General features: G+C 34.9%; 2 protein-coding genes and 1 non-coding gene across 3 annotated transcripts; 2 read left to right on the top strand and 1 right to left on the bottom strand.

The window, feature by feature from the left end:
• Window positions 1-33413: 33413 nt before the first annotated feature.
• Window positions 33414-33520, bottom strand: LOC120084330. Its single transcript, XR_005483690.1, has one exon. It is a non-coding gene; the product is annotated as a small nucleolar RNA R71 (small nucleolar RNA).
• Window positions 33521-40509: 6989 nt separating this feature from the next.
• On the top strand, window positions 40510-41505 carry LOC120083519 (NDR1/HIN1-like protein 26). The gene has a single exon (XM_039039294.1). The coding sequence runs from the start codon at window positions 40602-40604 to the stop codon at window positions 41277-41279; it is 678 nt and encodes a 225-aa protein (XP_038895222.1). The 5' UTR covers window positions 40510-40601; the 3' UTR covers window positions 41280-41505.
• Window positions 41506-52838: 11333 nt separating this feature from the next.
• Window positions 52839-53417, top strand: LOC120084116. Its single transcript, XM_039040015.1, has one exon. The coding sequence runs from the start codon at window positions 52839-52841 to the stop codon at window positions 53415-53417; it is 579 nt and encodes a 192-aa protein (XP_038895943.1).
• The last annotated feature ends 18672 nt before the right edge of the window (window positions 53418-72089 follow it).

Here is a 72089-nt window from a genome sequence, read left to right as displayed (position 1 = left end):
CACAGCTACACAAGATGAAATTCACTCCTTGCCCGAAGTAGGGGTAAGAAGATAAATTGCTCCCTTAAGGGCTGATTTCGGGTATTGAACAATGTGGCATCACACCCTCTCTTGGCCTGAGAGGGGTTTAGTTATAATAGGACTATGATCTATTGTTCATTAGAGGGATCAGTGGTACTTAAGGAGTTAGATGTAACTATAGGGGCAAAACAGTAATTTGGCCTAGTTGTACTTACGAGAAATTTGTGAAGGGTCATTGTACTATTGATTGGTTATATCCAATGGACATAGAAATATATTTGTAGTGCGAAGAGTCCAACTGTTGGTCTTTAGTGGAGTGCCCAACAGTTAACGTATGGTGGATAATGTATTAAAGAGTTTAATTAATTATTTACGTACCGTTGGAGCTTCAAGCTACAGGGCCATAAGGTCTCCTTGCTAGCTCAAAAAGATTTAGTTGAGAATTAGTTTTTGGGTTAATTTGAATTGTTCAGATTAATAAAAGGGATATAATTAAATTATTTCAATTATCCATGATATAATTGTTATAATGTATTTGATACATTATAGTTTAATTGGAGGAAATAAAGATTTGAATGAGATTCAAATATATTTTCTATGAATGTGAATCATAGTTGTTAAATTTAATATCAATATGATTTATATTAAATGCCATAAAATAGAGAAAAGAAACTTTAGTTTATATTGTATATTATACAATATTAAAAACTATAGGTTATATGTTATATTTGATATAACATATAGTTTAATATAAATAACTACACTCATTTCTCTTCAATCACCTTAATGGGTGGTTATTGGTTTTTGTGGAAAAAGGAATAAAAGAAAATTGTTTTCTCTTCTTCCTCTACGGCTTACATTGTTAAATGATTGAGTTTACAAAAACGTTCTGTATGTTCCTCAATCTTCTTCTTCCTCCAAACTCAAACAATCCCTCCTAACCAAAATAGTCAGAGCCCACCACTCCTGGGTTCTCATCTCGAGAATACCAAAGGCTCATTTTGGCTTTGTTTGGTTCGAGAATTTCTTGAAGAAGGTCTTCAAGAGGCTGAGTTCGTGACTGTTCGAGGGAGTTACGTGAAGAGAAAAGGTCATCAAAGGTAATGTATCTTGAACTCTTTTCTTGTATCAAGCATGCTGTAATTTATTTTGAATGCATATCTTGTATGTTTACTGTAAATTTAGTTTTCAATAATTAATGAAATTTGGACAATCCACTTTCGCTCAAGGATCTCCTTCAATACGAGTTCCTTCACCTTCTTTGTTCTAAAAGTATGCTGTAAAATTATTTGTTTTTGTTAGAATGGATAACTAGATTTCTCTGTAATTTTAATTCTCTATGAGATTTGAAATTGGGACACGATCCACGCTTCCGCATCAGATCTCACAGTCCTTCACTTTGCTCTTTCTCACATTGAAGGAAGTCCATTGTTATGGACATCCATAAGTTTCTAATTACCCCCACTGCTTAGTCGTTATCTTCCCTACACGTGTTCTATAGGCATCAAGAAGCCTTAAGGATCATATTTGACGATTTTTAATTTTTTCTTCTCAAATGTTTAGATACTGTGTATATGTGGTTCTTGAATATTTAGGTAGAGTGTATTTTTGGTATTCAAGTTGGTTTTGAAACAGTGTATTCTTATGTTCTCGTTTGTACTTAACTTTGTTGTTTTAGGGTAGATTTGTCATTTATTAATTAGTATTTTCTATTTTATAGATTCGTTTTACTATTTTTATAATTTTGAAACCTTTTTGCCATTTTTCCAAACGAAACTTTAAAATTTGCTATTTCTTTTGTCAGCCCTAATTATTCTTTCATGTTTAGTACCCTTTTTTTTAAAATTATTATTATTGTCATATATTTGAAAGATGTTTTTTAATTCATCAAAAAATAAAAAAGAAAAAAGAAAAAGAAAATATGTTCTTCCTTTAAAAATCAAGGTTTCAATCCTTACCCTACATTTTTTTAAACAAGCAGAAAGGAAAAACATATTTTTTTTTACCTCAAAACTTGTCGAGCTATACAATTTTTAGAATGAATTTCAACTTCACTACATTCTACCTCAAACTTAAATATATAAATAATGTAATTTTAGCCTTAAATGTAAAAAAGTGTTAAAAAATAGTTTTCATTCATAAATCATAAATATTGTTAAAGTTCACTTTTGGTCTTGATTTATCATACAAAGTAACAATTTAGTATCTAAATTTTAAAAAGTAGTAGATTTCTACATATACTTTACAATTTTTTTTAATACATATAGATTGGTAAAATATATCAACTCAATGTTTGACCCACCGATTTCAAATGTTGATGGAATTGAGTTGTATTATGAGAGCTACTAAAGCTAATCTGTTAGAATGTTTTTCATTATGTATTTTATATTGTTTTCAACTGACTAATTAGTTGTGAAATCTATTAACCAGCTGATATTGTTTATTTCTTTTCACAGTGTGCCATATATATAAGGCCATTTTATTGATAACTTCATCAATAATAAACTTTGAGTTCATTTGTGATCATTCCTGTCGTTTAGAAACTCTTTATGGTATCAGAACATTGAAGTCTAACGACGAGAATTCTGGACATTTTTTTTAGCAATGGATTCTCCATCCAGAGATCACTCTTCCGTTGAAATAATTTCCTCTTCAATTCCACTCAAAGTAATCAATCCGGGAAGCAAAGTCACCATTGTAAAGCTAGATGAGAGTAATTTTCTCTCTTGGATACTTCAAATTACCACAACTTTGAGAGGTAGACTTGAAAAGTTCATAGATCAAGAAAGTTATGCTCCATCGAAGTTCATTATTACTTAATCAACATCTTCTTCAACAAGAACATTGAATCTTGAATATGATTTATGGGAAAGACAAGATAGCCTTAGGTTATGACAAAAGATATTCTCTCTGAAATGTTAGATTGTTTAACATCTTTTGTCATAGAAAAGGATCTTTGGGGCTTAGCTTTTTCTAGTGCAAACCAATATAGTCCAAAGATCTTTTTCTACCCGTAGTTCAACATCAAGAGGAAAATCTCAAGTTCTTCATACATCAGTCACAAATTGTGATACAAATCAGTCTTCTATACCTTTCATACTTGATATTTGGCATAATAGGTTAGGACATCCAAGTTTGAATACTGTCAAACATATTCTTACCATTTGTAATATTCCCAATTCGAATAAAAAGAACTTCTCTATTTGTCATGGTTGTGCTATTGCTAAGTGTCATAATCTTCCATTTACCAATTCTCAAACTGTTTATTCTAGTCCTTTTCAACTAGTCATGACTGATATTTGGGGACCATCATATGAAACCTCCAGAAATGGATTTAAATACTATATTAGCTTTGTTGATGCATTCTCAAGATATACATGGATCTATCTTCTTATCCTTTAAATAAACAGTGGAAAAATTTCTAGATCATTCAATATTTCATCTTCAAATCGATGGAGGCGGTGAATTTCGTTCATTCATTCCTTATCTAAAATCTCAGGGTATTTAACATAGAATGACTTGTCCTCATACTTTCCAATAAAATGGTATGGTAGAAAGAAAATATAGGCATATTGTAGAAACATGTCTAACTTTATTATCTCATTCTTTTCTAAGTTATGACTTTCAGGATGATGTTTTTTCCACTGCTGTTTATTTGATTAATAGACTTCCTATATTAGTTCATCAACAAATATCTCCTTTAGAAAAGATGTTTGACATCAAACCCAATTATTCATTCCTAAAAGCATTTGGTTGCTTATGCTATCCATCATTGAGATCCTATAATAAACACAAGCTTGATCCTCGATCTACCCTATGCATATTTTTGGGATATAGTTCTATCCATAAAGGCTATAAATGTTTATCTTAATCTAGCAGTGTGTATATCTTGAGACATGTACTATTTGATGAATCCAAATTTCCTACTTCATCCTTTGTTAAATCAAATCAGTCTTCACCATATATATCTTTTATATCTACATATTTGCCTATTCTACAGCCCTATTAGTCGATGCTACTAGTCAAAATTCATCCACTTTATGTCCTGTCATCAATGACATATCCAATCCGACCTTAACAGCAATTGCTCAACCTATTACACAGTGTACAAATGAAATACCCACCAGTTCTTCTCCCTTTCCAATACCTTTGAATAATCCTATTTCTATTTCACGCATACCTAAAAATACGTTGGCTGAGTCACCTTCACCCATTCTTGAGTTACCTTCTATATCTTCCTCTCCAAATAACTTGCAACCATTTTCCTGTGATTCAAATGAAAATGAAAGGTCATTCATTTCAGCACCTTTACCAGTTCTATCCTTTGTTATTAATCAACATCCAATGGTCATAAGGGGAAAGAATGAGATTTTTAAGCCTAAAGTATTCTCAGTTGAATATATTGAAATTAAGCCTCCAAATGGTAAAAAAGCATTGAAATGCCGTTATTGGGTGCAAGCCATGACAGATGAATACAAAGCCCTGTTTGAAACATGGCCTTTAGAGCCACAACCAACTAATAAAAAGGTGATTGGATGCAAATGGGTGTTTAAGATCAAGAGAAATTCTGATGGATCTATAGCTCGATGCAAAGCAAGATTGGTTGCTTAAGGATACAATCAAGTAGCTAATCTTGATTACACTGAGACCTTTAGTCCAGTTGTAAAACCTATAACAATTAGAGTTTTGTACTTTACTCTTGCTAACACTATGGATGGTAGCTGAGATAAGTGGATATAAATAATGCCTTTCTTCATGGCATACTAGAAAATGAGGTTTATATGGCTCAACAACAAGGTATGTTTATCCTAATCTAGATGTGGCATGTCCCATAGACTCGTACTCTGCAGGTGACCCTCAAACACCTTAGCTGTGAGGGCCTTCGTAAATGGATCAGCAACTTTGTGCACTGAAGCTATTTGCGTGACGATCACGTCTCCTCAATGCATAATCTCTCGAATGAATGATATTTCTGCTCTATGTGCTTCCCGCGTTTGTGACTATTAGGCTCTCGAGAATTAGCCACAACACCGCTATTATCACAATAAAGAGTGGTGGGCTTAGACATGTTTGAAACCACTTCCAGATCAGTTAGGAACTTCCTGAGCCGCACAGCTTCCTTAGTAGCTTCACAAGCTACTTCATACTTAGCCTTCATAGTGGAGTCGACAATGCACATTTCTTTGGTGCGTCTCCAGACTACTACCCCTCATTTAAGAGTGAACACTAATCCTTATGTGGATTTCCTAGAATCCTTATTAGTCTGAAAATCAGAGTCTGTGTACCTTGTAAGGATCAAATTCTTAGAACCATAAATGAACATGTAGTCCCTCGTTCTCCAAAGATACTCAAGGATGTTCTTAATGGCAGTTTAGTGATCAAATCCTGGATTAGACTGATATCTACTAACTATCTCCACTGCATAGTAGATTTTAGGTCTAGTACATAACATCATATACATTAGGCAGTCAATGCATAGGGGATCCATCTCATTTCCTCAACTTCTTGAGGTATCTTAGGACACTGTTCCTTAGACAAAATAACTCCATGCCTGAAAGGGAGAAAGCCTCTCTTGAAGTTATTCATTGAAAATTTGACAAGCATCATGTCAATGTACGATGCCTAAGAAAAGGCTAGTGTTTTGTTTTTTTTTAACACTAAAAATCTGAATGCCCAGAAAAAATTGTGCCTTTCCTAACTGTTTCATTTGGAACTGGGTCGCTAGCCAATTTTTAATTTCAGTCAGTAGACCTACATCATTCCCAATGAGTAGGATATTATCTACATACAACACATGAAAAGCTATTGAACTATGATGATTCTCTTGTAAACACAAGGTTCATCAACATTCTGATCAAAGCCATAAGATTTGATCAGATCAAATCTTATATTCCAAGATCGAGAAGCTTGTGTCAATCCATAAATGGATTGATTAAGGCTGCAAACCTTTTGCTCTTGACCTTGGGTTATGAATCCCTCAGGCTGCTCCATATATATGGTCTCATTAAGATTGCCATTTAGAAAAGCAGTCTTCACATTCATTTGCCAAATCTCATAGTCATAATATGAGGCAATGGGCTATATAAAATATGAATATTAAGTAATAATAGCCTGACACTTTGAATTCGATATGAGAATTTTTTTCTTGTTTTTTTTTTCTAAACCATTAGGTTATGTATCGAAAGAGTAGTATGACATAAAAGGCATTTCCGATTTTAGCTGAGTTATTGGAGGCCTCCTTCAGTGTCACATAATTTTTTGTTTTCACGATGGAAGACTTTTAACAATATTTCTATTATGAAAGACAACGAAATATTTATTTTTAAAGGAAAACAAAGAAACTTTGGGATTGCTGAATAACAAATGAAATAATAAAGCAATGGAACCATCATAGTATTTTTAAATTACTAAAAAAAAGGAAGGGTGGTTATTGGATCATTTACTGCTCTGGGTCTGCTAGATCCTCTATTTTATATTCCTTCGCTAGAAGGTCAAAATGAGTTCCATTATGGAGCCGTATGCATTGCACAAAGAATGCTTATACGATTGTTAATCCTATCTTTTTTTTTAATTTATTATTATCTTTGACTCGTCATGATCATGATGTGAGATAGAGAAAATCATTTATTAAATCATCAGGGTAATAATGCATCGACCTACTAGTTCTTTTTATGAGGCACAAATGGGAGAATTTATCCAGGAAGCAGAAGAACTAGTATCCGGATAGACTTCGACATGGCAACAGGTGAGAAAGTCTCTTCATAGTCGACTCCCTCAACTTGGGCATAACCCTTTGTCCTAAGTCTAGTCCTGAAGGTTTGCACCTTTCCATCAGCACCCCATTTTCTCTTGTAGATCCATTTGCAACCTATAGGTTTAACCCTATCAAGTTGATCTATAAGATCCCAAACTGAATTAAAGTACATAGACTCTATTTCGAGATTCATATCTTTGATCCATTCATCTTTGTCAACATCCTTCATTGCCTTCTTGTAAGACAATGGATCCTTAATATCTCAGTCAGCCATGATAGCTAAAGTTTATGTTAAACCCATGTAACGAATAGGTGGGTTCGCAACCCTCCCACTACGTCGAGGCTCTCTCATCGTTTGAAGTGGATTTGACCTACTAGATGAACCAACTCTTGTTGAGATATTGGGCTCTTCAACAACTCACATTGAAGATTTAGTAGTTTCACTGAAAAGTTCATTTAACATTATCTTGCTGACAGGGCTTATGCTCCCTTATGTGGTCCTCTTGTCAAAAAGTAACATTTGTCAATACAAACACTTTATTATTTTTATTTTCTTAGAAGTAACCACCTTTCATTCCTTTAGGGTAATTTACAAATAGACACAGTTTTGAACAAGATTCCAATTTCTTAGGATTTTCCTCAAGCACATGTGCTGAGCAACCCTAGATCCTGAAATGATGTAAACTACCTTTACGACCATTCCATAATTCCAAATGTGTTCCAGTAACACTTTTGGATGGAACACAGTTCAAAATGTAAACTGCAATATGTACTGCATAACCCCAAAACGAGTCAAGTAAGGAAGCATAACTCATTATAGATCGAATCATGTTCAACAGGGTTCGATTTCTTCTTTCTGATAAACCATTCTATTGAGTTGTACCAGGTGTCGAGAGTTGGGATATAATTCCATGTTCTATAAAATAGTCTTGGAATTTCAGATCTATATGCTTTCCACTTCGATCAGATCGAAATGTTTTAATTGTTTTATTAATGCATTTATCAACTTCAGCCTTGTACTCCTTGAATTTTTTTAGGGTTTTAGACTTATGTTGCCTTAAATAAACATACCCACATCTAGAATAATCATCAATAAAAATGATGAAATATTCAAACCCTCCTCTTGCCTTAACATTCATCGGACCACAGAGGTCTGAATGTACGAGTTCTAAGGGTTCTTTGGCACTGCGACCTTTTTCAGTAAAAGATCTTTTAGTCATTTTACCTTCAAGGCATGACTCACATACATGTAAATAGTTTTCTTCTAACTCACTTACAAGTCCATTCTTGACTGAACTCTCAATCATATTGAAATTTATGTGTCCTAATCTTAGGTGCCAAAGATGAAAATTTTCTTTAGGAGAAATTTTATTTCTTTTATGTTGAGTTACCGTAGTTTTAAATAGTTAAGTACTTAAGAGAGCTTTTGTTACTAACGGTCTTAGCACATAAAGATTATCTTCAAGATTGCAGAACAAATATATACTCCATTTTTGTAAACAAACACTTTATTTACATTAAAAGATAAAAAGTAGTTCTGTTTAAGCAAACATTTTATAGAAATAAGGTTCCTTTTCAAGCTTGAAACCACATATACATTATCTAATAAAAATATATGATTTACGTAAGAAAATTCGAAGTCATCCCACTGCCATAGCTGAGATGGCATGCCCAGTTCCAACACACATCGTCATTTCCCTACCCTCCAATTGAAGTCAGGAACTAATTCTCTAAAATGTATTGATCCTCTAATGAACAACTGGTTTGTGATCCAATCACCAAACCAAACTCTCTCAGCCTAGTGAGAGGGTGGGGCCCCTTGTTCAAGACCTAGATTCAGTATTGAGAGAACAACCTTTCTTCTATCCCTAAATCGGGTAGGCGTGAACTCCATCTTGCAAGGCTATGTCCCCAGCTATTCATCGGGTCTTATCCCCAAAATGGTAAGCTTATTGAGCAGTGCTGTTGGATTACTCTCACCGTTTACAGATCAAAGGATAATCCTGAACAAACAGGAGTTCATAGCTAGCTTAGGATTAAGATCGAGTTAACCTAGGTCATCTAGGTGAAATAGTCTACTTAAATAGTAAACAACATTATAAAGTAAGAGTGACTTATTTCTTGGTCCTGATCTTATGCAAACTCATTGCATAGGACGCCCCTACTTCTCATGTCATAACATGTACGAATTAGGATCACATCGTATGTAGCATTTTACAATTCTTTGTAACAACTACAAAGTAGGCCGCATCCAATGGTGTTACCAGAATAAGGTACCCAACTTCATTCATGTACCATAGATCATTTTGACTATTTACTCGAACCCGATCAACTCTTATGTCTCCACATAAAGTTCAAGTACTCATACAATAGTCATGGGACTTAGTTTATTGGATTTAGACTTTCATACAATTTATGAGATCAATAACAAGTATATTGATAATAGAAAATGTTTATCATTTTACAAACTGCGAGTTTTAGGACATAAAACCCAACAATACTTCCACTTAGACTAAAACTCCAGTGGATCAATATATAAAAATATATACAATGTTGAGTTTGCATGGAGAGAATAAAATGTACAAATACAATAAACTAGGGCATCACAATACCCATCAATTCTCCCACTTGCCCTAGTGACACAAAACTCATAGACCTAGTCCTACTAGGTGACCCTTGAACACTTTAGCTGAGAGGGCCTTTGTAAATGAATCAGCTATGTTTCTTTTACTGATTCGCTTATAGCAACATACTCAGCTTCTCCTCCGTTAAGAGTGTATACTGACCCCGAAGTTGATTTCCTCAATTCAATATCAGTTTGAAAGTCGGAATGAGTGTATCTAGTAAGGATAAGATCCTTAGGACCATACACGAGCATATAATCTCTCGTTCTCCGAAAATACTTAAGAATGTTTTTAACAGTAGTCCAATGGTCATGACCAGGATTGGACTGAAATCTACTGACAATTCCTATGGCATAGCATTTATCGGGACGAGTACACAACATTACATACATCAAACTCCCAACTACAGATGCATATGGAATTCGATTCATCTCCTCAACCTCTTGAGGTGTCTTAGGACTCTGCTCCTTAGACAAGTGAATTCCATGCTTGAAAGGTAAAGATCCTTTATTGGAATTTTGCATTTTATACCTAGACAACATCTTGTCTATATAAGATGCTTGAGATAATGCCAATGTTATGTTCTTGCAATTCTAAACTATTTGGATTCCAAGAACATACTGTGCTTCTCCCAAATCTTTCATTTGGAATTGTGAAGCCAACCATCTCTTAACGTCAGTTAGATATTCTACCTTATTCTCAATGAGTAGAATATCATCAACATACAACACCAGAAAAGCGACCGTTTTGTTGACAATCTTCTTGTATACACAGGGTTCGTCAATATTTTGATCATAGCCATAAGATTTGATCGCAGCGTGAAATCTCATATTCCAGGATCTAGAAACTTGTTTTAATCCATAAATAGATCAATTAAGCTTGCAAACTTTTTGCTCTTGACCTTGCTGTATAAACCTTTCTGGTTGAGACATATAGATACTCTCTTCAAGATAGCCATTTAGTAAAGCTATCTTGACATCCATTTGCCATATTTCATAATCATAAAACGTGGCTATGGACAAGAGTATTCTAATAGACTTTATCATGGCAACTGGAGAGAAGGTTTCTTCAAAATCTAACCCCTCTCTTTGGGTAAACCCTTTTGCCACAAGTCTAGCTTTATAGGTCTGTACCTTACCAGCTTGGACTCGTTTTCTCTTGTAGATTCACTTGCAACCGATGGTTTTACCCCTTTCGGTTGATCTAAAAGATCCCAGACATAATTGAAATACATAGATTCCATTTCAAGGTTCATGGCTTTAGTCCATTGGTCTTTGTCCACATCGTTCATTGCTTGATTAAAAGACAAGGGATCCTCTAAACCATCATCTGGTACGATGACTTGAGTTTCAGTTAAACCCATGTACCGGTCAGCTGTTGCACAACCCTCCCACTACGACGAGGCATTCTCAACTCTTGAGAAGGATGTGAAGTATCAGTTTCATCAACAACTTTTGTTGACGACCTGCCTATCAACAACTCTTGTTGAAGGACCTGCTTGATCAACAACTCTTGTGATATCATTTTTCGTTCTCTGGACATTTTTCTATTAACTAGCTTATTGGCGAGGTTGATGGTTCTTTAATAATCTTCCTCTAGAAGGTTTCATTTGATCGATACCAAATACTTTATCTTCCTGAGGATCATAAAAGAGAACCATCTTTTGTTCTTTATGGGTAAGCCTACAAATAGGCATACTTTTGAACGGTGTCCAGCTTTTTAGGAATTTCCCCAACACACATGTGCTGGACAACTCCAAAATCTGAAGTGACGTAAAATTTCCTTTACTCCCATCTAGAGCTCGTAAGGCTTTCAGGAAGGAAACGCTTTTTGAGGGACTATTTCGAATATACACTGCAGTCCCAACGCGTGTCCCCAAAAGAATTTGGTTAAACTGAGTAACATCATATGGAACGAAACATGTCCAAACAAGGTCGTTTCTCCTCTTCTTGCCACACCATTCCTACTGAGGTGTGCCAGAGGCTGGTGTGAGTTTGAGATTGAATTTCATGTTCTATCAAATAGTTCAGAATTCTATGTCCATATACTCACCACCTCGATCTGATCGAAGTGTTTTAACTTTTACCTAATTGGATTTTCAACCTCGTCTATACTCTTGAACTATTCAAAAAGTTTTCAAACTTTTTGGCGCATAGCCGTAAACATGCCCATACCTGGAATAATGCATCTCATATAAAACTGATAAATATTCATACCCTGCCTCGTTGCTCTAACATTAGAGCCCACAAAGGTCTGAAGAATCAGCTCTAGGGTTCTTTGGCTCTAATACCTTTCAGAAAAAGGATCTTTTTGTTCATTTTACCCTAAAGACAAACTCCATAATGTGGTAAGAACTATCTTCTAACTTGTTTTAAAAGACATTCTTAACCAACTCTCAATCCTGTGAGATTTATCGTGACCAGTCTCAAGTGCCAAAATAGGCAAATTTGGAGAAACTCTTTCCCTCCTTATGGTCCCAACATTTAAAACATCCTTGTTCAAAACAGCTTTTTCCTTGAGTTGTTTTAACATGTGACAAGTTATTTCTAATTTTGCAGAACAAATCTGTTTATTGTCCCATTTTGATGAAACACTTCCCATTTTCGAAATAAACTATAATTTGTTCTAGAAATAGGAGACAAGAAATTTAGATTCCCTTTCATAGAAAGGAATAATATACATTTTTCAAATTAAATGTTATTTATCTCCTAAATAAACTTGCATATTTCCATTGCTTTGGACTGAAACAATCTCCCAGACCCTACCTTAAGAGTTTCATTTTTGTCAACTATCTTCAGAACTTGTTTCCTGTGAATAGTACATACATGATTAGTGGCACCTGAATCAATTATCCAGATTTTATCATTTTCCACTAAACATGCTTCCGATAACAAGTAAATCATATTTAATCTTGTTTTTCGAATCAGCAATTCTCATCTACATAATTCATAATTTCAGATGAGTTTGGAGATAAGGACAATCCTTGTTTAAAACCTTTTAGTATAATCAACTGCTATTAATTTGTTTGTTGATTTGATTTTACTGTTATGTACATCGGAAGCGAGTAATTCTAGAATCGACATACTGACTTAAAATTCAAACAAATTCTAATTAGCAAATGTAACTAAATCCAAAGTCAAGTTTAGCAAAAAGTAATAATGTATCCATAACCATTATTTTTGCAACGATATTTTAGTGAGTCAGAATATGTGGTACCGTGGGGGACAATCAGAATACCCTTCACTAAAACAAACAATTTTGACCAAAACACTATCCCCGGAATAACTCTTATTTCCTATAGTCGTTTAGTTACGTTTTTCGGTCAAGATCTTTACTAACAATTTAATAATTCTTGTAAGTGTGACCCGCCATTTTCAGATCTTATAGAACGATATGAACTTGCCTCCGAAATAGAAGACAATATCCAAGACGGAACTATAAGACCCTATTCATTTTACTGAAGCCTGGGTTGTTCCGAATCCTATGTTACAACCCTCCGCAGGGATCACCGCGGTTAACGACTAGCTAGTGCTGCATAAAAACGATAGCAGGTGCAACATAGGAATCTTATGGTTCAAACTAATGGAGGAGACCGTAGGACAATGTTGGCACATTTCTTTCACCCACTTACTATGAACCATTTCCATCATTCACTTTGTTATTGACCTATGCAAACACTTTCCGTATGGAGCAGTCGAGGTAAAATCGACAAGAAGCCGAGCATGTATCTCACGATGTGAACTCTTGAGGAGACGTGGCAGTCAAAATCTATATATCGTATAATAGACTTATATTTGAACAACTTCCTCTTATTCACAAAAATCTAGATTTAAGCTAAAAAAATACTTTCCGAATGGAGGCCACTTCCAAGGTGACACGAAGTACCGCTTAAGTCTGGATTGTGAACTCTTAAAGACATAAGAGCTAAAAATAACGTATCATATAAGTTATTAATCTCCCACTGAAGTTTTCTAATAACTCTATCATATAGAAGTTATTAACTGCCACTGAAATGTTCTATTTTGGGTAGATTTAGACTTGGGTTCTTTTCGGTTAATAAAACAACCCTAAGTCTATGTGGTTTATCCAAGTATAACTCTTATAATTATATTTTAACCTATGATATCTAGGTGATAAACCATTTTATTACCTCACATCACTCACGTATGCTCATAAAACCGGTTACCAATATTCAATTATTCGACCATAATCCCCAGGTAGGAGGTGATTTGTAACCCCGTCAACTTAAGTACCCTCAGCCTTAGACAGGATTATATACCGGTAGAGTTTGTAACCTAAGTTTTATAAGTTTTAACAATTAAAACAGGTGGTCAACCTACGTGAGCATGCAACTGTTGTTTATGGATTTTAAATGTCTAACCCAATTATATAACAACTTATAAAACTTTAGACATGCTAAACATCCCCAACATACATGAGGCATTCAAATTTAATATAACATTTATATTAAATGTAGGAAACCCTAACATGCATACTATATATTATAACAATTATAACATACTTTCAATGCATGTTACATGCTTCCTATGGTGGGATTTTAAATCTAAATGACATACTATATGCACATACAAGACTTATTTAATTATAACATACATCAAATGCAAAAATAATTAAACACAAATTGATATGGTTTTAGTTTTGGCAAAAACAAGCAAACAAAACCTAATTATTACAAAACAACTTCTAGACCGCTCCTGGACCACTCGAATCGCTCCAAAAACAAACTCAAGTAGCTTGAACCGGACCTGAACCGTCTGAATCGGATCAGCCAAGTCTGAATCAGACCAGTCAAGAACCATTCGAAGCTAAACCAGACAAGACCACAAGAGAACCGGACCAGCCAAGTCTAAACTGGACCAGCCAAGAACCATTCGAAGCTGAACCGGACAAGACCATAAGAGAACCAGTCGAATCGGCATCCCTTGCACATGTTCAACATCTCGCTAAGTCTCATCGTTTAGCAATGATGACCATCGTCTAGCATTTTGCTAAATCGTTTAGTAAATGCTTGATTGTTTAGTGTGCGAAAAGGTAAACGATCGTTTAATGCCATCGCATAGCATTCAATGCATCGCCTAACTCCCGCATAGAGGTAAACGATCATGTAGTGCTATCGCATAGCAACTCGACGTATCGTTTAGTTCCCGATCAAAGATAAACAATAGAAGTAAGTAATCACTCAGGGCTATCGTATAACTCTTCATAACTATCGTTTAGATCTAGCATGGCATGTCATCGTTCAGTATCCACCGTACGATGGCTTAGCTCCATCGTATAGAACATCATCACGTCGTTCAGCATCGTAGGTAAGCGATTTGTTTAGTTCCATCCCATAGAAACTTCAACACATCGCTTAGCACTTCGTCTACACAATCGCTCAGCGCTATCGCGTAGCACTTCATCGCATCGCTTAACGCGTATCGTTGCTAAACGATCACATAGTACCATCGTATAGTAAATTCATCGTATCGTTTAGTTCCCACGCCAAAACTAAACGTCGCTTAATATTATCGTATAGCAAATTGAACGCATCGTTTAGCTTCCGCGAGTACACGATCGTCTAGCATTCAACATCACAACAACCAACACCCATTGTTATACGATCGTCTAGCTTTTCTTCACATCGTGTAGCGTCGGGAGCTAGACGATCGTTTAGCAACTGGAACCTTAGCGACAACAAGAATAGAGGCTGAATTTTATGGAACTGCAACTCGGCCTCTTTGCTTGTTTTTTCGAATTATAACTTAATTTATACTCTAATGACTCCAAATAAATTACAGACTCTTGAGAACACATTAAAGCTCATCAAGCAAGAGCCAATTAAAAATTTAAATGAGAAATTAATGAGAATTAAACAACCAAAACTCAGAAAACCATATCAGTACATCAGTTTCATATTTCTCATATAAAACACCCACCAAACCAAAATTAAACCGAATTGAATGCTTATTTGATTCTCTGATACCAATTGTAGGATTGTATCAATTGCAGTGGAAGCACAATGATCATCTAAGCATTCAAATTTACTAATTTTGGCATAATATAATGCATGCTTCTTCAGGAAAATGGGTTTCAAGACATACCTCTTGTAGAACTTCTTCAAAGCTTCTTCTCCAGCTGCAATCTTCTCCATATCTTATTACAAACCACTCAATATCTTCCCCACTATTCTCTTGGTGCTCTAGATTGAGTTGTGGGACTCAAAACAAGCTTGAATCAAGGGATGAAGAAGAAAAGCTCACTGCTGCAACAAGGTTGAAGAACTTTTCTTCAAACTAGTTTTTCTCTTGATTGCATGCCCGATTTTTACTCCAATCTTCTCATTGTATTGCAGATCAACATGCAAGGAGAAGAATTGCATGTGTTGCAGCTCATGCTTGGAGAAGACAAGGCCAAAATGGTTGCTTCATGAGTGAGCTAGTTAAGTGATGGATCATGGAAAAATCCATTTTTCCATTTAAATGTGTTTTTGTTTTCTTATTCAATTTTATCTAATAAATCTATTTGATTTTAAAAAAGAAAAAATTAATTATTTTCATAAATTAATTAATTAATAAATAAAACTTAATTAATTTAGTATCAAATATTAAATTAATTTTAACACATATCCATCTTTATATATTTAAATCATATTTAAATATATAAATTTTCCTATACCATTTAATTCTAAAATTAAACATAATTATATCTTGTATAATTATTAATTCCCTAAATTCTAATTTGAACGTTTCAAATTAACTTATCACGCTATTCTAGAGCTAGTCCGTTACGAGCTAGTAGGGGGGCCTCGCGGACCTACAGATCATGGGCTCCAATGACCCGAGATTAATTGGCTAAACTCATTAGACCAGATTAATCTCCATTCGTTAACTAATGATTCATTCCACTAAAGCCCGTAGTTGCACTCACCTCACTGTAGATATATTATGTCCACATGATTTAACCATAATCAGCACGTCGACCCTTTACAGGTTGTTCGTAATAACGGCTGGGTCAAATATCTATTCTACCCCCAAGATTACGTCTTATTCCTCAAGTCCCTATTGATCCTTTAATGAATAGCTGGTTTGTGATCCAATCACCAAACCAAACTCTCTCAGCCCAGTGAGAGGGTGGGGCCCCTTGTTCAAAACCTGAATTCAGTACTTGAGAGGACAACCTTTCTTCTATCCCTAAATCGGGTAGGCGTGAACTCCATCTTGCAAGGCTATGTCCCTGATGCGTTATTTTATGAAGTGAAATTGTGGATGAAATGTGATGGTGAAAATTGTGTTGAGCACTCAAGTTTCCTCAGCGGAATCCAAGAGTAAATTCCACTAAGTTTCCTGGTAAGTCCAAGGTCGAACTCAAGGACTTGTGAAAATAGGTTGCGTTGGTAATTTTTAGGAAAATTTTGCGGTAACCAAATAAATCAATAGTTGTTGAGGTTGTTATTTGCGGTGATGAAAAATAAGTAAATGTGGCGGATTTGAGAAAAGTCGGATTGCGTGATAGATGCAATGAGTATGCGGGTGAACGAGTTGAGAGAGTCTTCAGCTAGCGTTACTTGGCAATGCGTCAGACTATGCGATCATGCTGCAACCATGCACAACAAGTCATTTTCCAATGCAAATGCGATGCTCCTAAGTCTAGGACACATGTGTTGAATGCAAAAGTGTCCATAGAGCTTATGTCTAAGTCTCTACTCTTGTCCTATGCGATGATGCAAGATGCATAAAGGCAAGGTGACTGCACAAAATCATATCCTATCTCTAGGATGCATGCGATGCGTTGATAGCAAACAATGCTTATTCCTAAGCTTCTATCTCTTGATTATGCGTTCTAATCTGACTCTCTCGAGCCTAGATTCTAACCTGACTTTCCCAAGCCTAGATCTTATCCTTAAACTACCCTCCCGAGTATCTCTAATGGATGAATGAAGTATACATAATACAAGATAATCGCATAGAATGAAGATTCCCAATTATGCTAGCTAAATTCTTCTCAACCCATTCAACAGATTTACTCATGCGTAAATAGCAGAGAGTGAACAGATATAGAGAAAGAAATTCCATTCGTATAAATGAGTTGAGTACAAAATAATAATGGAAGATAAAGGTAGAGAGCCTGATAACAATTCCTTGCTGACCGAGGCTTTTACACTGTCAATCTCTACTCGGTTCAAAAGATATTCCTACTTCCACAGGCATCGGCCCTCTCTCTATCCTTGAAACTTCCGACGCTCTCCCAAGCTTACCGGAACGATCTATCAGCATAACCTTATTCTCTCGCGTCTGCCTTAAAGTAAAAGAAAATCTAAGAACTAGGCTAAACTGTCAACAGAACTGTGAACTCGTCGAACTGGTTAACCCCTTTTCTGAAGGATGCCTCTGGTATTTATAGAGCTTCGGGGTGAAGGCATCTTCTCTCTTATGATTGCTCGGATGGGATGGCTTTAATTCCCTGACCGATGCGCCAAATATTTTTTACCGAAAAGCTGAATGTACTTGTTATTATTAGCGGCTGTCAGCGTAATTCAGATTTCCCCGTCATCAGCTTTTTGTCCCAGCGTGATTAATTGTGCCTTTCACCCAGATATGCCCATCAAGTTGCGCTGACCAGGATGCGGCAATCCTTCTTAAGCAAATGTTTGCAAACACAATCACCACAAAGCCTTGCAGTAATGCTGCGCTCGACCAATGATTTCCTATGATTGCAATTTCCGCCTTGCGTCAACGGATATTCTGCATAAAAACACAAAAAGTCACTATTTCTATGTGATGATCGCATGCGACCGCAATATTATGAATTTGATGCTTTTTGGACGCAATTTAACATGTTTTATCAATGCAAGCCAACATTTTTTAAGAACTTAGCACTATGATAACATACATTTCTGCCTATTATCACACCTTCAAATTTAAACAATGCTTGTCCTCAAGCATAAGCTAAAGATTTCCTTTAGCAAGTCGACCGCAATGTTCTTTTCCTAGTTTTCTCAAGGATACTCCATTCAAATCCTATATACCAAAATTTCCTTAAGTCTTATTCAAGTCTCCTCTTAAAACATTTCTAAGACCTAGGGACCGTAAGCTTAACCTTCAAAATGACTTTACTAACTTCCTGGACATCGCATGATTTATTTCAAAAAGAAAACTTTTCCACCAGGGTGTCGATTGATTTTTTTTATCCTTGCATATTTCTTGACTTTATTATATTTATTATTATTATTATTTTTCTTCTGACCTTGCGCTGATCCAAGTGCATTGCCTTCGTTTTGGCTTGCCCCCACGTGTGTCATACAGACATCCAACTACGAACAATGCGCTCTTCCTCAGACTAAACTCATACCTACTTGGCAACGGAGTTGCGGTCATTTATTTATGTGTTGATCCTGGTGACTTACTTTCGTTTTGGCTTGCTCCCACGTGTGTCATGCGGACATCCAACTATGGGTAAGTGCCCTTCACAACTTAACTCTTATCAACATGGGTTTCCCATTGCGTTGACAGTGGAGTTGTTATTCTAATTTTTTTTTTCAAAATATTAAGGTCGAAAATAAATACCTCACCCCAAATTTAAAATGCGGCAATGTCCTCATTACCAAAAGATTGAAATAAGTCATGTGATGTTCTTAGAAAGCTTCGTAAAGAGAGTTTGAAAGAAAGCTAACAAACCCCTAACTTCTAGAAATATTTCACGAGGTGACTATCTTAAAGTTAAGTTGACTCTAGTATATACGAAAGAAATAGAAGTATGTTTTTCATCATTGAAATCATAATTGGTAAAGAGACAGCATGCGGTAACTCACTAAATTTATCAATATTAAATGATTGCGGTAATCAAAGAGGATGTGGTGATAGAACTTTTAAAACTAAAATGTGATGCGATAGTGCGAAATTTGAAAAAAATGAAGGAAGAATACAACCCGAAAATTTGCGCTGTCGCCCGCATTGTGTATTGACGCATCCTTCTTTGCGGCGATCTATTTTCTTTGGATTGCGGTGATGGAATAAGATGAGTTGCTTATTCATGAAACACCTCCGCAATCCTGTGCCTCGATCGTTTGCATAGAAAAAATTGAGAGGGTCAACTTATTTTAAACAAAATCATTTAACGCAATCGTTTAGTACGATCGTGACTTTTTTTTTTTAGATGAAGTAGTAATAAGTAAAATGCAGATAGATAAATAATGATTAAAGAGTTGAAGAAATGAGAGTTCAGGAACCAAACAAAGGATACTTCAGAAGACTTGCGCCCCAAATGATGTCTTTTCTGGGTTTTTCAGATCCACAGAGGTCTTTTCTGGCTGAAAATCACCTCTGCAATATGCCTTAATTCGCTGTCCATTAACCTTAAATGTGTGGCTTCCATCCTCAGTGATCAGCTCCACCGCACCATCTTGGAATATTTCTTTAATGATGAAGGGTCCGGACCAGCACGATTTTAATTTTTCAGGGAAAAGTCGTAGTCGTGAATTGAATAATAAGACCCTTTGCTCGACTTGGAGGTTCTTACCACATATGTGTTTTTTGTGCCAGCGCTTTGTGTGCTCCTTGTAAATTTTTGCGTTCTCATATGCGTTAATCCTCCATCCTTCTAGCTCGACCAGTTGAAGTTTTCTCGCTTCTCCTGCTTTCTTCAGATCAAGGTTTAATTTCTTCACCGCCCACAATGCCTTGTATTCCAGCTTCAGAGGCAAATGACATGCCTTACCAAATACCAACGCATATGGTGACATACCTATAGGTGTTTTAAATGTAGTCCGGTATGCCCAAATGCATCGTCGAGCTTTGTTGCCCAATCTGTTCGTGAAGGCCTTACTACCTTCTCTAGTATCAGCTTAATCTCTCGATTGGACATCTCGGTCTGACCATTCGTCTGCGGATAGTATGCGGTGGACACTTTGTGGAGAATGTTATATTTTTGCAGCAGCTCCTTAACAGTATGATTGACAAAGTGAGACCCCTCATCACTTATTATGGCACGTGGGGTGCCAAAACGAGTGAAAAATATTCTTCTTCAGGAATTGAGAGACTATCGCCGCATTGTTTGCGGTGTGCCACTGTCTCTACTCACTTAGATACATAGTCGACGGCTAATAAAACATACTGTTTACCATTCGAGAGAGGGAATGGTCCCATGAAATCAATACCCCACACATCGAACAATTCAAGCTCCAAGATGGTGTTCATCGACATTGCATGTTTCCATGAAATGTTACCTGTGCGTTGACACCAATCACACTTCCTGGCGTAGTCAGCTGCATCCTTAAACAATGTTGGCCAAGAGAATCCTCTCTATAAAACCTTAGCTGCGGTGTGCTGTCCTCCAAAGTGCCCACCATATGGTGAGTCATGGCATTGTGATAATATGCGTTGTTGAGCAGCATTTGGTACGCATAGTCACAGAATCTTGTCTGCCCCCTTTTTATACAGATTCAGCTCGTCCCATAAATATAATCTGCATTCGTGCTTGAGCTTCCTCTGTTGGTGGTAGGAATAATCCTCTGGAAATTTTTTGCAAACCAAATAGTTGACTATGTCAGCGTACCATGGCAGTTCTTCAATGTGAAATAGCTGCTCATCTGGGTTTTCCAATCTGGACAAGTGATCTGCAGTCAACCTCAGGATTTTCCAATCTGGACAAGTGATCTGCAACTTGGTTCTCCGTTCCCCTTGCGATCAATTATTTCTATGTCACATTCTTGAAGGAGGAGAACCCATCTGAATGCATTGCGGTAATTGTCGTCAAAATCAAATTTTCTGTCAGCCTCCAACAACGCATTCAGTGGTCGTGTTATTTTTTAGAAGTCTTTGACAAAGCGTCTGTAGAATCCAGCATGCCCCAAGAAACTTCGTACAGCCTTCACGCTTATTGGAGGTAGAAGTTTTTCAATTGCTTCGATTTTTGCTTTATCCAACTCCAACCCGTCCCGGGACACCTTGTGCCTCAACACTATGCCCTCCTTTACCATGAAATGGCATTTTTTCCAATTGAGCACTAGATTCGTCTCTTCGCATCTCTTCAGTATCTTCTCCAGGATATACCCTTGGGCCTTTTCACTTACCCGTACCTAACGCTCGTATGCCTTTTGAACGTTTTGAGTGGCATTTTATGCTGGGACTAGAGAACATTCCTCCACCAGGAAAAATCTTAAGTCATCGATGATCAGAACTATATTGATTGTGTTTTTTCAGGTGATGTAATTATCGCCAGTTAATTTGTCGGCAACGAGCATGTTGAAAAATGCTTAAACATACAATTTATTTATACTAGTAATCCATCCATTACCCATTTTGGAAAAACCAATAGATTTAACAAAATAATTGAATGCACCCTATGTCACATCTATTTTGCAATGATGTTTCAGTGAGCCAGGGTGATGCATTAATAACATGTGATGGATTGATAAGACTATTGTGGTTTAACACTTAGTTTTATCTAGTCGAACCCAAGTAAAAAATCAACCAGAGTCCCGTGTGTCTAGGGTCGAATGCAGGGATTGCTTGGTAACATGCGGTGAAACTAAAGATATGATCGTAATGAAAATTAAAATGTTCAAAATGGTTGAGTGAATTAGCTATTTTAAATCTAATTATTATGCGATGAAAATTGTGTCTAAATGAAGCAGTGTGAATTTAATGACAAATATATGATAAAAGGGTTAAGAAGAATTATCATTAACACTTCTTAAACAACTAAGTGGATTATGCGATCAAGCGATGCACTCAATGTTACGTCCATCACTTCTCGATGTATCTACCCACATTATCTTATTTCTAAGATGCATGCGATGAGTGCAATGTGCATAGGATATACTTATCTCTAATATATATATATATGTATATATATATATTATGAGATCCAAATCTAAGGTCTTTCAAACTTAGATTAAATTTACTTAGAACAATCTCTCAATTGATTCAAGCAAGTCATATAAGCATGCATAAGACAAGTTGATCGCCTGATCTTCTTGTTGTTTAGTAGTGTCAGCTGCACACTTCTCAACCCATTTGGCAATTTAATTATGCATGATATTGATGGAAACGATGGATAAAAGATAAGATGAACATGTATTCATATTGCAAAGTCTGAATTTTTCAATAAAGAAAGTACAATGCAAATACACAAAGGAAACGAAAAGAGTATAGAATCAAGCCGTGGTCTGTAATTCCTTGCTCCCTATGGCTCGTTTTGATGACCGCTTCACTTAGAACATTAAACAGTGGTATCCTTCTTCCTCTCTCACAACAATCCTAAGCTCTCACTAGGGAATTTCTATGGAAATACAGGAAGGTTTTTTAGCAGAGTTTCCTCTTAGAATTTTCTCATCTCCCACTATTACTCTTTTTGTATGAAAACTTCATGGGTATTTCTAGGCGTTCGAGGATGCTTTTCTTCTTTATTTTTATCTTACTTTTCTCATGATTGCATTGATGGGGCTTATTAAATTCCATATCCTATCGCGCCATCTATAACGTGTCAGGGGTTAATTGAATCTTCACAAGGTTCTCTTGTCGGCTACCAATGCAGTTTGTGATTTGATTCCCATCGCCTACGTCATGTCAAGCTTCATCGCTTATAGTAATGCGATCATCCGCTTTTTTAGTAGTTCGTTTGGCTTATGCGATCGTGCGTTCATCTGGTTGTGCTAAAGGGTATTCTGCATAAAGATAGCAATATTAGTCCGAAATTTAAATATGTTAGATATTAAGAGAGTGTGATCGCATACTCCATTTATTGTATAAATTCTTAGGTAAAGAATGTCAAAACTTCATTCCTTTCTCTTATTTTTCACATAGAACAAATACAATAACTTGAATTTCTTACAAGTTATCAAATGGTAAAAGCCACTGTAGAGTGATTAGGTACCCTTTCACTAAAATGATACCATCTCGACCAATATACAGAACAACTCCTTGTTCCTATAAATATTAGTCACCATTGTTCGGTCCAAATGAGTCAACTGTAGGAAAAAATTGATTGGGGCAAAAACTAAAGCAATCCTATCCATTTCTAGAGTTTGAGTAAAGAGTCATGCAAATGTCATCCGTAGGGGGACACAAGCAAAGATGCCTCGAGGCTGAGCATGAAAATTTAGTACAAACTAATGAGAGAGACCGTGGGATATGTTGACACACATCTCGCTCCTACTTACTATAAATACTCTCTCCATTCACCTTGATATTGACCTATACAAAAACCACCCGTGGGGGGACAAAGGCAAAGGTGCCTAGAGGCCAAGTATAGGTCTCACGGTGTGAACTATGAGGGAAAAACGTGAAAAGAGAAAATGAAGTATCATATACCCCATTTTCCTTCTACTGAGTGTTTTACCTAGGGTTAATTTAACTTAGAAAAATAGGGCTAATTATTTTTACTAAGTGATTATTTAAGTTTGCCCAAAAGTAACACTTACTTTGTATAGTTAACAATTTTTATTAATATTCATTAAACATTTTAACAAATTTTAATCAACAATCGCATGCTTGTAGGAAATTGTTATTTCAAGATGTAATTCAATGAGCCTCAAAGAAACAAACTATTATTTCCAGATCTAGAACAGGAGTGGAATGTAGAAGTTTAGCTCTTGCCTCTCTAGAGTTAATATGATTACATTCGCTATTCACAGATCTTCATGTTCGATAATGCCAACCTCCAACTCTATGGTGTGACAATCTTAGTGTGATACACTTAAGTGAAAATCCAATTCTTCATTCTCGTAAAAAAAATGTTGAAATTGACATTTATTTTGTCCAATACATTGTTCAACAAAAGAAAATCAGAATACAACATCTTCAGCTAGTGCTCAGATCATAGATGTCTTCTCAAAACCGTTATCACCTACGTCATGTCATCCATTAAGAGACAAGCTCAATATCTGTTCTTCACAACACATGGGCTTGAGGGGGATATTAAGAGAGCTCATTGAAGCTAATCTGTTTTAATGTTTTTCATTATGTATTTTATATTATTTTCAACTGATTAATTAGTTGTGAAGTCTGTTAATCATTTATTAATATTGTTTATTTCTTTTCACATTGTGCCATCTATATAAGGCCATTGTGTTGATCACTATATCAATTATATAGTTTGAATTTATTTGTGGTCATCCCTGTTGTTTAGAAACTCTTTAAGTTGGTATATTTTACCAACTCACTCCAACTCTCCCTTTTTCTAATGTTTTCAATAGCTCCACCCATCGATCACAATTGGTGACTACCATTGCCATACTCCGGGAACCAACTCAAGACTTCGACAACCACTTTTGATCGTAACTTTGGTGACGGACTCCTATGACCACCTTCACGCGACCAACTCAAACAACTACCTTCATACGACCAATTTTAGGCTTCGACAGCTACCACAGACTACACAAATATAACTTTTGATAATCAACTTTAACGTCCACCTTCACGTGACCAACATTGAGCTCTGACAACCATCTTTGACGACTAATTCCAATACCACCTTCATGCGAACAACTTTGAGTTGTGACAACTATCTCTAACTACAAACTCCAATGAAAACCATATTCGATGATTAACTTCGACGACCACCTTCGTGCAACAAACTCCGACAACTAATTTTGGACTCCGACAACCACCTCCGATAACAAACTCTGATGACCAACTCCAATACCACCTTCAATATGACCAATTCTATGCTTCGACAACCACCTAAGACCACAAACTCCGGCAAAAATCATCTTTGATAATCAATTTCGACAACCACCTTCGACTATTATAAAACCGATGACTGTTAAAATATGTTATAGGTTGTTGATTATATAAATAATAGTCTTTTGTTTATGTTATGTGCAATATTTATATGTAGAAAATTATAAAAAAGATAATTTTATTTAATTGAATTCACGTACCAAACAATGTTAAGAATATTTGGAAAAATATGTATGTACTTGAAAAGTATGTGACAAATATAAAAAAAAAAACAAAAAAAAAATCATGAAGTGGAGATTTTTTTCCTAGAACATATTTGACAAAAATTAGTGAAGAATGAAGATTTGTTCTTCGATGATCCTTCAAATTTGGAAGAATTGAAAGTGAAATTGTTGAAGAAATGTGGTGACATTTTATTGACTACTAAGATGATGAGGAAAATTCAATTACAAAAAATTCATGACGGAAAGATGAAAAAGAAGAAGAAGATAATGATGATTAAATTCATGAAGAAACATTAAGAATCAAAAGTTTTTGTTTCTCTTTGATTTTCCATTTTTTTTAACCATATTACTTTAAAAAATGTAATAAGTTAATTGTTGTTTATTAAAAAATGAAAGAAAGAAAAATTTTAAAAAATAAAAGAAAAAAATTGCAATCCATATTTTATTCAAACAAAGATGGGTAAAGTTTCAAAACAAAAATAGTAATCATAAAAGCATATTATTTAGAATTCAAAAATACCCTCAACTTATGAACCCAACTCTACACTCCAAACATAAACATATAAATTTCAAACATCATATCTTCAGTGCCCCAAACAGTCCTAAAGACATAAGAAACAGATCAATTAATTGTTTGGCATGAAAAAAAACATTTAAAATTTATGTGGATATAACTGGAAATATCAGAATTTTTTTTCAAGGTAAATGAATCAAACTGTAATAAACTTCGTTAAGGAAGAATAAGGAGTAACATTTATATGGAATAATCACTCCATTATTTGCAAGTTGAAACTTTATCATTAGAAAAGTTTACTTTGTATCATTTTATCTCCAAGCAAGCATGTTTGTGTATTCATGAATTTATCTCCAGAGTAAAACAGAGCCCATTTTAATATGACTAAAAAACAAAAAAGAAAACATAGCTGGATACTATAATAAAATGGTAATTTAATTACATCACCTGAAAAAACACAATCAGTATAGTTCTGATCGTCGATGACTTAAGGTTTGTCCTGGTAGTGGAATGTCCTCTAGTCCTAGTTCAAAATTCCACTCGAAACGTTCAGGAGGCATACGAGCCTTTGGTATGGGCAAAAGAAAAGGCATGAGCGTATATATTGGCAAGCTCTTCTAAGTCTTGGCCAAAAAGCATGAGCCCATGCTCATTGCCTATGAGATCATGAAGTCCCTACAGGGAATGTTCGGACAACCGTTCACTCAACTCAGGCATGACGCTCTTAAATTCATCTTCAATGCCCAGATGCAAGAGGGTGCCTCTGTTCAAGAACACATTCTTAACATGATGGTCCATTTTAATGTTGCTGAGATGAATGGGTCGGTCATTGATGAGACCATTCATGTTAGTTTCATCCTAGAAACTTTTCCTGAAAGACTCCTATAGTTTTATAGCGATGCTGTTATGAACAGGATTGACTACAACCTGACCACTTTGCTCAATGAGCTGCGGACTTTCCAATCCTTGACAGAAGACAAGGAATAGAAGGGTGAGGCAAATGTTGCCTCGTACTCCAAAATGTTCTTTACAGGTTCGACCTTTGGAACTATGTCTGAGCTTTCCTCTTCCAACACCAAAAATTGGAAGAAGAGGAAAAGTGGAAAGAGGAAAGCTAACCCACCAGCTTTCTATCCAAAAGGAAAAGAAGGCCATGTTGCAAACAAAATTTGTTTCCATTGCAACCAAGAGAGATATTGGAGAAGAAATTGTCCCAAGAACTTCGAGGAAAAGAATAAGGCCAAACAAGGTAAATACGATTTACATGTATTGGAAACTTGCTTTGTGAAGAATGATTATTCAACTTAGATAATAGATTCAGGCGCCACTAACCATGTTTGTTCTTTATTGCAGGGGATTAGTTCCTGGCGACAACTAGAGGTCGGGGAGATGATGATGCATGCTGGAACTGGGCACGTCGTCTGAGCTACAGTAGTGGGGGGACTTCAACTTTTCTTACATAAATCATATATTTTATTAAATAATGTATATATGGTTCCAGGCTTGAAAAGGAACATGATTTCTGTAAAATGTTTGCTTGAACAGAACTACTTTTTATCTTTTAATGTAAATAGAGTGTTTGTTTAAGAAAAAAATGGAGTATATCTTTGTTCTGTAAATCTCGAAGATAATCTTTATGTACTAAGATCGTTAGCAATAAAAGCTCTCCTAAATACTGAACTATTTAAAACTCCAGTAACTCAGAATAAAAGATTGAAAATTTCTCGTAAAGAAAATGTCCATCTTTGGCACCTAAGATTAGGAAACATAAATCTCAATTGGATTGAGAGACTGGTCAAGAATGGACTTCTAAGTGAGTTAGAAAAAAAAATTATTTACCTGTGTGTGAGTTATGCCTTGAAGGCAAAATGACTAAAAGATCTTTTATTGGAAAAAGTCATAAGGTCAAAGAACCCTTAGAACTTGTACATTCAGACCTCTACAGTTCGATGAATGTTACAGCAAGAAGAGGATTTGAAATCACTTTCACTGATGATTATTCCATATATGAGTATGTTTATTTAATGCAACATAAGTTTGAAGCTCTTGAAAAGTTCAAGGAGTACAAGTCTGAAGTTGAAAATACATTAAATAAAACAATTAAAACACTTCGTTCTAATCAAGGTGGAGAGTATATGGATCTAAAATTTCAAGGCTATTTGATAGAACGTGAAATTGTATCCCAACTCTCGAAACCTGGTACTCCTTAGCAAAATGGTGTATAAAAATGGAGAAATCAAATCCTGTCGGACATGGTTCGGTTTATAATGAGTTATGCTTCCTTATCTGACTCATTTTGGGGTTATGCACTACAGACTGCAACTTACATTTTGAACTGTGTTTTATCCAAAAGTGTTACTGGAACATCTTTGGAATTATGGAATAATCATAAAGGTAATTTATGTGATTTCAGGATCTGGGGTTGCCTAGCACATGTGCTTGAGGAAAGTCCTACGAAATTGGAATCTCGTTCAAAATTGTGCCCATTTGTAGGTTACCGTAAAGGAAAGAGGGGTGGTTACTTCTACGATCCTAATATAATAAAGTATTTGTGTTGATAAATGCTACCTTCTTAGAAGAGGACCACATAAGGGAGCATAAGCCTCGTAGTAAGTTAATGTTAAATTAACTATCCAGTGAAACTATTGAACCTTCAACAAGAGTTGTTGAAGAGCCCAATACCTCAACAAAAGTTGTTGAAGTTGATTTGTTTAGTAGGTCAAATCCACCTTAAACGTTGAGGGACCCTCAACATAGTGGAAGGGTTACGAACCTGCTTATTTGTTACATGGGTTTAATAGAACCCTAGCTATGTAACAGACGAAGATGTTAGGGATTCATTGTCTTACAAGAAGGAAATAGAGGATGTTGACAAATATGAATGGAACAAAGCTATGAATCTCGAAATGGAGTTATGTACTTCAATTTAGTTAAGGAACTTGTAGATCAACCTGATGGGGTCAGACTTATAGGTTGCAAATGGATCTACAAATAAAAATGGGGTGCTGATGGGGAGGTGTAAATCTTCAAGGCTAGACTTGTGGAAAAGGGTTATACTCAAGTTGAGGGAGTCGACTATGGGGATACTCTCTCATCTATTTCCATGTTGAAGTCTATCTGGATACTCCTATCCATTGCCTCATATTATGACTATAAGATTTGGCAAATGGACGTCAAGACTACTTTTCTGAATGACAATCTTGAGGAGACCATATATATGGAGTAGCCTTAGGAATTCATAACCCAAGGTTAAGAGCAAAAGGTTTGCAGGCTTAATCGGCCTATTTATGGGTTGAAACAAACTTCTCAATCATGGAATATAAGATTTGATATTACGATCAAACTTTATGCCTTTGATTAGAATGTTGATGAACCTTGTGTTTATAAAAGAATCATCAATAGTTCAATAGCTTTTCTTGTTTTGTATGTAGACGATATCCTACTTATTGAGAATGATATAGGTTTACTGACTCAAATTAAAAATTAGCTAGCAACCCAATTCCAAATGAAAGATTTGGGACAGACTCAATTTGTCTTGGGCATTCAGGTCTTTAAAGATCGAAAGAACAAAACACTCACCTTGTCTCGGGCATCACACATTGCCAAGGTGCTTGTCAAATTTTGTATGCATAACTCCAAGAGAGACTTGCTCCCTTTCAGGCATGAAATTATTTTATCCAAGGAACAATGTCCATATACACCTCAAGAAGTTGAGGAAATGAGACGAATCCTCTATGGATCGACAGTTGGTAGCCTGATGTATGCGATGTTATGTACTAGACCTGATATCTACTGTTCACTGGGAATAGTCAGTAGATATCAGTCTAATCCAGGATTTGATCATCAGACCGCCGTTAAGAATATCCTCAAGTATCTTCGAAGAACGAGAGACTATATGCTCGTGTATGGTTTTAAGGATTTGATCTTTACAGAATACATGGATTTTGATTTTCAGATTGATAAGAATTTCAGGAAATTCACATCAAGATCAGTGTTCACTCTTAACGGAGGGGTAGTAGTCTGAAGGAGCACCATACAAGGGTGCATTGTTGACTTCACTATGGACGTTGAGTAAATTAAGCTGTGTGGCTCCAGAAGTTCCTGACTTATCTTGAAGTGGTTCCAGACATGTCTAAACCCATCATCCTTTATTGTGATAATAATGGTGCTATGGTTAATTCTCGAAAGCCTAGGGTTCACAAACACGGGAAGCACATAGAACGGAAGTATTATCTCATTCAAGAGACTGTGCATTGAGGGGACGTGATCATCATGCAGATGGTTTTAGTGCACAACATTGCTAATTTACAAAGGCCCTCACGGCTTTGTTAATAGTGAATGTAAGTGACACTACGAATGATCTGATCCTGATCCTGATCATTCATGTAGAGACATGTGAACATGAGTGTTCTATATAAATTGTTTGTACATTACAATTACAAACTACACGACTCACGAGATTTAAGGAATCAACCCAAAAATCTCTCACTTGTCCTAAAGCTAGTGGGTGTACATCATAAAGTCATACTAATACAAAAGTACACAAAAGAAGAAACTAGGTCATAAAACACACCAAGTACAAAATCTCCCACTTGCCTTAGACTAGATGTGGTATGTCCTGTAGACCCATACTCTGTAGGTGACCCTCAAACACCTGTCGTAAGGGTCTTTGTAAATTTATTAGTAACGTTTTAGATTGACTAACAAGCTTAACATTTTAGATGGCCCTTTGTTAAATAGCTTAACATTTTCTTATAAGTGTAACCCTTTGTTTTAGATTCTAGAGTTCTGCCGCAATGAGCCAACAGTAAGGAAAAATCGATTTGGGCAAAAACTAAAACAACCCTATCCATTTCTGGAGTTTGAGTAAAGAGTCATGCAAACTCCATCCGTAGGGGGACACAAGCAAAGGTGCCCCGAGGTCGAGCATGAAAATTTACAACAAACTAATGAGAGAGACTGTGGAATGTGTTGACACGCGTCTCGCTCCTAGTTACTATAAACACTCCCCCCATTCACGTTGATATTAACCTATACAAATACCACCCGTAGGGGGACACAAGCAAAGGTGTCTCGAGGTCAAGTATAGATCTCACAGTGTGAACTATGAGGGAAAAACATAAAAAGGAAAAATGAAGTATCATATACCCTATTTTCCTCCCACTAAGTGTTTTACCTAGGGTTAATTTAACTTAGAAAAATACGGTTAATTATTTTGACTAAGTGATTGTTTAAGTTCGCCCAAAAGTAACACTTACATTGGATAGTTAAAAATTTTGATTAATGTTTGATAACGGGCAGAAATGCACGTTATTACAGTGCTAAGTTATAAAACAATGCAGGTTTGCGTTGAAAAAAATATACAAGATTACATCCAAAAAGCATTAACTTCACAATATTGCGGTCACATGCGTCCATCGCATTAAAACAGTTAACTTATGTGTTTTTGTGCAGAATATGCGTTAACGCAACATGAAAAATGCAATCCAAAGAAATCAACGACTGAGCGCATCAAAAGATTGCATTACCGCAAGGCTATGCTGTCATATCCGCTCGCAAATATCTGCTCAAGAAGGTTGCCGCATAGAACCGACGCAACTTGGTGGGTGCATCCAGGTGAAAAGCGTAATAAATCACGATGGGACAGAAAGCTAATGATAGTGGATTCCGAATTAAGTTGACAAGCCGTTAACGAACTACTGTAACAAGTACACTCAACTTTTCGGTGACAAATATTCGACACATCAGACAGAGAATTAACGTCATCTCATCAGTACAATCATAAGAGAGAAGAATCCTTTCACGCCGAAGCTCTATAAATACCGAAGGCAACCTTCAGTGAAGGAGTTCGGACAGTTAGATAATTTTCTCCATAGTTAGTAGTAGCCTTGTTCTTAGTTTTTCTTTTATTTAGAAGGCGGAAACGAGGGAAGTGAGATTGTACTCAGAGATTGTTCCGATGAACTTGGAAGAGTGCCAGAAGTGTCAAAATCAGAGAGAGGGCCAACTCCTATGGAAGCAGGAACATCTTTTGAGCAGAATAGAGTTAATAGTGTAGAACCCTCAGGAAGCAAGGAATTGCTACGGGGCTCTCTATCCTTATCTTCCATTTTAATTTTGTACTCTAAACTTATCTATAGAAATGGAATTTACTTCTTTATATCTTTTCACTCTCTGTTTATTACGCATGAGTAGCTAAATCTGTCGTATGGGTTAAGAAGCACTTAGCTAGCATAACTCGGGATCTTCGATCTATGAGATTATCTTGTATTATGTATGCGTCATTCGTCCATTAGAGATACTCGGAAGGGTAGTCTAAGGATAGAATCTAGGCTTAGAAAAGTCAGGTTAGAATCTAGGCTCGGGAGAGTCAGATTAGAAATACATAATCAATAGATAGAAGCTTAGGAATAAGTAATGTTTGCTATTAACGCATCACATGCATCCGAGAGATAGGTTATTATTGTATGTGGTCACCTTGTCTTTTGTGCATCTTGCATCATCGCATAGGCAAGAAGTAGAGACTTAGGAATAAGCTCTATGGACATTATCGCATTCATCGCATGCGTCCTAGAATTAGGAGTTACCGCATTTGCATTGGAAAATGATTTGCTGTAGCATGTGTATAGCATGATCGCATAGTTTGAATGCATTCTCAGGAAACGCTAGCTAAAGACCTTCTCAACCCGTTCCTTCGTATACTCAGTGTATCTGCCGTATATTCAATCTTTTCTTAAATTCGTCTCATACTTTTTACACCGCAAATAATAACCCAAAAACTCTTTGATTTAGGTTACCGCAATGTCATCTTAAAAATTATTACCGTATATTGTTTTCCTTTGTCCCTGAGTTCGACCTTGGACTTACCAGAAAACTCAGCAGGATTTATACTTGGGTTCTACTTAGAAAACTTGTTCCAAACCACATTTCCCATCATCGCAATTTCCTTTCATTATATCACCGTATAAAATAACGCATCAAGTTTTTAGCCCCGTTGTCGGGGACTTCGGCAATTTAGTGTGCTAACGGTAATTTTTCTGATTTCTTTGTAGCTTTCAATCTCTGGTGAATTACGACCCAGAGATTGAAAGAACGTTTCAACAAAGATTGAGAGACAACCGCCAACAACAAGACAGAACTCCAAAAATGGCGGAACAACCGGAAGAAAGAGCCGCAAACGCAAACAATATAATGGCCAACCCCATCCTTCTGGCGAATGACCACAATAGACCCATTCGGGACTATGCGTTGCCTAACCTATATGACTTCTCCCCAGGAATCATGAGGTCAGCGCTAGATGGATCGAGGTTTGAAATGAAACAGATTATGCTGTAGATGATCCAGATTGCTGGACAGTTTGAAGGGAGGCGTGGTGAAGACCCCCACGCCCACCTTCAGAGCTTTATTGAGATCTGTAACACTTTTGTGTTCCCAAATATCTTGCCCGAGGAGGTTCGGCTCACATTGTTCCCATTTTCTTTATGCGATCAAGCAAGAAAATGGGCTTATTCTCTCGAACTAGGAGAGATAACTTCTTGGGAACAAGTCGTGGAAAAGTTCATGAAGAAATATTTCCCTTCAATGGAGAACGCAAGAAGAAGGAAGTTAATTACGAATTTTGAACAGGAAACTGATGAATTCCTCAGTGAGGCTTGGGCGAGGTTTAAGAGGTTGGTAAGAGACTGCCCACATAACGACTTACCAGACTACTTACAGATGGAGATTTTTTTACCAAGGATTAACCCCTACATCGCAGACCGTTGCCAATGCGGCAGCAGTTGGAGGTCAACTGGATAAAACTTATGAGAAGGCCAAGAATATCCTTGATCGCATCTCAAAAAATCACGAGGACTGAAGAGAAAGCGGTCTAAGATTAAGAATTAGAGACAATGACGCGAACAATGGGGCCATCGCATCCCTTCAGAACCAAATGATTGCGATGATGAGTTTGATACAAGGCATCGAAATTAACAGCACGGGAGCGAAAAAAGGGCAGGTCAACGCAATTGCTCAAACGACCGCAAGTTGTGTCATCTGTGGAGATGCACATCCGATGGAAGAATGCCCAGGAAACCCCAGTCAGTATGCTTCATAAAGAATAATTCCTATTCCGATACGTACAACCCCGGGTGGAGAAACCACCCCAATTTCGCATGGAAAAATCAACAACAAAGCTTTCAACCAATGACGCAAAAAGAAGGGCCACCCGATTTTTTTCCACGAACCAACGGTCCAACGCATAACCAAGCCAGCAATTTGCAGGCACCGCAATCTTCATCCTTAGAGAGCTTGCTGAAGCAGTACATTGAGAAGAACGAATCAGTGCTTCAGAGTCAAGCAACGTCCATCTGAAAATCTCGAATTTCAGCTAGGACAGATAGCGAGTAAACACAAAAACAGACCGCAAGGAGCGTTGCCAAGCTCAACTGAGCTCCACCGCAACGTTGGGGGTATGGGGAAGGAACAATGCTTAGCAGTCTTCTTGCTAAGAGAAACAATGACCGCGGAAGGAAGGGAGGAACCCATCGCAACCAACTTGAATGCGGTAACCACCGAGGACCCGTTGACTCATAATTCAGAAGAGCCCGAGAAGAGGAACCCAGAAGTTGCATCTACCTTTAACCTCTAGAACGCAAGATAGAAAAAGTCCAGCTACCACCATTCCCACAAAGATTGATAAAGAAACAGAATGATGAAGAAAAGATCGTGACACTAGCAGTAATGCAAAATGATATGATCCCACCAAAAATTTGCGACCCAGGAATCTTCACGATACCATGCTCTATTAAAGGGGTCTACAGTGGCCAAGCACTCTACGATCTTGGGGCGAGTATAAATGTAATGCCGCTATTAATCTTCAAACGATTGAATATGGGAAAAGTCACGCCCACAACGGAGACTCTCTTAATTGCAGACAGATCCCGAATACATCCCGAGGGAGAGTTGAAAGATGCCACAATCTCAATTGACAAATTCATCTTGCCAGCAGACTTCATCATTTTGGATTATAAGGCGGATGAAGATGTGCCCATCATATTGGGACGACCATTCCTCTCGACCGGTCATGCTCAAATTGATGTGCGTAAGGGGGAAATTGTGATGAACATTAATAGGGAAAGGCTCCGAATTAAGGCAGTCAAGATTCTGGAAGATCGAGAAAAGAAGAAAAAGCCACCGTGGACGTGAAAAGTCCAGCTTGAAATAAGCAGTCCCTGAGTTACTATGCGACTCAACCTCATCAGGGATGCAATCCTTTTGAATATCCTTTTTGTTTCGTATCAATGCTTCATGAACTCTCTTGCTGTCATCTGTTATCGCATACTTGTTTATTGCTTAAAAAAAAGAGAAAAAATAATAATGCGATCATGTTGAATGATCATGGTAAACGATTTTGCTAACTCTGTTTTTTTTTTTTTATGATTATTTGACCCTCTCAATGTTTTCTTTACAATCGAGGTAAACAATTGCGGAGGTGTTACACGAAGATGCAACTACTTAATTTCATCACTGCAATCCAAAGAAAGTAGAATGCCACAAGGCAGGATGCGCCAACAAATAATACGAGCGACAATGCAAATTTGGTGGTTGTATCTTTCCTTGACTTTATTCTAAATTTTTCACTATCGCATCATAATTTTGAAAATTTTATCACCGCATCCTCTTTGGTTGTCACAATCATTTAACATTGATCAATTTAGTAAGTCACCGCATGATTTCTCTTTGCCAATGATGAAGTGCATGCTTCTATTTTTTCGTATACACTAGAGTCAACTTAATTTTAGGACAGTCACTTCATGAAATATTTCTAGAAGTTAGTGGTCTACTAGCTTTCTTTCAAACTGGCCCTTTACAAAACTTCCTAAGAACATCGCATGACTTCTTTCAATCTTTTGGCAATGAGGACATTGCCGCATTTTAAATTTGGGGGTGCAGTATTCATTTTCGACCTTGCTATTTTTAGCCTTGCTTATAAAAAAAAAATCATAACGTTGCGATCGGATCGTACTCGTAGTTGGATGTCCGCATGACACCCGTGGGGGCAAGCCAAAACGAAGGTAGGAATCGTGATCAACGCATAAATAAATGACTGCAACTCTACTGCCAAATGGGCATGAGTTTAGTCTGGGAAAGAGCGCCTTGTTCGTAGTTGGATGTCCGCATGATACACATGGGGGCAAGCCAAAACGAAGGCAAGGCACTTGATCAGTGCAAGATCAGAAAAAAAAATAATGTCTAAAATACGCAAGGATAAAAAAAAATAATCATTTAACACCCCTGTGAAAAAGTTTTTTTGAAAAAAATCATGCGATGTCCTAGAATCTAGTAAAGTCTTTTTGAAGGTTAAGCTTACAGTCCCTAAATTTTAGAAATATTTTAAGAAGGGACCTAGATAAAAATTAAGTAAACTTTGGTGTATAGGATTTGAATAAGGCATCCTTGACAAATCTAGGAAAAGAGATTGTGGTCGACTTTCTAAAGGAAATCTTTAGCTTATGCTTGAGGACAAGCATTGTTTAAATTTGGGAGTGTGATAACGAGAAAAAATGCACGTTATTACAGTGCTAAGTTATAAAACAATGCAGGTTTGGTTGATAAAAAATATATAAGATTACGTCAAAAAGCATTAAGTTCATAATATTGCGGTCGCATGTGTCCATTGTATTAAAACAGTTAACTTATGTATTTTTGTGCAGAATATGCGTTGATGCAAGGCGAAAAATGCAATCCAAAGAAATCAATGGCCGAGCGCATCAAAAGATTGCGTTACCACAAGGCTATACGGTCATGTGCACTCGAAAATATCTACTCAAGAAGGTTACCGCATAGAGCCGACACAACTTGGTGGGCGCATCTAGGTGAAAAGTGTAATAAATCACGATGGGACAAAAAGCTGATGACAGTCGATTCCGAATTAAGTTGACAAGCCGTTAACAAACTACTGTAGCAAGTACACTCAACTGTTCGGTGACAAATATTCGGTGCATCAGACAAAGAATTAATGCCATCCCATCAGTACAATCATAAGAGAGAAGAAGCCTTTTACCCCGAAGCTCTATAAATACCGAAGGCAACCTTCAGTGAAGAAGTTCAAACAGTTAGATAATTTTCTCCATAGTCAGTAGTAGTCTTGTTCTTAGTTTTTCTTTTATTTAGAAGGCAGAAGCGAGGGAAGTGAGATTGTACTGAGAGATCATTCTGGTGAACTTGGAAGAGTGTTGGAAGCGTCGAAATGAGAGAGAGGGCCAACTCTTGTGAAAGCAGAAACATCTTTTGAGCAGAATAGAGTTAAGAGTGTAAAAGCCTCGGGAAGCAAGGAATTGCTACCAGGCTCTCTATCCTTATCTTCCATTGTCATTTTGTACTCTGAACTTATCTACAGAAATGGAATTTACTTCTTTATATCTGTTCACTCTATGTTTATTACGCATGAGTAGCTAAATCTGTCGAATGGGTTGAGAAGCACTTAGCTAGCATAACTGGGGATCTCCATTCTATGCGATTATCTTGTATTATGTATGTGTCATTCGTCCATTAAAGATACTTGGGAGGGTAGTCTAGGGATAGAATCTAGGCTTGGAAAATTCAGATTAGAATCTAGGCTCGGGAGAGTCAGATTAGAAACGCATAATCAAGAGATAGGAGCTTAGAAATAAACACTCTTTGCTATTAACGCATCACATGCATCCTAGAGATAGGTTATGATTGTATGCGGTAACCTTGTCTTTGTGTGCATCTTGCATCATCGCATAGGCAAGAAGTAGAGACTTAGAAATAAGCTCTATGAACATTATCGCATGCGTCCTAGAATTAGGAGTTACCGCATTTGCATTGAAAAATGATTTGTTGTCGCACGAGTGTAGCATGATCGCATAGTTTGAACGCATTCTCGGAAAACGCTAGCTAAAGACCTTCTCAACCTGTTCCTCCGTATACTCAGTGTATTTGCCGCATAATCAATCTTTTCTCAAATCCGCCACATACTTTTTACACCGCAAACAACAACCCAACAACTCTTTGATTTATTGGTTACCGCAAAGTCATCTTAAAAATTATTACCACATATTGTTTTCCTTAGTCTCGGAGTTTGACCCTGGACTTACTAAAAAACTTAGCAGGATTTATACATTGGTTCTACTGACAAAACTTGTTGCACAATGCATTTCCCATCATCGCAATTTCCTTTTATTATATCACCGCATAAAATAATGCATCAATGTCCATTAAACATTTTAACTAATTTTAATCAACAATTGCATGCTTGTAAAAATTTGTTATTTTAGGATCTAATTTAGTGGGCCTCAAAGAAACAAATTGTTATTTCCAGATCTAGTACAGAAGTAGAATATAGAAGCTTAGCTCTTGCCTCTTTAGAGTTAATATAGTTTCATTCACTATTCACAAATCTTCTTGTTCGATTATGGCAACCTCCAACTCTATCGTGTGACATTGAAGAGAGCTCATTGAAGCTAATATGTTACAATGTTTTTCATTATGTATTTACATTATTTTCAATTGATTAGTTAGTTATGAAGTTTGTTAATCATTTGATGATATTGTTTATTTCTTTTCTTAGTGTACCATCTATATAAGGTCATTGTGTTGATCACTTTATCAATTATATCTTTTGAATTTATTTGTGGTCATCCTTGTTGTTTAGAATCTCTTTAAGTTGGTATATTTTACCAACTCACTCTAACTCCCCCTTATTCCAATGTTTTCAATAGCTCCACTCATTGGTCACTATTGTTGACTACCGTTGCCATACTCCAAGAACCAACTCTGGACTCCAGCAACCACTTTCGATGACAACTTTGGTGACAGACTCCTATGACCACCTTCACACGACCAACTTAGACAACCACCTTTGTGCGACCAATTTTAGGCTTCGACAACTACCACTGACTAGGCAAACATAACCTTTGATAATCAACTTTAACGACCACCTTCACATGACCAACATTGAGCTCTGACAACCATCTTCGATTACTAATTCCAATACCACCTTCATGCGAACAACTTTGGGCTTTGACAACTATCTCCAACTACAAACTCCAGTGAAAACCATCTTTGAGGATCAACTTCGACAACCACCTTCGCGCGACCAACTCCAACAACTAATTTTGGGCTCTGACAACCACCTCCGACAACAAACTCCAGCGACCAACTCCAACACCACCTTCAATGTGACAAATTCCATGCTTCGACAACTAACTACGATTACAAATTCCGGCGAAAATCATTTTTGATAATCAATTTCGACAACCACCTTCAACTATTATAAAACTGATGACTGTTAAAATAGTTGTAGGTTGTTGATTATATAAATAATAGTCTTTTGTTTATGTTAAGTGCAATATTTATATGTAGAAAATTATAAACTATAATTTTATTTAATTGAATTCACGTATCAAATAATGGTAAGAATATTTGGAAAAATATGTATGTACTTGAAAAGTATGTGAGAAATAATAAAAAAAATAAAAAATAAAAAACAAAAACAAAACAAAATCATGTAGTGGAGTATTTTCCTAGAACATATTTGGCAAGAATTAGTGAAGAATGAAGATTTGTTCTTTGACGTTCCTTCAAATTTGGAAGAATTGAAAGTGAAATTGTTGAAGAAATGTGGAGATATTTTATTGACTACTAAGATGATGAGGAAAATTCAATTACAAAAAATCATGACAAGAAGAAGAAGAAAAAGAAGAAGATAATGATGATTAAATTCATGAAGAAACATTAAGAATCAAAAGTTTTTGTTTCTCTTTGATTTCCCATTTTATTTAACCATATTACTTTAAAAAATGTAATGGGTTAATTGTTGTTTATTAAAAAAAAATAAAATAGAAAGAAATAAAAACTTTAAAAAAATAAAAGATAAAAATTGCAATCCATATTTTATTCAAACAAAGATGGGTAAAGTTTCAAAATAAAAATAGTAATCATAACAGCATATTATTTAGAGTTAAAAAATACCCTAATTTATGAACTCAACTCTTGCACCCCAATATAAACATATAAATTTCAGACATCATATCTTAATTCAGTGTCCCAAACAGTCTTGAAGAGACGAGAAACAGATCAATTAATTGTTTGGCATGAAAAAACATTTAAAATTATGTGGTTATAACTAGAAACATCAGAATTTGTTTTCAAGGTAAATGAATCAAACTGTAATAAATTTCGTTAAGGAAGAATAAGGAGTAACATTTATATGGAATAAGCACTCAATTATTTGCAAGTTGAAACTTTATCATTAGAAAAGTTTACTTTGTATCATTTTATCTCCAAGCAAACATGTTTGTGTATTCATGAATTTATCTCTAGAGTAAAACAGAGACCATTTTAATATGACAAAAAAATAAAAAAGAAAACATAGCTGGATACTATAATAAAATACTAATTTAATTACTATAGTACTAAGAGCAAAAGTACAAGAACCCAGATGGGGGAAAAGAATATAAAAAATCAACACAAGAAACACCATTCTCCAATCCCTCAAAAAACTGTCTTCAAACTTCAAACTTCAAACTTCAAACTTCAAACACCCAACTTTTTTAAATAAATAGATGAGAATAAATGGATTGCTTCATCGTCCTCCAACAAAAAAAGGACAAAAAAAACCCATCTTTTTATTCTTTTCTTTCCTCTTCAAAATTCTCCCAACCAAGATATTCCCATCATATATTCACTACTTAACCACCCCCACAAATTCACTCTGTTCTGATCTGTTCATATTAACCTATCAAAACATTAAAATTTTTGTTATAGCCTTGAAAAATGAGTAGTCCCAGCCAGTTGCCCGTACATCACACGAACACGCCAGAGCAGCGCCCAACCAAGCACCATCACTCAGCGCGTTACTACGCGCACCGTGTCAAGGAGAGCATCACCACGCGTGTCTCAAAGCTCATATGCGCTATTTTCTTGAGTCTATTGTTGATCATAGGCATCATAACGTTTATATTGTGGCTGAGTTTACGGCCCCACCGCCCACGATTTTTCATCCACGATTTTTCGGTTACGGGTTTGGCCCTAGATAATGGCTTCGAAAATGCGCAAATTGTCTTCAATGTCACGGCCCGAAACTCCAATCTCAACATTGGGATTTACTACGACTCTATGTCCGGTTCGGTTTATTATAAGGACCAGAAACTTGGGTCCACGCCATTGCTAGATTCTTATTACGAAGCGCCGAAGACTACTAAGGTGCTCACGGCGGCGCTGAGCGGAGAAACGTTGAACGTGGACAGGCAGCGGTGGATGGAAATAAGTAATGAGCGGTCTAAGGGAGCCGTGGCTTTCCGGTTGGAGATATCGTCGACCATCCGGTTCAAGATATCCGCGTGGGATAGTAAGCGGCACGGTATGCATGCTAATTGTGTCGTGTCGGTGGGCCCCGATGGAATGATTTTGCCTTCTTCTAAGGATATCAGATGTCCGGTTTACTTTACCTGATTTTAATGTCTTTTTTTTTTCTTTTAAGAAAACTATTTTTAATATTAGATTTGTTGGATTAACTGTTCGTGTGATTTGCTAATCGAGAATTTTAAAACGTACTTTAATTTTATCATTGTCTTAGTGTGTTTAATGAAGTTTAATTTCTTTTTTTTTTTTATTCATTGATTGCGATAAACCCTAAAGTTGGGCATTGTTGCAAATTGAATACTATCTGGTTAACCTATGTTGGTATAATTCCATGGTTTAGGAGTACTTAATTAGAGTTTTCAAATATTAAAGCTCAGAGAAACTTAAAAGGCTGTGTTGAATTTTTACTAATGAGTTGACCCAATAAATAGACAGTCAGAATACAGTTGGCAATAACAATAGATAACCAACTAACCAATCAAAAACTAATTCTAATACTCCTCTCAAGATGGAGAATGAACATCAATAATTCTCATCTTGTCTAGTAAATAAGTAAAAGAAGAGTATGGTAATGATTTGGTAAAAATATCTGCCAACTGAGCGTTAGAATGAACAGGAAGAAGCTTGATGTCACCACGAGTAAGATGTTCTCGAACAAAATGACAATCGATCTCAATATGCTTCATCCGTTCATGAAAAATTGTATTAGGTGCAATATGAACAACATATTGATTATCACAAAATATTAGAGCAGGAACCAAAGGAGGAACTTTGAGATCTTTAAGAAGTTGAAGAATCCATACAATTTCACTTATGGTGACAGCCAAGGCTCAATATTCAATTTCAGCAGAAGAACGTGACACTGTAGTCTATTTCTTTACCTTCCAAGCAACCAATGAATCACCTAGAAAAACACAAAAAGTAGATTTGGACTTTCTGGTATCCAAACAAGATGCCCAATCAACATTAGTAAAGGCCCTCAACTGAAAAGAAGAATCAGCCTTAAGGAAAATGCCTTTGCCAGGACTGCCTTTCAAATAATGCAACAAAGAGTGAACTGTAGATAAATGTGGATACTGAGGTTGTGACACAAACTGACTTAGCTTGTGAACAACAAAAGTAATATCAAGCCGAGATACAGTCAAGTATAATAGTCGACCAGTCAACCGTCGATATGTGGATGGATCTTCCAACAATTCTCCTTGATCCAACCGAAGCTTGAGATTAGGATCCAATGGCAAAGAACATGGTTTGGCAAATAGAAAACCAGTATCTTCAACCAACTGTAAAGTATAATGTCAATGAGACAAAGAAATACCTTTTGAAGACCTTTCCAACTCCAGCCCCAAAAAATAACTCAAATCTCTTAAATCTTTAAGCTTAAAGGTCTTATCAAGGTGAGTTTTCAGCTCAGTAATATCGCATAAGGAAGCACCAGTAATAATGTCATCCATGTATACAAGCAAAACAAGAAAATGAGATCCGAAACCTCTGGTGAATAGAGAATAATCAGACTTGGATTGAGAAAAACCAAGTAACAACAATGCATTAGAAAATTTGTCAAACCATTGATGAGAAGCTTGCTTCAAACCATATATCAACTTATGTAGTTTACAAACTAAATGCCCCCCTTTAATTGGAACATGATCATGCTTGTAACCAAGTGGAAAATCCATGTAAACTTCCTCTACTAAATCACCATGCAAAAAGGCATTATTCACATCAAATTGAACTAATGGCCAATTAAGAGAAGCAGCAAGAGTAAGAAGTACCTTGACTGTTACCAATTTAGCCATAGGAAATAAGGTCTCAATGTAATCTAAGTCTTCTTGTTATGTATATCCCTTTGCAATGAGGCAAGCTTTGTAACGTTCAACAGATCCATCCGATTTATGCTTGACTTTATACACCCACTTGTAATAAATAGAGTGTTGCCCTGGAGGAAAAGAAATTACAGACCAAGTGTTGTTGGCTTCCAATGCTCTTAATTCATCAGCCATGGCAAACCTCCAATGAGGAAAAGAGAAAGTTTGGTGATAGAACTATGTTTCATATTTAGAAGAGACACTCAAAACAAAATGTTGATAACCAAGAGTAAGTTTTTCATATTATATAACAGAAGTCAAAGGATATCGAGATCCAGCTGGTTCCATAGAGGTAACATGTAAAACACTACAATGATACTCTCTTAAATAAGAAGGAAGTTTTGTTATTCTAGTAGAACAACGAAGAATGATGCTATCACTATCACGAACATCATTGGAAGAACCACCAAGATAGCAACCATCTGAGGCATCATGAATATCATGAGAAGACTGCCTAGTTTCAACAATAACAATATCATCATTTGAAGATTCTGTAGGCATATCATAATTTGAAGAAGTAATTTGATCATCATTATTAATCACAATAGGACTATCACTATGAACTTTAGGTGGTGTGGCTGCAACATCATGAAGAGAATGCCTATTGACATTAGTATCAATAGGAACAATATTAGGTAAGGAAGTAGACAATATCCTTGGCAATACTAAATCTGGAAAATTATCTACAACTTCATATTGATCAGTGATACTGTGAAAAAGGAACATATTTTCATGGAAATTGACATCCCTTGAAATAAAAATGCACTGCTTTTCAATATCATAAAGTCGGTATCCTTTAATCCTTGGAGGATAACCCAAAAATACAGCAGGAATTGTATGAGGATGAAACTTCAACCGTTGGTTTGTTAATGTGGAAGCAAAACATAAACAACCAAAGGTTCAAATATAAGAATAATCAGCATGTGTCCATATAAACGAAAATAAGGAGTAGTCCACTATAATAAAGGAGAAGGAATCCGATTGATGAGAAAGCAAGCAGTAAGAACACATTCACCCCAAAACTTAATAGGAACACGTGATTGAAATAGTAAAGAACGAGCAACATTCAAAAGATGTTGATGTTTTCTCTCAACAACAAAGTTCTGTTCTGGATGAGCAACACAAGAATACTAATGCAGAACTCCTTTAATAGTAAAAAAATCAGTAAAAGCAAGTTCTGAAGCATTATCAGACCAAAACTGTGTAATAGATGCATTAAATTGATTCTCAACGAGTTTGAAGAAACGTGGAACAATGACTAAAGCATCTAACTTTTGTTTCATAAAAAAACCCATGTATATCGGGAATGACCATCAACAAATGTTAGAAAGTATCGATAACTAGAATGCATAGGATTCTAATATGGTCCCCAAATATCACAGTGAATAAGATCAAATACATGTGAAGCTACATTATTATAAGATATGAAAGACAGTCTTTTTTACTTTGCAAGGGGATAAATCATACAAGTAGTAGAAGCATTATTCTGAAATTTAAAAGGTAAAATAGCTTGCAAGGCAAATAAGTGTTTGTGAGATGGATGACCCATTCGATTATGCCAAAGGTTATTATTCTCCATATGAGAAACATAAGAACACATAGAAACAGAAAAATTTTCAGTTGATTTGTTTGAACTTATCTGCAATTTATAAAGTCCCTGCCAAAGATCAGCCTTTCCAATCATCTTCATGGTTGACTTGTCCTGAATAATGCAGGAGTTCCTAAGAAACTCAACAACAATTGATTGATCAATAGTTAAGGCACTTATAGAAATCAAATTATAGTGAAAACTAGGAATGGACAAAACATTTTAGAGCATGAGATGAAAATCAATCTGAATATCACCAATAAAATCCACATTGATATGAGACTGATCAGGCAAAGTAACGCACATTCCATACACAAGCATAAGAAGGGAGAAAAATCTCGACAAGAAAAAATATGGTGTAGTAACACAAGAATCTAGAATCCAAGATGTAGAAGCAGATAATAAGAAATAGAACATGTACCTGCTACATGGGAAGTGATAACATCATAATCAGAAGTAGTCTTGGCTTTAGATAGATGTGTGTGAAGAAGACTCAACAAACTTTGACATTTTTCTACTGTAAAACAAGGAAGAGAACTTGAAGAAGTTGCAGAGGAGGATTCAGGCTTAGTTGAGGTATTCTTCTAATTTTTATATCGAGGAGGAAATCCATGTAACATATAACATTTCTCAACAGTATGACCTGAAACGTTACAATAGGTGAAACTCGGACGATCTTTCTTATTAGAATTAGAAGAATATTATTAGGATCAAACACTTGAATTAACAGAGGAAGAAGCAGAGGAGGGAGAGTTCTTTACTAAGAGAGCTACAACGAACGAAAGATTGGATGATGAAGAAGGTGCAACAGAAGCACACTGTTCAACTTCTTGAGCAACAAGAGAAAAAGCTCGTTGTAAAGAAGGCTCAGGTTCTATTAACAGAAAGTTGTGTCCGAATTTGGCTAAAGGAATTGTTCAATACCATGAGAAAAGTCAGTACATGTTTTGTTGAAAGTAGTTAACCAAATCTTTAAGTCCTCCACAGGTACAATGACCACAAGTACATAAAGGACGGTAAGAGGCAAGTTCATTCCACAACGTTTTTCATTTTTGTGAAGTAAGTCGTAATAGAGAGCTGATCTTGAGAAAGAGTCGATAACTCACGAGAGGCCTGTTCTTACGTTGATATCACTATTGAAGATTAAGCCAAATGTCCTATGCTGAATTGGAGATATTAACACTCGTAGAGATCTCCTTCAAGAGAGAATTGAGAATCCATGTCATAACTACATTGTTACAAATAATCCATGAATTTCACAAATTTCCATCAGGTTTGGACAAACTTCCATCAACAAATTCAATTTGTTCTTGACCGTGAGCCCTACAATTATAGCACGACTCCATGAAGTGTAGTTAGACTCTGTCAATAAATCTGAGACGAGTATAAGATTTGTGCTATCAAAGTGATGGAGAAAAAAAGGGTTCAAATATTGATCGAGAATTGAGGAAGAAGATGAAGAGTTTGCCATTAATGTTGAAACATATGGGTTATCGGGAAGGTCAGTCATGGGAAAGAGAAGAAAAACTCTGAAAAGTCTTGAGAGAAATTGAAATCATCTGATACCATATTAAAGCTCAGAGAAACTTAAAAGCCTATGTTGAATTTTCATTAATGAGTTAGCCTAATAAATAGGCAGTCAGAATACAGTTGACAATAACAATAAATAACCAACTTACCAATCAAAAACTAATTCTAATACCAAAAATTCTCTAAAAGCATTTTGATCACCTTTTTATCTTTGCTTATGCTTAAGTGAGGAAGCTTGATGTTTCTTTCTTCTGAGGCATTTCTTGCCTTTATTAGTTTATTCTTTCTCTGCAATGCTATGGGGAAAAAAGCTGTATTGGTCTTCTCAGCCAAAATTTAAAACGAATATATATATACATATATATATAGATATATATATATATATATCATTTTTAAACTTTTAGAAACTTTAGATTTTGAAATTATTTGTAAGAAATATATAACATAAAACAAGCAAACCGTGAGTTGGAAATAGTTTTTATAAACTTAGTTTTGAAATACAAAAAACTAAAATTTAAATAATAATCAAACGGAACTTTAGAAGTTCAAATTATTACATAATTTGAAAAGTTTGAGACTACAATACATTGTAATAACAAATATATATAATTCAGGCGATTCCATAAATAAAATTAAACTAATGCCGTGTTTGATAACTATTTGATATTTGGTTTTTATTTTTGAATATTAAGTTATAACCACTACTTCTAACTATTTTTTTTACTAATGTATTTGCTATTTACTTTCTAAAAGTGTTTTGAAAAATCAAGCTAAAATTTGAAAACTAATAATTTTATTTTAAGATTCTGGCATTTGATTAAAAAGAAAAAAGAAACAAATTAGGAGAAAAACAAGTATATCTATATTTAAATAAAATTAGCCAAAGTGAACGTAGTAAATTGGCATGACCTTACTCCCTAAACGTCAAAGGTTTGAACCTCATTCCCATAGTTGTTGTACTAAAAAAAAATAATGTTTTAAAAAAAGGTTTGGTTGCACAAATAACAATCAGACCCAAAATAATAAAAAATGTAGAACAAGGATAAATACATGGTACAAATTAGCGTCAAATATCACTCATAGCAGCTATCCGTGATAGCTATATAGGTAAATGATTAAAAAGCCCACATACAGCCCAACATTTTGCGCTTCTTCTTCCGATTTTCTCAAATTGAAAATTATCATTGATAGCAGCTATCAATGATAGCAACTAATAGTAGCTATCAATGATAGACACTAATAGTTACAATTAATTGCTATCATTGATAGCTGCTATCAGTGATAACTTTCAATTTGAGAAATATTAATACAACCTTAAAATAGTAACACTTGAAATATCACCTTTCAATTTATTATCAGTTTTCAATGGTTATCATTGATACACTTTGATCAAGTGTAATCAAACTTGAAATATTAATACCAAAGGCTATCAGTGGATATCAATGATAGACTTTTATAAGTAGTTATCAACTTTTGAAGGAAAATATCGTCTTTCAAAGATTAACATTTAAAGCTATAAGTGATAGAAATATATCAATAAGAGGTCTATAAGTGACTATCTCTGATATTTACCTAACTATATCACCAATATCATTAATATAATTCATTTTATCGATATATACCTAAGTCATATCACTGATATATGGCTATCACTGATAGCTTCAATCAATGGCTATCACTGATAACTTTTAGCAGTACCTATCAATGATAGATTTTCATCAAATGGAATTGACTTTTATATTATTAATATCATTGATATATGGATGTCACCTAAGTTCTATCATCGATATCACTGGGATATAAACTCGATTTGTTGAATTCTCTAGTTAATTGTAAAGGCCTCTGCATTTTTTGGACACAATTAATTGCTTTCGAGTCTGTAAATTCAAAGTTAGTTTGAGTCTTGAGTCGTTCGTGATGGAGTTCGGAGCAAGGGTTGTTGTTCTTCGTGCAAGAAGATGATCAAGTGTTGGTGGTGTCGTGTAGACGATAAGGTAGATGATCGCTGAGTATCGGATGCTCGATTTTCGTTTAACGTGCACGCGCACTAGATGATCGTATAACTCGGCAAGCCTCATCGCTTAGTTACTGACTATATGATTGCAAAGTAATTGCATGGTAAATCGTTTACCTTTCGCATGCTAAGCGATCGTCTAGACGATCAGACTTCACAACCTCATTGTTGTCTATGCGATCATTTAACTTTTACGCTATCGTCTAGTGTGCGCTACACGATCGTTTACTTGGAGGCGTTTACTAAACAATGGGAGCTTCGCCTAGTGGTTCAAGACCCGATTTGCAAGTGAACCGGTTTGCTCAGCTAAATTATGTAAATAGATTGTTTCCTCATTTCGGTTTTGTTGTGGTTCATCCAGGTCCATTAATCCATGGTTTTATGGATGGTATTTTTTTTTTTTTTGTTTTTTTTTTTTTTATATACAGTATGGTAATGCAACATATGAGAAAATCCACCCTCTAAAGGGGGAGTCATGGCCACATTCCAATACTCTTCTCATTATAAAAGTGTGTTATGATTTATTGAGTAGATTAATTTATATAAGTACATGCTTTGTACAAAATATAAGGTTTATATTATGTAAATGCTTATTAATTTACGTGAATTATAAGTTATAATACTTCGATTATGTGGCATGTGATCAGTGTTAGTGTTTATTTTATAAATGGTATAAAATTAATAAGACTTATAAAATAAAAGTAATTGATATATTAAATGATGTAAGCAAATCTATCTATAAGATAGACCTTTTGTTGCCAGGTTCTGTCTAGCTGGGTATTTAAGTGACCTGGCAACAGAACACCCCAACTGGAAACCTACCCTGGAAGTTGATTTAGATAGATGATGCATGTATGTTAAATTAGGTCAGTCCATTGAAGAGTTTAATGTAACTACTTGGATTTATTATTATTTTATAATTTAAAAGACAAAAGTTGTTGTTTGAGCAAACTTAATAAATGACTAGATCACTATCAGTAGCCGGATAGTCCTAGGTTAATAAAAACCCCTAGGTAAAAACATTCAGTAGGAGTTACATGGTGCATTTGATGCTTCATTTTTACCTCTCGTGTTTCTTCCTCATAAGTCCACACTATGAGATCTAACCCTTTGCCTCGAGGAACCTTTGGGGTGTCCCCCTAATGGATTGGTGTTTGGGTAGAATCAATATCAAGGTGGATGGAGAGATTTCATAGTAAGTGGGAGCGGAAAGTGCGATAGCATATCCCTCGGTCTCCCTCGTTGGATTGAATAAAGTTTCTGTGCATCGCCTCGTGGTACCCTGGTGTGTCCCTCGATAGGATGGTTGTTTTGTGTGTTTCTTTATTTGATCTCCTGTAAGAGGATAAGATTACTTAGTCTCTTGTCCTAATCTACTTTTTCCCTACGGTGGGTGATGCGTTACTTTATGTGATGAAATAATGGAATGAAATGCGGTGATGGAAATGCGTTGAGCAACAAGTTTTCTCAGCAGAATCCAAGTGTACACCCTACTGAGTTTCCTGGCAAGTCCAGGGTCGAACTCAGGGACTAAGAAAAACGGTATACAGTGATAATTTTTAAGAAGACTTTGCGGTAACCAATAATTCAAATAGTTGTTTTGGGTTGTTGTTTGCAGTATAAAATAAATGTATGTGGCGGAGTTACAGAAAGAGTTGATAATACGAAAGATGTGATGAATATACAGAGAACGGGTTGAGAAGGGGTTCAACTAACACTTCCTAGGATGCGTTCATGTTATGCGATCATGCAACACATATACACTAACAAATCATCTCTCAACACAAATGCCACGGCTTCTAATACTAGAACGCATGCGATATATGCGATGAGTCTATAGGACCTACCCATAAGCCTCTATTCTTATTTATGCGATGACAACATGACACACACACAAATAAGGTGACCACATAATATCATAACCTATCTTTAGGGTGCATGCGATGCATGTTGGCAAACAGAGCTTATCTCTAAGTCCCTATCTCTCGCTTATGCAGATCTAATCTCGCTCTCTCGAGTCTAGATTCTAACCTAGCTCTCTCAAGTCTTAGGTTCTTTCTTTAGACTCTCTCTCGAGTAGCTCTAAAGGGATGTTGGCACAGGATAAAACAAGATAATCGCATGCAATAAAGATCCTAGGTCATGTTAGCTTAGTTCTTCTCAACCCATTCGACAAATTTAGCTACTCATGCGTGCTTTTAAGAGAGTAAAAAGATGTAGATAAATAAGTTCCATTTTATAGATATAGAGTTGAAATACAAATAACAATGCAAGATGAGAATAAAGAACCTGGTAGCAATCTCTTGCTTCCCAAGGCTTTTACACTGTCTTTTCTACTTTGTTCAAAAGATAGTCTCGCTCTCGCGAGAGTCAACCCTCTCTCTGCTTTTCCATGCCTCTGGGTTCTTTCTCGAGCTGACCAAAGCGATCTTCCGACGTCTCTTTCCTTCTCTCGCTCCGCCTTCTAAATAAAAAGGAAAACTATGAACAAGGCAATTCTATCTAAGGAAAAATTATCTAACCATACGAACTCCTTTTCTGAAGGTTGCCTCGGTATTTATAGAGCTTCGGGGTGAAAGGCGTCTTCTCTCTCATGATTGCACTGATGGGATGACATTACTTCTCTGTCTGATACACCAAATATTTGTCACCAAAAAGCTGAGTGTACTTGCTACAGTAGTTCGTTAGTGGGTTGTCAACTTAATTCGGACTCGACTATCATCAACTTTCTGTCCCATCGTAATTTATTATGCTTTTCACCCAGATGCGCCCACCAAGTTGTGTCGGCTCTATGCGGCAATTCTTCATGAGCAGATACTTGCGAGTGCAAATCACTGCAAAGCCTTGTGGTAACGCTGCGTTCGACCGTTGATTTCTTGTGATCGCATTTTCCACCTTGCGTCAACGCATATTCTACACAGAAATACATAAGTTAATTATTTTCATGCGATGGACGCATACGACCGAAATATTACGTACTGAATGCTTTTTGGACGCAAACTTATAAATTTTATCAACGCAAACCTGCATTGTTTAATAACATAACACTATAATAACGTACATTTCTTCCCGTTATCAGTGGGTGCATTAGGGCGGGACTCTGGGGCCGAAATGAGGGGATACACTTACGCGGGATTGTTAAGGGTTAACTGTTATGTACTGAAGTTCGTCCTTACGGAGGAATGTCCTCCTATTCCACCTCAGGATGCCACTCGAAATATCCGGCCGTGTACCAGTGTTGGACACGGGCAAATGAGAAGGCCCGAGCGTATATCCTAGCCAGTCTTAGTGAAGTATTGACCAAGAAAAACAAGTTCATGGTCTCAGCACGTGAGATCATAGAATCCCTGCGGGGAATGTTCGGACAACCGTCTAGATAGCTCAAGCACGAGGCTCTGAAACACATCTTCAACTCCAAAATGGAGGAAGACATCTCTGTTCATGAACACGTGCTAAATATGATGGTCCACTTTAACGTGGTGGAGATGAATAGGTCTAAAATTTCACAATTGAATCAATTTAAAAAAGACCTAAAGTGAATCGAATCTAATTGCTTGAAATTCCGTCCAGTAAAATCGATGAGGGTAGTCAGGTTAGCATTATTCTGCATTCATTGCCGGGGAGCTTCCTCCACTTTGTTAGCAATACGATTCTTAACAAAGTAGACTACTCCCTTACAACTCTCCTCAACGAGTTGCAGACTTACCAATCCTTGCTGAAAAGTAAGGAGAAAAGGGAGGTGAGACAAATGTTGTCTCGTCCTCTAAAACGTTCTATCAAGGTTCGACCTTAGAAACAAAGTCTGCACCTTCAACTCAGAAGAAGGGTGGTAAAGGGAAAGGGAATGCGATTGCTAACCCGCCACCTGTCGACCAGAAGAAGCGTCCACTCGCCACTTGTAAGGGCTTTTTTTAATATAAAAAATATTTAAAAATATTTGTAGCCAAAATTCTAAAAGTACAAAGCAATTTGAAACTTTTTGTTATAAACTGTAAATATTTTTTGGATTTTTCTATTTATAAGAATTTTCCAAGCAAAAACTGGAGAAATGAAATAAAATAAAAAATTAAAAAAAACAAAAAAGAAGAAGAAAAAAAGTGTGCAACAAGAAAAGCAAGTGAGGGCAAAATAGAAAATTAGAAAAAATTCAAAAATTGACTAGTCAATCTTTCTATATTTGCAAATATTTTAAAGAGATGAGATAATATTAGATTTTTTTCCCTTAGTATACTATCTATTACAAATACTAAAACCAACCAAAGGATTATCAATATGGATCTAAATATTTCTATAGATAAAAAAAAAAAGATTTAATAACTAAACACACACGTATGTGTAAAAAGCCAAATGGGAACATTTTTTTGGGTGTTTGAAGTAAGGAATCCCAACTCATTTTTTCCAAATGATCAATGACACAAAAGTTCAAACTTTACACCGAAGAAATCCCCTTTAAATGTCAGAGATGAAATACATATGATATGTAAAAAGAACACAAAAGTTAACTAAAAGCACTTCTTTCCAACCAACTCAAACAAGGACACCAAAAGTGCTTTAGCCTTTCTTCATCACAAAGAAAATACACCATTATATATCTTCATCTAAATTACTCTCAAACCTCAAAATAACTCACAAAATTAAAGCCTCACCAAAAAATGACTGCAGCCAAGAGATATTCCAATTGTGAGCGTTCTATCTACATATGGTTTCTGCAGGTTCTAACAATTCTAGGATTGGTTTCTTTAGCCATATGGGCCACCCTAACCCCCAAAACTCCTATTTTCACTATCTCTAATATGGATTTGAAGCCATATCAAAACGACACCATTCTTGCAAGAAACTCTTCTTCCTTAGCCTTGAATGTGACCATCTCAAATACCAACAGAATGGTTGGTATTTTCTTTGATGAGCTTAATATAACAATAGGCTGCAAGAACGAGAGCATAATTGGGTCGAGGTCGTGGTCGAGGTCGGTGTCGGGATTTTACTTGGGGCACAAAAGCAGTGATTTAGAAGAGGTTGATTTGGGTGTTGAGAATAATGGATTGTTATTATGTGGGAACGTGGATTATTATTTGAGGGTTAGGTTGGAGACGGGTGTTAGATATAAGATTATGTGGTTCAAGACAAAGCATCGTGGGTTGGTTTTTGAAGATTATGTTCAAATTGGTCCTGGTGGGCAAATGCAAGGAACAACACAAATGAAGTTAAAGCTAAGTTTTTTGAAGTTGTAGTTAATCCTCTTGGCTTTGGGTTTTAGATCCAAATTCTTATGTTTTCTTTTCTCTCTTTCTTCATTCGCAAGATTTGTACAAAAGAATTTGGAGTTGCACCCATTTTTATACCGCTCTTTTTAATTATTCCATCACATTGTTTGTTGTGTGATTGGAATGAACTACACAAAATGATATGTGTAGTGTAAGATAAAAAAAAAAAAAATGAAACCTAACGAACAAAGTTTAAATAAGGGGCTGTAGAGAGTATTTGGTTGCCATTGTTGTGGAAATTAGAGAGAGCTTTTGAAGGGTAATTTGTAAGTATTTCTTTGTGTGAAAATAGTGCATAATCATTTTGGAGCATTTGGTAAAAATTTCATATTTGCTCTATCTTGTTGAAGACAATGTTAAACACATCAAGCTTGAGATTTTTGAAATGTCAACTTATTCCATATGCATCTATCTTATATAGGTTGTGAGAGGCCTCTCTACAAATCTAAATCTTGGGTTGAGCCATTCTTTTTACTGCAAGTTACCGTTATAGATTTTCTGAACATAAAGGCGTTTGGGGCATAGAATAAGTTATTATAATCTGTGGTTATTATAATATGTGGATTACAATAAACTGTGTGTTTTTATAGTCTGTATTTAGGATGCAAGCTATTATAGTTTGTGTTTGGGGTGCAGAGTATTTCAATTTGTGTTATAGTCTGTACTTGGAGTGCAAGTTACTATAGTTTGAATTATAACAGTCTATAATTTGAATGTATATTATTTTAGACCATGTGTAACTTTTTCTATTACCATCTTTTATAATTCTAATAATTATGCATATATAATAGGAAAATTACTTCAAATGGTAAAACTGTTTGAAAATATTTACAAGATATAGCAAAATTTTAGAACTATCAATGATAAACACTGATAGACTTCTATTAGTGTCTATCAATATCACTAATAGAAGTTTATTAATATCTATTAGTGTCTATCAGCGTCTATCAATGATAGTTCTAAAATTTTGCTATATTTTGTAAATATATTAGTTCATTTTTCTATATTTGAAAACAACCCCTATCATACTTTGAAAATATAATTAAAACCATATGTTCCACCAGTTTATACAAAATTAATTGGATTTTAATTTATGTTAAAAGCTTACCATTTTTTTGTCATTTTTGGAAGTACCTTGGTTAACATGGAATGAAAAAAAGAGTACATTACTTTCTGATGCATTTCATGTGTTCCATATATAAAGCTCTCTTCTTTGAAGGTACAAAAAAATGTAAGACAAAAAAAGTAACTCATGATTGCATGATTAAAATAGGACCAGCAAGATTTTCATACCAAATCTACTACAAACTTAAATGCATAATTGAAACAAAGTAATCATTGTTCATTATCGAAAAGGAGTCCAAAACACTAGTTGATCAAACATTCTCTTGAGGGAGGAGGTTGCAATAGTCTAACTTCAGGGCTGTGGGAACGAATAATCAACTCTTTGTATCTTACATATTACAGAATATGATTTACATAAGCTTCACCCTCTGTTGGTTATGCAATTCAGGAATATCTTGGATTTGGTTTACGACTTCCGCACGCAGTTCAACCTCAGTTGCACGCTTCTCTTTCGGCCATACTGCAATCGTCTTCAACTGCTTATTTGCAAAGTCCATCGCATTCTTAACAATCTCTGTCATTTCAGATTGATTTCTGCTTCACTTCCTCTAGAAAGCATTTCTTCCTTTAGTACTCCAACAAGTATGTGTTCCATGCATGTCATCCTAAAACATGTCCATTCCTTGACTTGACATCGTGGAGATGTTCGGATCCTGTGATTCACCAATAGAAACACCATCATTCATATGGTTTGGTACGTTCGACTCCACGTCCGCAAAGGTCTCTGACCGTCCTCCCATAGCTCGATCCTTGCTGAAGACGTAGGCCATATGATCATAGTATGGGAACGACTTGTATAGAAGCCCCTTTACTGTAGGATGACTCTACATGAAAGGTAAAGTGTTATGATTAGATTACCAATATTCATAAATCAATTTAGACAAAATTGCACCTTCACCCATCCATCGAATAGCTCCCGCTATGTAGTGATGTATTGGAATTTCTCATTCTAGCCAAATCCATTACAAGTTGGTCCTCTCATTTCTGTGATCGCTTGGTAAGTTTTTTTTTCCAGGAATTTGACTCAACAATCTATAGTCACCGATCCTTGGATATTACATTTGGAAACTTCTCAACCATAAGTTATACGTGTGCCAAGTTCCCAGATCGAAATGTCCCATTGTTTGATTTCCATCCACCAGATGCGACCAATGCCAGTAAGCACTCGACCAGCTTCACTTCAACAACCAGAACATTCTCTCGATGAAATTTCGTGCAAAAGAATGCTTAATATTAAAGAATTCTCGCAGAGTTGTTGGTGCATTACCTCCCCCATGCCACTCTCAAAGATGATATCTTACTCCTCTATATGGCACCAAAAAACCCTATGCATTTAAGTACCCGACACCACATAGATAATAATAGCTTGATGAATTTCCAAGTGTTTTATATTAGAAATACAATGAGTAGGGAGAGATAGTATGTGTAACTAGTTACCCATCGGAACCTTCAGTCCGTTAGGTCATGATATTGCATCTCTAAGAACTCGAGAATCAACTACTGGTCTTTCTCACTTTGATAAGATGATTACGAAGTTGCCATTTGTATCACAAACACCAAGTACATTTGTTGCAATTTCACCCTCCTCGTCCTATACCTTGGGCAATTAGTTGCTCTGACATTTACCTTGATGTACGTGCCATCTAATGCACCAAGACAATTCTACAGTGGAACAAAATAAGAAATATTCACGTGCATACGTTCACCTAACAAATAAGTCACGTCGAACTAATATTGGTTTAGTTGAACTATACCTCAAACCATTTCTATCTCTGATGCATACATGAATTTATGATTGACAAAGGTTTTTTTAACAACATGTCGTGTAACCTTAATACCGCTAATAAAATACTGTTGAAATGCCTAGAAATAGTGTCACCAAACCATACAATTCTCTTTGAACTATCCAGTTCTTAACGTTGTGAGCTAAGATATGTAAGAACATGGCAACCATCTCCTCTACATCTATAACTTAAGTTTCGATTAATCTGCCAATTGTCTTAAGTATGACATAGAATAGAAAAACATCTTCTATCCATTCTTGTACTTTGACGACAACATACATCAGACTTATGAATGAGTCGAAAGTATGTTAACTATCTAATACGATGTTTATTGTTGTGTTATGTGTTTTCTATCCACCTATTGCCATTCAATAAATAATTCTAGTGTTAAAAGTAACTGACATTGTGAAGTCACGAATGTTGTTAGTATCGTAACTAGTTCTATTGGGTTCATTGTGTACAAAAAAATTTGGATCTTGTCTTGAAAGAAAAAGTTTAGAACATAAAATAATTACAATACTGATTTTTTATTTTCTCTTTTTATGATTTTTTATTTTCTCTTTTTATGTTCTTTTAAGAACAAATACACCATAGATTAGTACTTTATTTTTTAATTCTGATTTTTTTTTATGTTCTTTTTTAATACCATATTAAACAACAGTGGTTTTTTTAGTCTCTGTTTTGTATGTTCTTTTTTAATGTCATAATAAACCATGGAGACTTACAAAACTATTTTTTTAACCTTTTTTTTTATTCCATAGCAAACTGTTCTTTTATTACACTATTTATTGAGCCTCTTTTCTTAAAAAAACTGTTTTTTTATGTTCTTTTTAATATCATATTAAAGAACATTCTTTTTTAAGGGCATGTTTTTATGTTCTTTTGAATCTAGCAAACTGATTTTTGGAGGTTTTTTTAGACTTAAATAACGGATTCTTTAATTTTTTTTTTATTCCATAGGAAACTATTTTTTTGATCCACTATTGATTGGGACTCTTTTCTTAAAAAGCCAATTTTTTTTATGTTCTTTATAAATGATATATGAAACAAATTGTTTTTCAAGTCTCTGTTTTTAGGTTCTTTTGAGTCCAACAAACTGTTTTTTAAGTTTTTTTTTTTTAGATTTAAAAAACTGACTTTTAATGACGTTTTTTCATAGCAAACTATTTTTTTTTATCACATTATTGATTGGGACTATTTTCTTAAAAAACTTTTTTTTATCTTCTTTTTTCATATTATTCTAGAAATGAATACACTATAGATTGGTAATCCTTTTTTAATAAATAATAATATAACAATTTTATTTTTTTATGTTACTTTTTTCATCTTATTCTAAAAATGAATACACTATAGGTTGGTAATCTTTCTTTAAAAAACTGGCTGCTTGTATTCTTTTTTTTCTATACAATATTAAACAACAATGCTTTTTTGTGTTCTTTAAAAAATAAATTATTGTCATTCCTCCCAACATAGCAACATTCATCCAACTTTAAATTCATCCAAACAGTTATAACTTCATCCAAACAGCAACAAATTCATCCAAACAACTATAAATACTAAACAAACATATATTACTATTTTCATCATACAAATAGCTATAAACAAAAATATATGAATATTTGTCCAAATTACTATAGATTCATGTTAACAAACCTCACACAATGCTCAATTATGCTAATAGTCCACCTTGACAAGAGAAAACAAAAAGTAATGATTAGCAACAAACATAAGTACAAAAGAAAAGTGTGTAACCTAAACTCCGAAAAGAATTACATAAACCATAATAATGACAGATAGTTATCACCTTAATGAAGAACATTAGAACTATACGAAGTGGTAGTATTTGATACAGTTGATTCATAACAAGATCAACCATAAAACAAGTTACAATGAAGAACATTAGTACTATACGAAACAAGTTATAACAAGGAGGCACTAGTCAACACCCGTGATAAAAAAAAATGTTGGAGAAAGAGAGAAAAGACATACAATTTATATTTATGAAGTAAATGGAATGTGTTTTTCCTTATAGTTGAAGGCAAGTGAGACCATCATTATAAAGTGCAAAAAAAAAAAAAATAAAATAAAATAAAAACTAAAGAGAGAATGAAAAAAGGTCCAACCTTAGAGTTATGAAATTTATTCATTGAAATTTGAATTTCAGATAATATCATGAATAATGGTAAATAAGAAATCAACAATGAAGATAGAATGACCAACAATTGATTTTAAATCAGAGACAAAATGGTAAATCATTTCATTCAAGAAGGAAGAATTGAAAATCAGAGATGAACAATAGAGACAATAGAAACCAAAAGAAGCAAAGAAGTTCATGGTAATGTTAAATGAAACAGAGGATAAGAAAATATTGGAGACAAGAGAGATGACATACTAATTGCATTAAGCAAGTAGATGGAATGAGTTTGGTCTAACGTTGAAGTGAAGTGAGACCCATATATAGTAGTTGTGTGAACTATTGGTCCATGAAATTGCTTAAGTGAAATCCATATATGAATCGAAGTTAATGATTTGTCAAAACCTATCCAAGAAATAGTAACTAACATTCACTGTCAATTAATATACAATAAACCATCCTAAAAATGGATATGGCAATAATGAATATAATAAACAGTACCTATAACAACGACTGTCAATCAATATACAATAAATCATCCTAAAAATAGGGGATATGATAATGATGAATATAATAAACAGTATCTAACAACCACTATCAATCAATATACAATAAACAATGGACAAACAGGGGCCAAAAGTTACAAAATAGACAAGTAATGGACAAACAGAGACTAAAATGAATGAACAATGGACAAACAGATACTAAAATTTACGAAAATGGCCAACCAATGGACAAACATAGGCCAAAAGTAACAAATAATTCACAGACAATGACCAAAATGGACAGACAATGGATATCGCATAGAGAAAATCCATCCTTCTTCATCAAAGGGAATCGAACTTCATCAAATACCCAACAGACAACACAGTGATAAGTATAAGCAGTAACGTTAGAATCAACCCAGGAAGCAACCGCCAAAAACACATGTTTCTCCATTTTGCCATAATTTAGAAAATGGACAAATAATGGACAAATAGAGATGATAATGGCAAAAAAATTAACAAGAAATGAAATTTGGAGAATAGTTTTGGAGCAAAACAATGATCATGGAACGAAATAATGGACAACAGTGGACAAACATAGAGCATAATTTACAAAAGGTAAAGAAGATTACCTTCGACCTCCCCCACTACCAAGCTCCAAAACTCGTCCTTCACCTCGTACCACTCTCCGAACGATAGCCTCCACCCCCACCAAGCACAATCATCCCTCAACCAAACACATTAGGCTGAAACGACAGAGTGAGAAAATCGAATCATACAGCAAAGAGAATCAAGTTTGGGGCAGCAAGGGATAGTATTCGTTTGGAGCGGCAAGAGTAAGAATGAACAGACACGTTTAGAATGATAATGAGAGGGAGGAAGTTAGACAAAACCCTAATCCACAAAGATGAAGAGACATAAATTCAGATCTATAGATCTATAGATATGTGAATGGTCTAGAGAAAAACATGCAAGAAGAGTACGACCATAAATGTAGATCTATAGATTTGTGAAGGGCTAGACAAAATAAAGTTAAGGGTTAAGGATCCAGATATGGTTTCGGCGGCGATGGAACTAACGAAGATGAAGAAATACGAAACTAGATATAAAGACGGAAAAGTAAAGAGAGACAACACCAATGCATTTCGTTCGATCGGGGAAGAAAGGAGACAGAAGAGATGAGGGACAAGAAAAGAGATGTTGCGAACAGTGAAAAGACACACATCGTGGGGTTGGGAACAATGTTCCCTAGGGTTAATTTTGAACATAATATTGGAGCTCCAACTAAAAATAGTTGGAGCCCCAAACATGGAGTGGGCTATTATAGCCCACCCCACCCCACTCTACTCATGGACCCAAACAAGCCCTAATATATTATATTATACAACATCATATCTTATCAAAGGTTTTGTAAGGTTTTTTTTTTCTATTTTTTCAATTTGAGATTCTCAATAAAAAAAAAAAATTAAAAAATCGTCACCATCTACCTTTCTTTACATCTTTTTCTTGAAGGGTTTTTATTTTTATTTTATTTTTTTTTATTTTTTTTTAGTTTTAAAATACATGTTACATGACATTTTTTCCCATGAAGATGTCAACTAATTTAAAATTACAATGTCAGCTAATTAACATAGAATGTGTAGTAAAGCAATCATAAATTGTTAAATAAAATTCTCCGCTCCAAAAACTCTGGAAGACAACTTGATAAAGAAAGTAATAAAAAAAATGTTACATAAAAGGACAAGGATGTGTACGTCTTTATATTTACCTACTGGTATTGCAATTTACCAAATTAATACATATCCAGAGTTAATAATTAGTTCATTACATTTAAAGATAATAAGACTTTATGTAGTAGTATGACCTCCATCATTTAATGATACTTCCAAAGCTCCAACTCTAGTTACATTTAAGAATCAAGTGGGAATTTAGACTCCTTCCATGAAAATAAATGAAAGAAAAAGGTCATTACGACGCAGTATTTTTGGTTGAAAGTTGAAATGTGGCCTAAATCCATTTTATAAAAGTAAAAATTTGAAAACTAAAAAAAGGTAATTTTTAAAAATTTATTTTGATTTTTAAAATTGGGTAGAATTCAAACGTGTACATAAGAAATATGTAGAATTCAAACGTGTACAAAGAAATATGATAATCATGAATAGAAATTAGAACAAAACTACAAGCACAAATTTCCAAAACCAATAACAAAATATTAAAGCCTCATTTACCAACCGGTAATCACAATGAATACAGTTCAATTTATGGAAGTGCGACCCACCTCGTTATTTTTATAGCCATTTATACAACTCAATAAACGTATAGAAGTTGTGGAGCCGTGTAATTACATTACCCCCAACCAAACAATCTGATTGCTCCTACATGAGGTGTTAATCCCATTACCTTTACTGAATTATGTGAGATCCAAGTAGAACTTTACATACTTTGCCCTTCTTTTGGATCTCTACACCTCGATTTGAGCTCACTTCTTTTTCATCCTCACCATTTTGGTATCGGCTTCACCATTTACAATTCACGCTTTACTTCATGGTCTCCATATTATCTGGAAGTATGTACTTTGTCTCTATCCTCTCTCTTCTGCAATAAAATCAGGAACACACTATTCTTTCCTTTCCTTTGAAGACCAAGGAAACCTAGACTTATTAAATTTTATTCGCAGTTTTTCTCTTCATCCTAACCCTTTTCCTAAATCCCTCATTTTTTTTCTCTACATTTTTCATTCTCATTCATGCTTGACCTCACTTTCGCTCTCGCTTAGGTTTCATCTCGCTCTCACTTAGGCTTCATCTCGCTAAGATAGACCGACTATTATAATCAAACATGGCGTGCTATAATTTATGAAGCATAGACACGTATATGGATATGGGATACAGATATGATAGAATACTACGATATACCAATTTCTAAAACACATACGTTAAAGATACATTTTTTCTTTAAAATAATCTAGGATATAAGTAATTTTGTCATAAAGATACTAAATGTAATCCACTAAATCTACGAATCATAAAATGTTAAGTTAATGACAATAGTACAAAATATAATACAAACACTAAAATACAATACAAAAAGAAAAATCATAGATATTGAGGTACACTAGTCAATCAAATGCAATAGAAAAGGACACAAATTTATCAGAAGAAGAAGAAGATTAGAAGGAGAAGTATGAAGATAAAGGAAAAACTTCTTCATTGAATTGTTAAAGATATTAAAGTGGATTATATTTTGCGAGACTTTGTAGGGGACTCGAACGTGAAGATAAAGATCAGATGATTGTTTGTTCTTGAAGTATCAACGCCTTCCGACCACCTTGCGATCAACCTTTTATCATGGTTATCACTCTATAGCTGCGACATTCCATGTGACGAACTAGTCTTCATGAAGATTAACGCATGCGATCAACTTTGCGATGGTCTGGGATCAATGCATGCAATCGATCCTTGCAATAGCTACAAAAATAGACATTTTGACACAGAATAACGCATAATAGAGGGTTAACGAAGATTTTTCAGTGCTGATCGATGCAAGCTCACTTTTCCACATGAATTCTTAGTATTATCAGTGCATATTCTTCTCATCAACCCTCATGATTCTAAGTAAAAGACTATAATAGCTTGTATTTCTACAAGCTATCAGGAGACCATCTCCCAATGCACGTATACACACCGTCGGGAGTTATGATAACTCTCGACGTCTCCTGTACAACGTCAGTAGTTGGTTTACTCCTAACGGATGTATTTATCCTTCAGTAGTTCTCTGATCTCCTAATGATGTTACTGTCATTGAGAGTTTTAGGAGTTCGATTCAGAGTTTCTGAAATTGAACTCCAAACGATTGACTAGTCGTCGGGAGATAATAGAACTTCTAATGTCATCATCGGAAATTAGTGTAATATCCAAGCTTTTTTTTTTTTTTTGGTTTTTTTTTATTTTCATCTGAATAACCTAAAATTTAGAACATTATTAAAAATATCAAACATATAGTGAACAAAACGTATTCACATACAAATAAACAAAAAAAAAAGAAAAGAAAAACAAAGTCGATAGTATACTATAATGTCTGCTTGTAGTCGGTTCAAATCAGATACGCGTATTGTTTTTGCAAATAAGTTGCGAAAGAATGCAAACAATTCGACAATAGTAGTGGACACATTCTTCGGTCAGTATGCTCGAATACCAATAGGGAGTAGTATATGGATATGGCAGTTATGTGTTTTCAGCCTTGATATTTTTCCATCTTTATCATTCACACATCGTGATATATTAGACACAAATCCATTGAGAAATTTCACTGATTTCAAATACTTACAAAACGAAATACATTCATTATTAGTTAATTTGTACGTTGCATGTGGCTTTACAAATCTGTTATCGATATGTATCAAGTGTTAGTCCTTTCTTATCTTCAAATCTTGTAGGCCTAACCAAGTGTTTCTTGTGTCCTTCATTTCTCCTTCAATATTTAACAATGTGCCTACCAAGATGTCGCATATATTTTTTCAATATGCATTACATCCAATTTGTTTCATAACAATAGTCTGGACCAATATGGATGTTGGAAAAAAGTACTTGTCTTAGTCCAGTTTAGAATTCGTTTTCTTTTCTTATCTTGCTTCAATGGATGTTTGCTAAGCATAGGAATGTTCAACATATTTATTTGTTGTAAGATCTCTTCTTCATTCATTACGACTAGAAGAGGTCTATGTTCAACTTTTTCATCATGTTGCCTACTTTTATGCCAAATATGATTCCCTGAAAGATAACGTTGGTGTTCCATGAATGATACTTTCCCTCTTATCCCGAAAGAAGATTTATCTTCTATGCATATGAAACATGCTTAATTGTTAAGGTGTTCAATCCTAGTCCAATATTTATTTTTTACAATATTTATTTTTTATTTAACCTATGCATTTGATATATGATTTATATGTCATAATATATGTCATATAGTAAAAATCCCACTATAGGTTATGCATTTTCATGCATCATTTATATTATGTGTTATAATACATATAGTTGCATGATTTAATTAATATAGCATGCTCATGTATCACATAATATAAGTGTTATACTATATGTTTGCATGCATTAATGACATGTTACAAATAAAATCTTGTTGTTGCATCGAAACATAGAAATGTTGACTAATCTGACTAACATTAAACTTGGTAAAATGAAATGGTTGAATAATTGAAAAATGAGATTAGGGAGAGGGGCAAAGCAACTCGACTAAAAGGAGAGGAAGAAGAGCTATTCTGCTTAGCAGCGGAAGGGAGAAGTGGAAAGGAAGTTAATTATTCAATGCTGAAAGAAGGCGAGTGCCATCGATTTCACTGTTGATGGCGTGGGGTCAGTTTCAGTCTTCTTCAAAGCTTTCAAGTCAAAGAGTGTCATGTACTTGTTTATGGAAGTATTGCTTCAAAGAATCATCCTCGTAAGGGGCGCGCTAAAGAGTAAGGTTGCTGGGCAGGCGGAAGCTGCACGAGGTAGCGAATGCTTAGCTTTAGCCTGAAGTTTGAGTAGTGTGGGAAGCTCCTTTCCGTATTCCGTCTTCCTGCCGGCTAGCAAGACTGAAAAATAGGTATAAGCTTCGTAGAAGTTCATTGATATCTTCTTTTTATAAAGCAACTCGACTTCAATTCTTGAATAATCCACATTATTTCTCCTTCTATTATGCATCATTTATATTATTAATGTTATAATATATAGTTTTGAGTATGTATGGATGAATGTTATTAATTATTTCATAACATTATTATATAATTATTATATATAGTTAGTAATGAAATGGAATTGCATGAAGCATGACATTACGTTAGGTAATTTATAGAATATTTGTAATACACGGTAGAATAAGAGAAAAAATCTAAAAATATATTACATATTTAAAATATTTGCAAATATGGATGAGTTGACTAGTCAATCTTTGATTTTTTTTTTTTAATTTCTAATTTCACCATCCCTTGTCTTATCTTATTGTACAACTTTTTTTTAGTCTTTTTATTTTCTTTCTCTCTTATTTTTGCTTCTTCCCTCCCTTTTTTATTTTTTCATTTTATTTTCTTTCTCAGTTTTTGCTTCTTCCCCCTTTTTTTATTTTATTCTTTCCTTTATCAGATTTTTGCTTCTTTCCTTTATTTTTCATTTTCTTTCATTTTCTTCTTTTTCCCTTTCTTTTTCTTTCCTTCACTTCTTATTTTCTTTCATTTCTTTCTTTTTTTCCTTTCTTTTTTTATTTTTTATTTTATTTTATTTTCTTTCTTCAGTTTTTTCTTTTTTTAGTTTTTCTTTCATTTGTCCCATTTTTTGCTTCTTTTTTTTTATTTAATTTTCTTTCATTTTTTCAGTTTCTACTTCTTCTCTTTCTCTTATTTTAAAATTTTTCTTTCTTTTATTTGAATTTTTTCTTCTTCCCATTTTTATCACAAGAATTATGAGGCTGAGTTCCGTACGTAAGACTTGAAAGTACTCAATTCATAAGTGACTTAACACCAACAAGCCAATCATTAAGTTTGATTATTATAACAAATAATAAATATAAATAACAAATGAAAATCTATTAGTGACAGCCACTAATATTTTCTATCATTGATAGCTTAATCTTTGATTATATTTTCGTAGTTAATAGCCACTTATAGAAATTTATCATTGGTAGCCAACTTAGTGAATTTAATTAATAAAGTTGAATCTCGAACTAAAATGTAAATGGAATGCATAGAAGTTATCACTAATAGCATGTTTATCAGTGGTAGAAGCTATCATCGAAAAAAAATAGACTTATAAATGTTTGGGAAGGAGAAGAAATGGGCAAAAAGGTATTTAGTGGCTATGATTGATAAAAGCTATTACTAATAGTATGTTACCAGTGATAGAAGCTAATACTAATAACATGTTACCGATGATAGAAGCTACTCGATAGCACATTATTGGTGATAGAAGCTACCACTGATAGCACGTTATCGATGATAGAGGACTATCACTGATAGCATGATATCAGTGAGACCATTGATAGCATCTTATTAGTGATGTTATCAATGAAAGAAGTTATCACTGATAACCACAACATGAGTGATGTTAATGATATCGGTGATAAAACTTAGGTGATATCTATATATTAAGTTTCTTTCAAAGGTGATAATCAGTTATAGAAATCTATCATTGATAGCCTTAAGTGTTAATATTTCAAGGTTGATTCTAATTGATGAAAGTCTTATCAGTGATAACAACTGATAGCTGCTATCAGTGATAACAACTGATAGCTGCTATCAGTGATAGCCATGATAAAAGATTATTAGTGATAACTACTATGGTAATCAAAGTTGTTGGTCTTTTTTCAAATTTGATCACTATTTATAAATCTATTATTGATAGCCACTGATAGCCTTAAGTAGTAATATTTCAACGTTGATTCCAATTGATGAAAGTGAATCAATGATAGCTAATCATAATTGATAGCAAATTAAAAGCTAATATTTCAATATTGTATTAATTTTTCTAAAATTGAAAGCTATCGCTGATAGCAACTATCATCGATAGCAATTGATAGAAACTATCAGCGATAGTAGCTGATAGCAGCTATTAGTGATAGCTTTTAATTTGAGAAAATTGGGAAGAAGCGAACAAAATGTGGCTAGGCATGAGTTTTTTAGTCTTTTATCATTTTTTGATCTATATATGCAATTATTTTATACTTGTACTACATATTCTATTATTTTGGACTTGAATTCTATTTATGCAACTAGCCCTAACTTTCTTTTTTTTTGTTCGTTTTCTGTGTAATTATTTGTATCATCGATGTTTTAATTGGAGTTTGGTTGAGGAAATTGTGTGGTTCTTCAATCTCTGTTATGTTAATTACGCTATCTGAAATTGTTTTCTTTAACGAAATGCATCTCGATTGATTTGTTTGAAATAGAGAATTGGGTGTTGCCTCTAACCTGTTGGTTTGTTACTCGGAGTAGAACCCTAGTCCTTTCTGTTTTAAAAAAGAAGTTCAAAATTATTCTTAAAAACTACCTAATTCTACTGAATCAATCCGTAAGAACTCATGAAATAATTTTTTGAAGTGTATCCAATTACTTCAATTATTCAATTCTTCAATTCTTTGACATCGGTGTAGAAGCTCCTCGTTGTTTTCTCTGCTAGCTTCAGCATGCTCTTCCTACCTTCATTACTCGATATAACTGAAATTAAATTAAATTTAATTAAACTAGTGGTAAGGTTGGAAAAAAAATAAAAGAAAGGAATGACTAAAAGAGCAACACCACGTAAATTGTCGATGACAATTACAAGGTAAACGCCATCTGATGCAATCACCTAATGACAATCAAAAGGCAATCAAACTCGTATAAAAAACTATTAACTAATTAAAAAAAAAAAAATTAGATGACAGTCAGAAAACAATCAAATATTAATATAAAAAAACTAGTCACTGATTGAGCATAAGTAAAAGGTAATCTTGCATGCAACTAAGCATATCTAAAACTACTAACTAGTGACAAAGAATAGAAGGTAATCAAATAATAATCAGATGACAATCTTAGGCTATTACAAATAATATAATGTAATCAAATGGAAATCAAAAAGCAACTAGAAAGCATTAATTAATTGACAAAAAAATAGAAGGTGAAGATGGTAATAAAAAAACAATGAGATTAACTACTAGCTAAGTGATAAAAAATAGAAGGTAATCAAGCGACAATTAAAAGGCAATCTAATGGCAATATTAAAAGTATTAACTATGTGACAAAGAATAGGAGCTAATCAGATGACAATTAAAACATAACAAAATGACAATCAGAAACTACTAACTAAATGACAAAAAATAGAAGGTAATCACATGGCAATTAGATGACAATGTCATAAAGTAGTAATCAATTGAAAGAAAAAATAGAAGGTAAATTGACAAAACAATCATAAGACAATCAGATGACAATATAATAAACTATTAACTATATGAAAAATAATAGAAAGTAATCAAATGACAATAAAAAGATCATCAAATGACAATCAATAACTACACAAATAGGAAGTAATCATATGATAATTAGAAGGCAATCAGATGACATTATAAAAAACCGTTCTAACTAATTGACAAAAAGAAATAGAAGGTTATCAAACATTGACAATCAAATGACAATATCAATAATAATTAATCATGTGACAAAAAATAAAAGGTAATAAAAAAGCAATCAGATGATAATTAAAAACTACTAAATTAATTCACAAAAAAATAAATAAGAATCAAAAGGTAATTAGATGAATTGGGAGGTAAACATATGAACCAAAGTAGTTGTACTTTGTGTCAATCTCAGCTTTTTATGTAGCATTCTTTTTTCTTTTCTATTTAATTATATGAAATCATATTGTTGGAGTAAATTTAGAGAAATTTAAAAAAAAAACAAAAAAAACAAAAATAGAGGATTATAGTATTGATGGAAAGAAAGATGTTAAAACTCTTCATTTTAAGATGTAAGGTAATTAGAAGACAATTAGTATCAGATAGTAATCAAACAACAATCTCTATCGTTAACAATCGTATAGCAATAAATATCAAATAAAATTCATATAACAATCACATAACAATCAGATAGCAATCAAATTCCATACAACCAGTGAATTAGTGAGGATATTTTTTACTTTTAAGTTACAATACTTCATTTAAATTGGGTTGGGCTGACTAGGTTTGCTGTTTGTGTAAAATTTAAATTGTGTGGGAATGAGTCTAATTTTTATATCTTATTTTAGCATGTTTGCAATTGATCCTAAATTATTTCGTCAAATATTTACTAATAAAAATCAATAAATATTTAATCAAAATTAAAATTTTATTAACCCACGTGCATTAGACGTGTTTTCCATCTAGTACTAATAAAAGCATAATCAACAAAAACCCTTAGTGGAGTTTAGCCTACCCTAATATAAAATTAGAATAGTGTGGTTAAATCTCACATTTGATTGTGTGTTTCTGTTTTGAGTTATATGCTTTATCACTTGTTCCCACATTAGCACAAAAGTTGACACATGAAGTAAATATAAAATTTTGATAATGATTTTGATTTTAGTTTATGTTTTGTATTTTTTTTTTTTTTTAAATTCATGCTGGTTTCTTTTCACTATACTTTTCACATTTTTATATAAAAAAATATTTGAATTTCTAGTCAATTTTTTTTAAAATTATTCTTTTTATTTTCAAAAATTTGGCTTGATTTTTAGGATGATAAAAAAATAATAACAAATTGAAGGAATGAAATTCCAAGTGGAAGCGTTTGAACGCATGTGCAAATATAATTCAAATTGAAAAACTCGAAAAAAAAATTATAGAATAACAGGATAAAAAATATAAATTGCAACATGCTTTTAGGGAAAAAAGGATGAGAAGAACTAACCCTCGAAGAATTTTCTTCTCACAATTCCTCTCCTCGAAATGGAACGACATGAATGCAAGATCTCCCTTGAATTGAAAAATACCTCTCACAAACAAACAGAAAAGAGGACATCACCACTTAGTTTCCTTGCTATTCTCATAACAAAAATCAAGTATGTATGGGCTCCTTAATTTGGCAGGGAGAGATTTATTTGAGAAAGGTTTGGGGAAGAAGATCAAATGCACAGAGAGAACTCCTGATCGACCAAATGTATGGGTGGGAAAATATTTCAAGTAAATGAATTCTAACTACAAGCATACACTATCAAAGAAGTAATAATCTTGGAGTATTCCAAGTATCGAACACACAGGAATAGCTTGTAATTTAAAGTGCTTGAGACTGTAAACTTAATGAGACCGGAAGTAACCAAGAAGAATTTGTATTGTGAATGGCAAGAATTTTAGATTAAAAAAGTAAACAGTGGTAATCGAATAGGAGCTAACAATGCTTCAACTTTTCGGGTTCTATGCCATAAGTGATGTACCCACATCACACCAAGACAGTTAAATATGCATGAATAGAATACTACTTCTATTCGATCTTTTGTCAAGTTCCTTTAGGAGATGTAAACAATTAACGCCTTGATAGGGACAACGATCCTCAAACTATCTCTACAATGGTATGATATTGTCCACTTTAGGCATAAACCCTCATGGCTTTATTTTTTGTTTCACCCCAAAAGGCCTCATGATAATGAAGATAGCCAACCTCACTTATATACCTATAATCTTCCCCTTATCTAACCAATGTGGGACTTTGATCGCATTCCTAACAATCCTTCCCTCGAACAAAGGACCACCGAGCCTCCCCTCAAATTAAGGACACTTTAAGAAAAATTTCCCTTTGAATAAGAGCAAGGAAGCATCAAGTAGTAAGCATGCAGGGGAATCTAGTGCAGCAAATGTTACTGATGGGTATGATTCAGTAGAAGTCTTGATGGTGTCCAACAAGGATATTTAGGATGCTTGGATTATGGATTCAGGGTGCATGTTTTACATGACTCCTAATCGGGATTTCTTGATTGATTTTCAGGAAAATGATGGGGGAATCAATTTTTCTTGGTGATAATGATGCTTGTGATATAAAAGGAATTAGGTCAGCTCAAATTGCAACACATGATGGAATGATCAGAATTCTTACAAATATAAGGTATGTTCCAAAACTCAAACAAAATCTAATTTCTCTAGGCGCGAATTAGATAGAGCAGGTTATTCCTATAAATCTGAGAATGGAGTTCTGAAGGTTATCAAGGATTCTGTGGTTAAGCTGAAGGGGACCTTGAGGAATGGCCTTTTATGTGTTTGAGGGTATTGCAGTTTCAGGTAGTTTTGTTGTTGCATCTAGGAACGAAACAGATAAGTCTATGTTATGGCATAACAGATTAGCTCATGTGAGTGAAAGAGGTCTTCAAGCTCTTTCACAACAAGGTTTGCTTGGAGGAGTTAAAGACATTGAACTCCCATTTTTTGAACATTGCATAATGAGAAAGTCTACCAGAGTGAAGTTTGGGAAAGGGAAGCATTCTATCAAAGGAATTTTGTTGTTCATTCAGATTTATGAGGTCCTACAAAGGTACCTTTTATGGGCGTTTCGAGATACTTCATGTCAATCATCGATGATTTTTCAAAGAAGGTATGGATGTATCCACTGAAACAGAAGGATGAAGCTTTTGGGAAATTTCTTGAATGGAAAAAGTAGGTTGAGAACCAAATAGGCAGGAAGGTAAAGTATCTGAGAACAGACAATGATTTATAATTTTTTAATCACAAATTTGATAAGTTTTGCAAATTTGAGGAAATTATGAGCCATTTCACTGTTACATACACCTACAGCAAGTGGTTTAGCTGAGAGGTTTAACAAAACAATTATGGAGTGTACAAGATGTCTCTTGACAAATGTTTCATTAATAGGAGTCCGTCTTCCGCCTTAAGCCTAAAGACTCCTCAGAAGATATGGATAGGAAAAGCTTCAAGTTTGGATCATCTAAGAGTGTTTGGATGTTCACCTTATACTCATGTTAAGGAAGGGAAGCTAAATAAGATGGCATTGAAATGTATGTTTATTGGCTATCTTCAGGGTGTTAATGAAGGAAATCGTGCACAAGGATTTCCATTAACAGTGGAAAGATCATTCCAAATTACAATCAAGTATGAACATTACAATTACAGTCATAAACACAAACATACGGTTATGCATTCATTACAGAAATTACAACATGAAAATACAAAATGATCAAGAAGAAATATAAACACATTTGTAGACTCATCACTAAGGCTCCTTGATTACAAAAACTCGAACACAACAATCTCGAATGCTCATCCAACGTGACTGCTACACAGCACGAACACCGTACACTTGAACTCCGCGATCGCCTAGGTCACAAACACCCCAACAACATGAATGACCTCCACAGAACCTCGACGGTGTCGAGTTGAGTATGACACAACCAAGAAGGCTACCTTGGTATTCTCAGTGTAAGAATCTAGAGGGTGGGCTCTGTGTAGACTTGGTTTGAGGCAGAAGACGAACGAAACAACAATCGTGTAAACGATTGAGCAAGTGGGAGAAGGCTGAACCTATTGTATAGGTCGATGCCCAATTGTTTAACAAAAGCAAAGCGATCGTTTAGCTCATCGCTTAGTTGCATGTTTGTCGCCTACAAACACT

This window comes from Benincasa hispida, chromosome 8, assembly GCF_009727055.1.
Source record: "Benincasa hispida cultivar B227 chromosome 8, ASM972705v1, whole genome shotgun sequence".
Lineage (NCBI taxonomy): Eukaryota > Viridiplantae > Streptophyta > Magnoliopsida > Cucurbitales > Cucurbitaceae > Benincasa > Benincasa hispida.
Note: the sequence above shows the minus strand (reverse complement) of the source record. Positions and strands in the feature narration are given on the sequence as shown.

Coding starts and splice junctions, on each gene's coding strand:
- LOC120083519 (XM_039039294.1), top strand. CDS start 40,602: ATGAGTAGTCCCAGCCAGTTGCCCGTACATCACACGAACACGCCAGAG.
- LOC120084116 (XM_039040015.1), top strand. CDS start 52,839: ATGACTGCAGCCAAGAGATATTCCAATTGTGAGCGTTCTATCTACATA.